At 37.9% G+C, this 72,089-nt stretch overlaps 2 long non-coding RNA genes and 1 pseudogene across 2 annotated transcripts; all 3 read left to right on the top strand.

Moving 5' to 3' along the window:
- The first annotated feature begins 18,953 nt into the window (after positions 1 to 18,953).
- Positions 18,954 to 30,397, top strand: LOC140524086 (uncharacterized). Its single transcript, XR_011973561.1, has 3 exons — positions 18,954 to 20,291; positions 22,122 to 22,266; positions 29,805 to 30,397. It is a non-coding gene; the product is annotated as an uncharacterized lncRNA (long non-coding RNA).
- Positions 30,398 to 46,062: 15,665 nt separating this feature from the next.
- LOC140524076 (small nuclear ribonucleoprotein G pseudogene) lies at positions 46,063 to 46,298 on the top strand (annotated as a pseudogene).
- A 9,657-nt stretch (positions 46,299 to 55,955) lies between these two features.
- On the top strand, positions 55,956 to 69,588 carry LOC140524069 (uncharacterized). Its single transcript, XR_011973557.1, has 2 exons — positions 55,956 to 56,042; positions 69,014 to 69,588. It is a non-coding gene; the product is annotated as an uncharacterized lncRNA (long non-coding RNA).
- The last annotated feature ends 2,501 nt before the right edge of the window (positions 69,589 to 72,089 follow it).

Raw genomic sequence — 72,089 nt, 5'->3', positions numbered from 1 at the left:
AGAAAAGTACTATTTTAAGAGCCAGTGTAAATGAGAGATCTTATTTTTTTCCACCCTGACCTGTCCTTCTACTTCACCACCATTTCCCATCTATGTTCCAAATACAAAATACAAAAACTGTCAGACAGGAAGGAAAGATGGTGACTCCTCTTGGACATCTACCTCCTATTATTATTCGTGGCACAACTTTGTCATGACTGTTGATGCTGATGTGTGTAGCAAGGAGAGGTGATAATGGATCTTAAAACCAACCTCTGCAGACCTTTTCTTCCTTCGAAGAAAACAAAAGGTTCTCCTATCTGTGTTTCTCTACATTTGACCAGAAACCTAGGAAATAGTTATTTTTCTTAATATGCTTCATCTGACCCCACAATACACTCCTGAAGGCCCTCATTTCCTGAAGGTGGAAACTAGAATAATCAAGTTGGAAACCTCCTGGAAGATCTGACTTAACTAGAAGACAAGAACTATAATTATCAAATCAAGAAAGTACCTAAATGATGTTTCTAAAGTGCATAAGGGTATTTGGAGGAAGGAAAGCATGTTAGCAATGTCTCAGTAACTGTTTTAGAGTAATAAATAAGGCAATTGATTTTTCCTTTTCTTTCTCCTTTTTCTCACCCAAGCTGAAAATCTAGCATCCACTTACAGCCTAGTCCCACCTCTGATACACAGGAAAGTTTTGACCCACTGTGCTTCCTACCTGGGCTGCTTTACCCTTCCCAAGGCAGCCTGGAAGTCCTCCCAGGGGCTCACAATGAGTCACCAGACTTAAAGCAGACATCCAATTGGCTTTAGCCCAACTGCAGAACAGAACTCCTAAACTCAAGACATCTGCCAGCCTCAGCCTCCCTCAGTAGCAGGAATTACCAGTTCCTGCGCCAATGGATCCAGATTATATGGCCGTCTCCATGTCCAAAGATTTTATCGCCAAGTTACCAGCTAGCCTTTCTAGTGGTAAGGATTTTTGTATAGTACTTAGGTAGGCTGGTCCTCAGAGAGCAGATTCAGTCAGTAACAGGACTACAGCCCAAGCATTTCCAGAATGGTAGATCCCTTAAGATGCTATTTTCTAATACAGTAGTCTTTGAGAACCCAAGGGCTAACTCATGCTAGCTTGAGAAATCACAGGAAATGGGTAATCAAAAACGATGCACCACTCACATGTGGAAAACAATAATGAACAGTCCTTGCACTCTACTACTATCCATGAGATGTCAGAAGGAAGCAAGGAAGGTTCCCCACCTTCACCCCAGTCCAATGGGTGGAATAGGACAGTATTGACAGACATGGAAAAGTCATAATAGGTAGGTGAAGTCATAGTTCCACTTGAGCATTTTAAATAAATAAGATAATAAAGTTCAGTGGAAAGAGCACTGGGTTTCACTGGATTTTAATTCCCACTCCTCTACTAATTAGGTCTGTGATTTTGGGTAGTCATTCAATTTTCCCGAGTCTTAATTTACTCATTTGTAAAATAAAAAGATTAGACTAAGTTATATCTAAAATTCTTTCCATCTCTATGTATTTGAAATGAAAACTGGTTGTAGTAGAGATTTAAAAAAAAAAAGCTTAAGGAAACATGATGGTTGTCTTCCAGTATTTGAAAGACTACTGACATGGGAAAGAGGGAGTCAATTCATTCTGTACAGCCCCAGAAGGCAGAATTAGGAGCAATGTTTACAATTACAGTGAGGCATATTTGAATTCAAAATAAAGAAAACTAATAATTAGAGTTGCCCAGCAATAAAATGGAAATGGAAAACTTTCCATCACTGGACATATCCAGGTACTTGTATAACCACCTGTCTGGAATATTATAGAAGAGATTCCTTCAGTGAGTGGAAGACTGGGTGAAGGAACTCTAAGATCCTTTCAGACTCTGATTCTATTGTTTTAATTTGCCCCATACACAAAGCAAGGCTAAATTTTAAAATCTTTCCAAGCAATCATAAATTCTTAACTAATGGGGGAAAAAATCAATGAAGTTTTCCTCCATAAGTTTAAGAATGATTTTAGCCTAACAAATGAAAGATATTTCAAAATTCTCTGCTGAAAGACAGCAAGAAATAAATTTCATAAATACTAAGACTTGTTTTATATTAGATACCTATAAACTAGTAAATATGAGATTAAATTCTTAACTGATAAACAAACATCCTATATATGCCTAGATAAATGCAATAAAGCAATCAGATTCTCTTGAGAGTTGATGCTTGGTAATTTGGTAATTCCACTCCTAAGAGATGAACATTGTTGGTTAAATACCTCAAAAAAAATTATCTATTTTTAGTGACATGCAAGGATGAAAAAGTGAGACAGTTCAAGTTGTCAAGTACAGAATGAAATATAGGTTGGCAGGAATTACATTTCAAAACCAAGTTGATCATTTAAAGGATAAATTACAGAGATTTAAATGACATCAATGACATGAAAAGAACTTGGCTACAGCATGGCCAGCTAAGTCAGTTTGACAACATTTAAGATTTATTTTGGATTGTCACGTAATTGATCTGATTCATTTTGTAGCACTACAGCTAAAAAGAAAACCCAATAAAGCTGATGGCTTCATATTGACACAATCACAGTCTATTTAGCATTTCATAATCATGAACACAAGGAGGGAAAATTACCAATATGCTATAGATTACTGAGCACTAAGAAGTTCTGGGGTTCTTAAAGTCCATCAAATAGAAGGCTGATGGAATTAGAAAAATGCTATTTCAACTAGATTGAAATATATCATAACCCTCCCCCCACACACACACAAACCATGCACAAACGAGCAAATGGATAATAAAAGATTAATTGTGTAGTTCAGAGTCTAATTCTTAGCTGTCATTAAGTTACCTTCCAAACAGATGATCAATTACTACTATTTAAGAAGAACTCAATGAACTTGAATCAACAAATTATCCGAAAATTTTAGAAAAATCTCTCAACTGTGCAATTATCTTCTTTGTGAATGCTTTATGCAAAAATTTATGGAAATCACAAATCCAAACTGTAGAAGGGAATACTTTAACAAAGGCCAATCCATTGAATTCTAAATTTCTTGAGAGCAGAGGCTGTGCCATAGCTATTGCTCTATTGCTACTGCCCAACACAGTGCCTCATCTAGAGAATAATAAATATTTACTGAACTGGACGGAAGGAGAGTATATAAACAAAATAAAATGCTCCTCGAGAGTTTGAAACAATTTGCTCTTGGTTACTCTTTCACTCATCACGCTTTTCCTAGAACACCTCAATCTCTGGATCAGAGATCCGAAAATCAGACAATACTCTTGTCAAAAAGCTTCCCAAATCTTTCTACCAACTAAATCCTGGAAACTGAATACAATACCCTGCCCTGTCCTTCCTTGTGTACCCTTTACAACCATTCATCCCTGGCAGTCAGCATACTAAAGCAACATTGTCGTTGTTTTTGTTTTCCCCAATGGATGGACAAATGGACACCATTATTTCTTCCTTCTAAAGTCAGTGACCTGACTTTCCCAGTCTGAGAGATAGAAGCAGCCAGCACAGTGATAGGAGAAACACATGGGAGTTGTACGTGCTCACTTCTACACCAGAAAGGCAACTCCATGGAATATCATTCCTGAACCCTTATCTCCCAGTTAGAGAAGGAGGATTTTCTGGACACAGTGGCTTTGAGAGTCTGGTGTTTGGATTTGTGACCAGGGAAGATGAATTTCCTAAGCAACGTCCTTCATGAGAGAAAAGAATTATGTAGCAATTACAGCTGGGAAAATCAATAAAGGACTATATTTATGACATAGGGAAGCAAAAGAACTTGATTTATTTATGGCAGTGTAGATCCAAAGGGAAGGGGATTACCTGGATAATACCTTCAGGATGTGTGTAATTCTTCAAGTGGGGGTCCAAATCACATAGGGGCACTACAAGTCTAAGGGGTCCCACTATGGTGTCTGTCAGGATGTTGTTTCAATGACAGCCCCAACTTCCTTGTAAACTATGGGGTAGAACTGGAGCAGAAGGATTTCAGGATCCTTCGGAAAAATAGTATCCACCAGAAAGGAAGAATTTTTTTTGTGGGTTATTGTGAGTCCCAGTATGTTTTTCTTCCTTTGTTTAAGCTCCTTCATGTCCTTTGAATCTTCTGCATTTTCTGGTTTTTGTAACCATGTGGAAGCTGAGGACTCTTAACCATCACATTTGTGGAAAACTGATGTTCTGGGCTGGGTCTGACTTAAGACAGTCCCCTGGTACTTCAAGTTTTAAATTAGAACAAAATAAAATACTCGTTGGTCATCTATCAGTCAACAAAAAGAGATTTACTTAGCCAAAACAAGAGAATACTATTAAACAGAGATAGGTCTTGAAGACACTTTGAGCTGATTCAGTGAAGTGAAGTTTGGTTTGGAGCTCTCTTCAGAGATATTACTCCTACAATGGTCAGAGGTTTTTTTCAGCAAACTCTGAGTGAAGGCAAAATAAGGTAGAGAAAATTATCTTCTTAGGTCTCCCCTAAGATTGGTACCCAGGTTCACATAAGCCTAGAGCTTGAGGGTCCCTAGATCTTAGGCATATCAGTACCTTCAACCTTTCAAAATAGTTACCTTAAGTTAGAATTTTTGGATTCACAAATAACCAAAAAAAGCTTGTGAACATACTCAGCAACAAAAGTAATTAATTACATGCTATAATTACATAGATAATTACATGTTCTTGGAGATAAAATGAGGTGACTCATCAGCTGACCATTCATCCAGAGCAAGGAATGCTCTCAGGTTTCCAATGGATGCAAGAGTTAAGCTGTACTAGGTCCATATACTGGGGAGGGGGAATTATAGGAAAGGGAGGCATGAAGAGAAAGGGAATAGATATGAAAGGAAAAAATAGAAAAGGACAACATATCAGCAGAAAGAGCAACAATTAGAAATTACACAATGGATAAGTGAATCACAGAATCATAAAATTTTACAACAAGAAGAAACCTTAGAGATCACTTAGTTTAATCCCCTCTTTTAACAAATGATATAGCAAAATTATGGAATAAGCCAGTAGGACAGGCACTTCTATGGAGAAAAAAAAGCTAAAACAGTTCAGTTGGGAAGTCAGATATATGTAGTGGGGTAATTAATAAAAGGGTAAATAAAGTTCCACACAACCCAGTATGCCTTCTGGGCATGCCTGTGCTATTCTGACTATAGATGATGAATAGAGCTTGGCACTCTGTGAGGTTTTCAGTGAAAGGTTCATTCAACTTAAGACCCTCATTGGGTGCCACTACATTTAGTATCAGACTGAAGGTATATATAAAACAGTAAAGTGTCTGGGAGCATTCATGGAATGCCAGAGTTTGGAGAGAGCTCAGATATCATTTAATGCAGCTCATGTCTGAATAGGAGTTCCCTTTTCAATATTCCCAATAAATGGTCATGCAGTCTCTGCTTGAAGACCTCCAGGAATGAAGAATTCACAACCACCAAATGGAGCCCATTATACTTTAGGAATAATTAAGGAGGAAGCTTTACCTTACTTTGAGTGGAAATCTGCCTCTCTGCAACTTCCATCTGTTGAGCCTAATTCTGTCTTCTTGGGTTGAACGGAACCAAGTCTAATGTTTCTGCCATAGGGCAACAGTCTTTCAAATGCTTAAAGATTGTGATCATATCTCCTCTGACATCTTCTCTTTTCCAAGCTAAATAAACTTCTAATGTCTTCATCATCACAGTGCTGGCACATAGCAGATCATTTTTAATAATGGCTCTTTCATTTATTCATACTGTCCAGACTCCAAAGGATATTCTCTGGTTTGCCAAAATGTGACACCAAGGGAAAAAACAAGTCCTATCATATTCATAGAGTAGTTTACCCAGGGAGAATTCCATCAAAATTCCTTTCCCTTACTTCAGAAATTTTTTTCCCTAAGAATTCAAATCTTTTTTGGATCGACATGTCACACTGTTGACCCACCGATATTGTGAACCAATACAACTCCTAGTTCCTTTTCATACAGATTTTTTCTAGTCAATTTCTTATATTTATATAGTTCTGAACCAAAGTTTTGAACTTTATATCTATGTTTATTGTTTCATCTTTTTTAGTCTATTATTTAACATGTATACTTTTTTATCCCAATTCTGTTGTCCCTTCCAGCATCATGAAACACATAAATTTGATATACATTCCATTTAGGAGACTTCATCAAAGTCAGCAAAAATAAATGTTTAACAGAACATGGCTAAGGACAAAACCCTAAGATACTCAACTACAATCTACATCCAGATTGAAACTGAAACACAAACCATTACTCTTTAGGTTCATTCATTTAACAGGTTCCAAATCCAACTAATTCTGATACTATCTGAGCTCACGTCTGTCTGATTTGTCCACAAGGGCATTAGGAAAGACTTCATCAGATATTTTGTTGAAACAAATATGTACTAAAAGTATCATTGCCTGATATTCTAGTCTAATTACTTTGTTAAAAAAAATAAAATAGAAGTACACAAGGTAGATCTGGTATGACTTGCCCTTGATGGACTCATGGTGGATCTCAATGATTACCACTTCATTTTCTAAATGCTTACAAACTACTATTTTAATAGTTCCCAGTTTGAACACTTTGTTCATTGACTTAGAGTCTCAAGAATCTACCATCCTTTTTGAATAATGTATTCTTTTAAAAATTTGGAGTATTTGGGACAGATATTTGCTTCTCTATTGTCTTGCAGATATCTCTGTCAGGCAATGAAAGAGTATATCTTATTCAAAAAGAACTACACCAAGGAACACTAGAGATCTTTCAAATAATATCAGAGGTAAATTAAGGATGCCTATAGAAAATGGAGAAAAAAAGAAGTTGAAGACATAAGCATAGGTAAAGATGAAACAAAATTATCACTTTTTGCATGTGACATAATTATTTACTCAGAGAACTTTATTTGCCAATCTGATGAAAATGGTAATACTAGCTCAGTTAATTTATAGTCAGTACCATACCGATTGAAATATCAAAAGGTTATTTTATAGAATCATTAAAGAACAAAATTATTCTGGAAGAAGATGAAGACATGAATCTCAAGGAAAATAATGAAAAATTGGGCAGGTGGCATGGTGGCATCAGTACTTGAACTATACAAAGTCATAATCATTTGGTGTTAGTTTAAAATGGAAAAATTGATCAGTGGAACATATTAGGTACAGAAAATTCAAAAGCAATCAAACATAATAATTATGTTTGATGAGAAGCAAGGGGGTAATAACAACTCCAGCTACTGGGGCAAGGACTCACTATTTGCCAAAACCTTCTGGGAAAACTTGAAAGCAATCTGGAAGAAATTAGGCTTAGATCCACATCTTAAACTATATATCATTATAAGCTCCAAATGCAAACATGACTAGGAACAAAAGGATATATCATAAACAGATTAGAGGAGGAGAGGAAGAGATACCTTTCACAAGAACGTATAATAAAACTCTTGATCAAACAAAGGAAAGAGGAAAATAGTAGATAAAAACAAACAATTTTGACCATATCAAATTAAAACTTTTGCACAAGCAAAATCAATGCAATTAGAATTAGAAGGGGAGCAGACCTCTTTGTTCTATACCTAAAATATCACTAAACTGTTTATTCCACCATGAGATAAAATAAAGATAGAAATGACCCATATGTACAAAAATATTGGTAGCAGCACTTTTTGTTGTAGGTGTTTTTTTTTTTTAAGTGGCTACCTGTCAGTTGAGGAATAGCTAATGCCTACTTCTCCCTTTGATAGTTAAAGTCCTTAGAAAGGGTCATCTGAACATCTTGCCTCCACTTCCTCACCTCCCACTTACTTCTCAATTCCTTTTGGTCTGACATCTGATCCCATTTGTTAACTAAAACTGTTCTCTCCAAGATTACCAATAACCTGTTAATGGCTAAATTCCATGAATTTTTCTCCATTATCTTTCTACTTGATTTCTTTGAAGTTTTTGACACTTTCAACCTCCTACTCCTTCCTACTACTCCTCTCTGCTTCTTTGGATTTTATAGTAAAGTTCTCTCTTAGTCCTCACATCATCTCAGTCTCCTTTATTAGACCAGTATCTTGACCTACAACCACCATTGCCAAGTATGGGATTCTGCCTAGGTTTTGTCCTGAGACCTCTTTCCTATCTACCTCATCTCCTTTTGTGATATCATCAGTTCCCATCATTTCAATTATATCAATGCATGTGATTCCCAAATTGATATATTCAATCTTAATATCGCTTCGTTTTTCATGTAAATGAGTTATTATTATTCATTCTCAAAAATAATAAGAACACTTTTTTTTTGCAGCATTGTAAGGCTTGTTCCCTATGCCCTATTTTACACATATTATTTCATTTGGGTAATATAGATGCTATTATCTCATTTAACAGATGAGAAAATTGATGCTAAAAGAGATAAGCTACTAGTGAGAGGTCACATGTCAGTAAGGCAATGAATATTTATTAAAATATCTCATCAGATCTGATTTACAATTGCCTACTTCAGATCTCTACCTGCATGTTCAATCGGCATCTCAAATTTGATATCTTCAAAACAAAACTCATATTTTACTTTCAAACTCATCCCTCCCCCATATCTTCCTATTTCTGTGCAGGCACCAACACTAATCACCTTAAAAATTGACTCTTCCTTCTCCCTCTTGCCTATGTCCCATTAGTCATCAAGTTTTATTAATGCTACTTCCACAAAGTTTCCCACAGTCATCTACTTCTCTCATTTCAAATAGCCACTACCTTTCTTAAAGTTCTCACCCCTCCCCTCCTGGCTTACTGGAATAGATTCCCACTGGTCTTCCTGTTTCCAGTCTCTGCCATCTTCAACCTATCTTATATACAGATGCCAAAATGAACTTCATTTAGCCACTGCCCTTTCTAAAGCTCTTACCTCTCCCCTCTTGGCTTACTGTAATAGATTTCCACTGGTCTTCCTGTTTCCAATCTCTGCCATTTTCAACCTGTCCTCCATACAGATAGATGCCAAAATGAACTTCATAAAACACATCTCTGACTACGTCTCTCCTCTTCTCAAAAATGTTTAGTGACTCTATTACCTCTATAATAAAATACAAAATCTTCAATCTAGTATTTAATCCTCCTCTCTGTGGCTCACACATACCTTTCTGGGCAAGTTACTCTTCTGATTAAAACATTTCGATAACTCCATATCAAGAAAAGATCACACCTCTTACCTTCTATTGAACCTTTGCCCATGTGTGATAATCAAGATTCTCTGCAATTTTGTACTATGCTACATTTATAAACTTATACTACCTCCCCTCCATATATGCTACCTTCCACCCAAAGGGTAGAACTATTCATTGTTGCTTCTACAGTCCTGTGCAATCTTTCTTACCTGACTTGTTTCAAGCTCTTCCTTATGCCTGAAATGAGCTCCCTCCAATTCTTTTAGAATTCCTATCTATCTATTAAGGACCAATTTAAATCTCACCCTCTCCAGGAAACCTTCTTTGCTCCCCATGATCGATAATGACCTTTCCTTCTTTTAAATTCATATAACACATTGGTCACATCTATTTGGTTTGCTTGCACTCTAATAAAAATAATATATGATATTAATATATTTGTAATTTCCCCTAATTAGATTATAAGCTCCATGAAGTCTGGGACCTGGTCTTATTAAAACTTTATGTGTTACTCAGCACCCAGAAGAGTGCTGTGTACACATCAGGTACCTTTTAAAATGAGTTTTTATTGTTGTCTTGTTTCTTACATAATCATGGTTATCTCTAGTATTCTTCTTATGCCCCTTCCTAGAGAGCCATCCAAGATAACAAAGGGTATGTGATCAATATATAGAAGTCTGAAAGTATATGCAACACATAAAACCTGTAGACCTCCCATTTCCATAAATGTGTGGGTTGGGGTGGATCTCATAACTTTTCATTCAAACTCTACTTGATCTTCATAATTTCATTACATTCACTTTTGATTTTTTGGTACATGGTTATTCTTTCTATTTACATTGTAGTTTCTGTGTGTATTGTTTTCTTGGCTCTGCTTTCTTTACTCTATATCAGTTCGTATAGATTTTGCCATGCTTCTCTATATTCATTACACACATAATTTCTTCCATCACAGTAATATTTGATTACATTACTGGGATCACATGATTAAATTTATGTGCCACAACTTGTTTAGCCATTCCCCAATCAATGGACATCTACTGTGTTTCCAGTCCTTTGCCATCATAAAAAGTGCTGCTATAAATATTTTGTTGAATACCAGGACTTTCTTCTTAGTAATAGCTTCCTTGAGGGATAAGCCTAGTAATGAAGTCTCTGGTTCAAAGGGTACAGGTATTTTGGTCACATTATTTACATAATTCCAAATTACTTTCCAAAATGATTCTGCCTGGAAAGACTTTTATGAACTTAATACAAAATGAGTTCAGCAGAACCAGGAGAAAAAAAAATAGTAACCGTTCAACATAATTGTTGAGGTTGGAGTTGGGAGAGCTGGTTCAGATTTGAAAGAATTCACTTAGACCTTCTCTTTAGCCAATGGGAGCTTTATTGACACAAAAGTAGTGGGCCTGAGATTTTAGCAAGGAGCTAAACAAAGGCACTGATATAGGAAAAGAATCAGACTCATGTAGACAGAAAACTGTACAGTTTGTAGGATGATTTTAGGGTTTCTTATGGGGGTTGGAGATTTAGGGAGATGATAAGTCTTGAAAGATAGGACACAGGATGAGGATGATGAATGACACAAGATAAGGGAGACAAGGGAATCTTATGACCCAGGATAGGGAGGGAGGGAGACAAGGAGTTTTATGGCCTGGTAAGTTTTATGGTATTTCAAAATAAAGGGAAACTTTAGGGCACCAGAGAAAGAGTAACTCAATTCTTAGGGCACCTTGGTATCAAGAGATTTTAGGGCACCTTTAGAAGATAAACCAGAGAAAGGGCAACTCAGCCCTTATGGCACCTTTATAGCTACATCACAATGGCCAACCACAACTTCAAAGAACTCATAATGAAACATGCTATCCACTTCTACAAAGAAAAATGATGCACTCAGCATGTCTCCATTTCATTCTTTCTCTTACTTTTCTTTTTTCTTTTTGGACATGGCTAATTTGGGAATCTGTTATTTATCATTATACAAATTTGTAAAAGGTTTTGTTTTTCTTGTCTTCTCAATAGGTGGAAGAGGGTAAGAAAAGAGAGAGAGAACTAAGAACTGAAAATGAAATAAAACTGATATCCCAAATAGTTATACCATATTACAGAACCAAGTACAATGTATGTGTTCTTACTGTTCCACAACCCCTCTAACACTGCCATGTTTGGTCATCTTTACCAAATTGCTGGGTGAGGTAAACCCCAGGATTACTTTGACTTGAATTTCTTTTATTATTAGCGATTTGGAGCATTCTGTCATGTCATAAGTACTTTGCAATTTCTCTTTTGAGAACAATGTGTTCATATTCTTCAACCATTTTTATTTATTGGGAAATGGTTACTAATTTTATATAAATTGATTAATTATTTATATGTCTTGGATAGCAAACACTTATCAGAGAAATTTGATACAAAAACATTTTTTCCCCATTCAGTGACTCCTCTTCTTATTTTATGTGTAGAAGTTTCAGTTTCCAGTAATCAAGGTTATGTTTTATCTTTTGTAATTGCCTCTATCTAGTTTGTTTAAGAAGATATCTCCTATTCATAATTGTGAGAGGCATATGACATGTTTCTCTTCTATTTTTTTGCAGTAAGATCTTTAACATTAAGGTTATGTATCCACTTAGATGAATTGTGAAATGTGGTATGAAGCATTGATCAAAGTCTAATTCTTGCCAGACTGCTTTTCGGTTTTCCCAGTAGATTTTTATCTAAAGAAGAGTGTTTTATTAGATAAGTTGTATCTCACTTTATCAAACAATAGGCAATTGAGTTGTATTGTTCCTGATTCTCCATTTTCTAGCCTGTTCTGCTTATCAAACTCTCTATTTTTTAACCAATGCCAAATTATTTTGATGGTGGCTGTTTATAACATGGTTTGACACATGGAAGTGCCATTTTCTCCTTATCACTACTTCTTTTCCTCATTTTTCTTGATATTATAGATCTTTGATTTTTCATATGATTTATAAAATTATTTTATCAAGTTCTATATAGTATTCCCTTTGTAATTTGATTAGTTCAGCAATGAATATGTAAGTTAATTTTGGTAGTATTTTTAATTATATTTGGTCTATAAAAGATGTGTTAACTATTCCTGCCTTTTAATACTTGTTTGAAATCTCTCTCTATATATATACATTGCAATTTTTATTTAATTTTTTGCATCCCTTTCCAGAGCAAGTATCTTTTACTCTCTTTATTCTCCATTTCTCAGTGTTTCCTGGCTACTTTCCCTCTCCTCTTTTTCTCCCCCTCCTTCCCTCTCCTATGTATTCCCTCCAAGATCATAACTTCTAAGGTATTCATTTTGGCCTCTCCACTCTTGGAAGTTTCTGCCACTGCCTTGCAGAACTTGCCCCAAGGATTTCCCTTTTCCATTATGCCTCCCTCCCAGAACAAAGTCACTTCCTTCATGTGACAAAGATATAGCCTCAGGTAGGATGCCACCCTAACTCCCCACTACAAACCTAACTATGCAACCCAACATTGATCTATACCTTCACCCTAGTTACCTTTTCTCTGTTTGCTTCAAAATCTTCTCCCTGGATCCCTGCTCTCCCAGTCTCCCAGACACCAGCTGCCCCCAGAATATCCAGTTTCTTCCATCCTGAAAGATAAGTGTTTTTTTTTCCAAACACCAAATCACCTAAAGCACATGCAACACAAAGTTCCCATCTTCCTTCACAAAACATTTCTCTTCATCCAAAGAAGCCTCCCTCCCTGGAATCCCCTCCCACTGCTAAAGCAAGGATTCCCTCCTTTCCTTCCCCTTTCTCCATCCTTCTCCTCACTTCTTCACCCAATCCTCTGCAGGTTTGGGGAGACCACCAGAGTCAACTTCCTCTTATTACTAACCTCACCCACCTCACCCTCTGTTCTCTTGCTCCCCTCTTCCCCTTTCATTCCCCTCCCGTGTTTTAATATAGTCCTACAAAAAGCACTGATTCCCCTCTAAGCAGGGTGTCGCCAGGTTCTGTCCATAATGGCCCAGGCCTGTTGAGGTTTGGGGTGCTGGGGATCCCAAAATACCGACACACTGGGTCCTGCTCGAATGAATCTGACACAAGGCTTTAAAAAACAAAGTTTTTTAAAGATTTGCCATACTGGGTTGACTCTTAGGAGTCTAAACATTTGTCATGCTTATATTAACAAGTGGACCAGATAGAATCCCAGCTAGATAGAGTCTGTGCTGGATTAAGTCTGAGTGCCTTCATGGAGGCAAGATGGTACTTAAATACAGAAAAGACTGAGAGAAGAATCCAAGTGTCTCCAGGGATGGTCTTGATAGGTAAGGTCAGCCTGGAATGTAGATCAAATTTAGGGAAGATCCTGATGGGAGTGGCCGGTAGGCCAGACAATCTAGACTGGCTGATGTGGACCTCAAGAGAATGCTAAATCAAATAAGGGGAATCCAAGGAGCTCCCCAAGGTCAGGATTTCTGGGGGGTCATTCAGACAGATGGGACCAAAACCCTCTTGGTCCAAGGGACAAGGGTCTCGGCTTGGGCTCATACCCTATCAGGCCCACCTCTTCACTGTTACCTCCACCTGACTTCTACCTTCACCCCTATCTTTATGCTCACATTTTGGGAAAAAAAGTCTTTCACTGGTCTCTCTGCTGTGACTTTCTTGCTTTTGCTATACTTGGCTACTACATTCATTCATCCTTCCTATATTTCTGTTGTTTGGGGCATTTAAAAGCAATTCCCCTTTATTATTGAACATCTATCTTTTTTTCATCTATAAATAGGCTCAGATTTGCAGGGTAGGTCACCCTGGACTGAATCTTGAGCTCCATCGCTTTTTGGAATGCATTATCTCATTCCCTCCTATATTTTCTGAAGGGTGTAGAATAGTCTTGTTATTCAAATTTCCCTTACTCTGTATTTGATGGCCTTTCTCTTGATTGCTTGCAATAACTTCTAGTTTCCAAATTGAATCATTAATTTAACTACTATGTGTCTTGGAATTTATAGGCTTGGATTTGTGTGGTTGGCTTGTTTTTTTTAATTCTGGAAGTGATCAGTGAATTCCTTCAATTGATATTTCATTCTCTGTGGGGTATATGGCATGTTCATGAAAGACTAGCACTTCCAGTGGAAGGGTTTGCTGAGCCCTTTTAAGGGCTGCTTATTCATTTCTGGTGTCCACTTTCACTCAATTCTCACCCGCTGCTCCAAGTTGAGTCTTGTGCAGGGGTCACATCCTGACAAAACTGCGTTGGAAGATGTGTTAAACTAGGGTGAAGACCTCAAACCTGTTGATGAGTTAGGGGGATATCTACCCCAAGCATGTAAAGACTTCCCTGCCATTCCCTGGAATAGGTGGATGAAAACAGTTTGTTCAAATGGCCATGAAGGCAGCTGAAGCAGGCATTGTGGAAAGCTTAGAGGTTCGTCTGATATCAAAGATGCCAAGGTCTTCCATTGCATCCTGGAACAATGTCAATCATCTTGATTTTTGTCCTGCCACTGGACTTCAGTGCTTCAGGAAGAGAGAGTGAGGCTGATGACTGTTCAACTCCGCCTCACTTAAATGCAATTCAGGCACAAGTCAAGACATCACCCATGACATAACTGGTCCTTTTCAAAAGCAAAAGACAAAAGCAGCATTCTCTACCATCATTCTCTATGTTCTAAGCAATTCTCTTGTGTTATTTTCGACACTATGGCATTAAGGTTTTTGTTCATGTTTTCCTTTCGTGTTCTCTGGTAGACCTGTGATCTTTAGAGTCTATATATCCTGTCTTCTAGATCAGTATGTTTTGCTTGCATAGTGAGCATATTTTCTTTCAATGTTATTATTTTTTCTCTTCCTCTAGATTGTCCTTCACTTCTGTATATTTGCATTCATAGTTTATTGTTATCACTCTTCTTTCTTTGGTGAGATTTGCCATTGCAGATTCCATTCCATTATGGCCATTATTTTTTCTGTGCAGGCCATAAATTCTGCTTTCAGAATTCTATTTCTTTTAAACCTCCCAAGAACAGCATGTTCTCCTCAAATTCCACAGTGTCTTCTTTCTCAAGTGTTGAATCATTTTCCTTTGTTTTGGTGTATTTACTCATAAATACTTGAACGAATTTACTAGATCTGGAGGCCATATTTCTTTCTGCTGTCAATGTTTTCTCTGTTGATTTATCTCTTCATGTTCAAAGTCTTTGAGTTTCTTTACCCTGAGATTTTTGGCAATTTCCATTTTTTCTTGTTAATTTTCCCCTGTTGTTTATTTTCTGCTGACCCCCTCTTCTCTAGGGGTAGTTTCTCTGAGGGCTGAATCTCAAAGTGACTCAACTTTCTTCCATGCTAAGCAATTCATGGTATACCAGCTTACGTCTCTAGCCCAAGTGACTTTTGAGTGGAGAGAACTGGCTCCAGTGGGATGCTGAGTACCTTCCCTTAGGTTTAGATGAGTGCCACACTGATCTCACACAGTGGCATGTCCTATTTCCTCTGTTCCTCAGTTCTTTGGCGTATCATCAATAATTCAGAGAGCTTCCCCACAGCTGCTAAGGGATTGATTTTTGTGGTTAGGGTTTCTGAGGTATGAGAATGTGGGGGCAGGATGCGGTGTTGAGCTGTACTTTCAACCCAGACATGTTTTTCCCTGCACATGATTTCTTTTTTGGAGAGTTTTGAAAGATCAAAGAAAATGTTTAGTCTTCCATCTTATCACTTGACCCCCGAGAGAAGACACCTAATTATCTATCTACCTACCTGCCATGTTGGATAGGCATTACAGATAGATAATGAGTTGGCCAAAGAATCAAAGATTAGAATAAACTAACCACCATTTGGGAAATCAAACAGTACTTTGAACAATTCCAGGCTAATGACCACCTAAATTGCCTATCTCTTAGCACCAATATTCTTTGGGTAATGATGCTAAACACCTGACAATCCTGATGGTGTTCCTGTTAGCTTCACTCCCTCATGGAGGTTTTGACTGAGGAAAACAAAAAAATAAGACAATGGGGAGGGCACAGAAATATAAATAGGTGCACATTTTCCCACATTTGTCCTTTGCCCTTGTAAAGACATCCTACCATAAGATTCAATTTAAGGGGCGGGGGGGGGGAAGTATTGAGAGCCACACCAAACACTGACGGGTACTTCTGGTCTTCTCCCTCCCTGACAAACAGACTCTTACAGCAGTGCTTAGTACGATTCTTTCAGTGCAGTTGCTGGTGCAGCAATTACCAAAATCCTCAACCAGGATTCAATTCAGCCTTTGAACAGAGATGCTAGCTGCCTCCTCAGACTATGGGAATCACCTTAGCCAAGATGAGTCACGTCTGGAGCAGAGACCTCTTCTGGGTCACCAGAACTAGCATGTTTTGAGAGTGGTACCAACTGGTGAGTCAGAGGGAGGACAGAATCTCTTATCACAACATTTCTTAGCTCTGCTAACATAGGGGCCTGGTCAAAAGAAGAGGTCATCAATATGCAGCTTTTTTCTGTATTCCTTTTACTACCTGGAGAAAGCAGGAAAGTTAAGAAGACATGGAGATAAACATTCTACAAGGATAGCTCCCAATAGGTATCTTTATTCATTTTCTTTGCACAAGAAAATGATATGGTCACAGTGTGAATTACCTACGTGATCATGATAAATATCAGTTATGAATAACAAAGTGAGATTCTAACACTGGGAAAGAAGGCTCTGGTGCAAAGATGAGATTTCTCTATTTTACTCCTTTGGGAATATATTCTACGTTGTGCACCGAGCACTATATTGAACCTAGACAATGAGGGTCTTCCTCATTGGTTAAGTGAATTTATTGCTTAATCAAAGTGACAGCTTGATTTCTACAGAAAGAAGGGCAGCAAACTGGGTGATGTCCCTCATCGAGCACTCTATGTAACACCTAAGAAAACTCACTCAGTATACATTTTGCCTGCACTTACTGTTATCTTGAAAAACCAGTCTCTGTCTCTGTCTGTCTGTCTGTCTGTCTGTGTGTCTCTCTCTCTCTCACACACACACACAGACACACACAGACACACACACACACACACACATACATATGCACATGTATTCCAACTCATTTGAAGTGCCACTAATGAAAAATTCATCACTTTGGTTCCCTTTTCTAGATTTGTGTGAAGTATTTTTATCCTATGATGATAGTTCAGTTTTAAATTTGATTACGCTATCTTATCGACCTAAATTAACATGAATGAAACTGAATAGGCTTCCCCTTATTTTTATACTTTGATGAATTCATTGGGTTAGATACTTGCTCCATTACCACCAGTCATAATCCTTCCATGCCTTGTCACTGTGTTCTGGTCCATGAATGTTCATGGAAGATCTTACTGAATCCCCTGTAGACCTTTTTTCTTATTTTCTTAGTATTTGGGGGTAGACTAAGTATATTATCCAAGTTATCTGTTGCTTGCCATTCCCATTATATATGATTGACTCAGTTTTTTTTCTGTACACATATGTACATATAAATACACACACCTCAATCCTCCAATTTGTTTTGCCTTTATACTGTTAATTAATCCATCACATTTAAACTAGTTATACTGTAGGAATTTATAACACAGGGCAGTGGATAGGCATGACTTTTTTCCTTATATGTTCATTATTTTTATACAGTAATAATTAAGTCACTCTGTTAATTTGTGTGAGAGATAAGTTACAGTTGTTCGAACTTTTAAAAGCCATTAAAGCCAAATATTTTACACAGTGCTGTTAACTTGGACTGCAAATATTCATAATGGCTATGTATATATTTACTTGCATATTTTTAAAATAATTTTTAAACTGTAAACTAGAAGCAAAAAACCAAAACGTCAACCCAGACATTTTCTACTTGTCACTTAAGTCTTTTTCTATGAAGTTGAACATTTCATCTCCTTCTTGAAATTTTAAGTGAGCAAAACTGAATAACACTTTCCCTAAATAATATTCTAAGAAATTAGAACTATAGAATTTTGGAATTACAAAATAAATAAATAATATCTAATTCAACTCTTAGTGAGTGGAGTGGGGTATTAGAAATGTCAACTAGCATTTTGATAGTGAGGGAATTTGGATAAATTTCTTTAAAGAATGTCTAACACAAGCTGAAATTTTCCAAAGAAGCTAGGCTCTGCTATTTCCTTGAAATGGGGCTAGGCATTTGGAGTTTGGAGGTTTTGATCATGTGAGAATTTCAGAGGTTTTATTTGCAGGGAAAAGCACCCAGTACCTAAGGAGCCACTCAAGTACATAAGTATATGGGTACTGAAAAAGGGACGAACTTAGATTTATACCAGGAAATCAGAAAACACCTTCTCCCTTCCCTCGAAGAGGATTAAGTTTTGCAAGACCAGTTTGGTGCAAGAAAGAAACACGTCACCTGTACGGGCTTTAGGTGAGCATAAGCCATGTAACCTATGTACGTACCAGGCTCCTTGGGAGAGAAAGGTACTGGTTTGAAGAGTTGGAGACTTTGGAGGGGATAGGAATGGGGAAAATGAAATTTCCCCCGAATGGGAGGGTTTAGAAATGTTCCATGAACTGGGAGAGGAAGAGATAACATAGGTCATAGAGGGTTACAGTAGACAAAGGACAAGGCTGGAGACGGAAATCAGGTGAAACAAACAGGAGGAAAGGGAGAAAGAAGAAAAAAGGGAGCCCAGGCAGGGAAGAGACAAGGATGGGCTTGAAGAAGCACCGGGCTATAAGCAGTTAGCAGAGGAAACCTTAGGAAAGGGTGTGGCTACTGGGGGCGGGTCCAGGCTGGGGGCGGGTCCAGGCTGGGGTGGGGCGTGGGAGCTATGACTGCTCCCTTGTCCTAGACTCTCCGAGGATCCTAGACTCTCTGGACTCTGTGGGGTGTGCCGGGGCAGGCAGAGGCCCGAGCAGCAGCACGAAAACGAGAAGGACGGCGCGCTTCGGAAGCATCTTCCAGAGCACATCGCCATGAGAAGGGAAATTCCAGGGGATATCGTGTTGGCATCTTGTCCCGACGGCCGGACACGGAGACCAGAGAGCTCCCTGCAACCAAGGAAGCCCGAGTGGAGAGCTGGGCTCAGCCCCCCCGCTGTGGGCCCCACGGCACGGGCACAGTGGGAGGACGCTCCATGCCTGGCACCTCCCGCATTTGCCACGTTAGCTGCCACTGCATCCTCATCTCCTCCCTTTCCTCCTTGTGGATTAAACTTTGCAAGATCAGTTTAGAGCGGGAAAGAAATTTGTCAACTGTACTGGTTTGGGGTGAACATAACCCATATAACCCACTCATGTCTATAGGTTTGTCTAGTAATGAGCGTGCTTGTTTGTGTATTGTTGTTGTTTGGAGGTTTTTTATTATGTCTAACTCATTGTGATCCCATTGGGGGTTTTCTTGGGGAAGATACTGGAATGGTTTGCCATTTCCTTCTCCAGCTCATTTTACAGATGAGGAAACTGAGGCAAACGGGATTAAGTGATTTGCCCAAGGTCACACAGCTAAATATTTGGGGCCAGATTTGAAACTGGGCCTCCTTGACTCCAGGCTGGGCACTCTATCCACTGTGCCCCCTAGTTGCACACGTACACTCTTATTAACATACGTATGTGTATATATAAGAGCATACATATGAGCATGTTTCTGTATAAACATATTTATTATTATATACTAGCATTTTATTATACCTATTCATAAGTATGCATTTATGTAATTATAAATATTATTTATGTATGCATCTATTACAATAAATAGTTTTGAAGTGCAATGTGGTACAATGGACAGAGTGCTGATTTTGGAGGACTGGAATTCAAATCTTGCCTCCTACACTTGTCGCCTGTATGATCTTGGGCCACATCACTTAACCTCCCTGGTCCTCAGTTTTTCATCTATAAAATGAAAGAACTGGGCAGATGGGAAAACACAGAGGTGACAGTGCAGGCACCAGCCTTCTAAGAGTGTCTCAGGTTCATAATCTTGGCATTATCCTCAACTCCCTACTCTCCTTCACCCCATATGTCCAGTTAGTTGCCAAATCTTGCCATTTCTATCTCTTTCAGGTTTGAACCCTTCTCTCCACTCACACAGATACCATCTTTTCATTCCTCTCCCCTACATTATTGCTTAATTAGTGGTCCTGACTCAAGCTTCTCACCACCCTGGCACATTCTGGGCACTGCTGCCAGGTAAGTTGGCTTATGCATAGATCTGACTTGTGAATCTCCTACTTCACCAGTTCAGTTCCTTCTTATTGTCTCTAATGACAAAAATATAAATTCTCCTGTTAAGTTTTTAAAGCCCTTCACAACCTGGCCCCAAACTATTTTTCCACTCCCGTGTTAGCTTGCGATCTAGACAAGTTGGCTGTCTCTCCGCTCTTCACACAGGATATTCCATCTCCCATTTCTATTCCTTTGCAATGGTATTTCTTTCTTCCTAGAATACATTCTCTCCTTACTTCTGCCTCATAGAATCCCTCCTGTCCTTTAAAATGCAGCTTAATGTGCCATCTTCTACCTGAAGCCTTTACTGATTCCCCCAATTGGAAGTGTTCTTCCTCTCAAACTACCTTGTATTTGACTACTTTGTGTGTATATGCGTGTGCTTATATACACACACATACATATACACATACATATATGTAACACACGTGTATATACACACATACATGTATGTATATATGCACACATTATTGACTTTATAGTCATGCTGTATTTATTTTTATCCATTCTTATCTCCCTATTAGGATGTAAGCTTATTGCAAGTAAAGACAGTTTTATTCTTTATACTTGTGTTCTCTGTGTCTAGAACAGTGCCTAGCACATAGTAGGTGCTTAGTAAATGTTACTTGGTTGATGGATGCTGTGGTTTTTCCCCTTGGCGAGCCCTATAAGGCCCCTGACCACCCAGGGTTTGCTTTCAGTTTGTTGAACTAGGATACAGAAAAAAAACATGCACACACACACTCATATACACACATACACACACACACTCTCACACACACCATACTAGTGTAGATTTATTGATTCTACTTTGTTAATGAAAGGACTAAAAAAGACTTTGATGATCCAAAGAATAGTATATCAACACTGAATGAAATGAATATTTTTAAAACTGTGACATATCCAGATTAGCAGGATAAACAATGAAGAATTTAAATATTTTCATCTTAGAAAATGAAACTGAAGAAGACATAAATAAATTCACAAAGAAAAATACATCAGGAAGAAATGAAATTACAAGTGAATTCTCTCAAACATTCAAAGAACAATTATTTCCAATAATACAGAAAGTGTGCAAAAAAAAATAAGAGGCCTTGCCAAATTTCTTTAATGATACAAATATGGTTTCAATATCTAAACCAGAAAGAGCCAAAGCAGAGATGAAAACCATACATTGATAGGTATCCTTAATGAATATAAATGCAAAGACATTTAATAAAATATTAGCAAAAAGACTAAAGCAACATATTAAGAAGATAATACACCATGAACAAATTTTATTTATGCCAAGAACACAGAGTTGGTTCAATGTTAGGAAAATTATAAAAATAATAGATGATATGAACAATAAAAACTTTTAAAATATGAGGGTGTCAGTAATTGATGCCAAAAAAAGCTTTTGAGCAATTTCAGTTTCAAAAAAATTAAAACCCATAGGAATAAATAGATCTTTTATTAATATGATAAATAGTATCTAAAACCAAGAGCCAGTATATTTAGGATGTCCTAAAAGTCTTAGGAAAATTTTAATCTATAACAACCCAGATAATGAAGAAACACTGCACATTTTTTCAATACAACCAGAGGTAAAGATGTCCATTATCACCACTACTATTTGATATAGTTCTAGAAATGCATGTTATAGCAATAAAATAAGAAAAAAGTTAAAGGCATAGGCATAAGAGAAAGAAGAAACAAAATGATCATTTTTGCAGATGAGGTTATGGTTTAGTTAGAGAACCCCAGAAATTCAGCTAAAATTAATTGAAATAAATTCTATCTTCTGCAAATTAGGAGGGCATAAGATAAATCCACATAACTCTTCGAGCTTTCTAAATATGACCAGCAAAATTCAATAGCAAGAGATAAAGTGAACAATTCCATTCAAAATGACTGCAGAATGTATAAAACATCTGGGAGTCCATCTATCAAGACAAAGGTAAGAACTATTTGAATACAAGTACAAAACAAACTTTACAGTAATTTTAAAAAAGCTAAATGGAGAAATTTTATTGGCTTATAGTTGGTATCAGGAAATATAATAACTATTAAGGTACTATCTAAATTAGTTGCCTTATATACTATCACAGTCATTGAACTACCAAAGGATTATTTTACAGGTCTGGGGAGCGAGAGAAGGTAATAAAATAAATAAAGAGGTAATAAAATTCATCAGAATCAAGGATGATCATGAAAAAAGTGAGAAGAAAAGAGGCTTAGCAGTACTTTCCGCAGTATCTGATTAGTAGTTTCTCTTACCCCTTCTTATTTTGTATCTAGGAATATTATTTTTGTTTCATAGAATATTGTCCTTCCTCAGTAAGTCAAATGCTTGCCATAGAATATATGTGCATATATACAGCTTACATAGCTAGCTGTATTAATAAACAAAGTCTTGTTAGGATTTTTGTGTATTAAAAATTTATCCCCCTTCAATTATGGAATTATTGTTAGCATTCCACATGTAAAATCCCAAAGAGGGAGGAGAACCCATAAACACTTCCATGAGGCATTTTATTACTCATTTAAAGAAGACAAACCAAGGTCACTCTCTTGGTACTTTTTGGATAACTGGCAAATATCCAATAAGGGTTAATTATACTTCACTTCTTCTTATACTCTTAAAATGAACCATAAAGGTCTCCCCTTCTTTGGTCAATAATAACTTCGTAGATAAGTGTCTGTCTGAGCCTGATCGATTTTCTTCCTTGTTTTAAAATTCCTTTACCTAAAAGAGACTATTTCAATTGCAACAATGAAAGGCTCTAATTGCATTGGTATAAGGAATGGGGTGATTTTGGGGTATCTCATTCCCAAGTTGTTTTTCCTTCATTCTCAAAGAGGACCGTGATATAGGAAGGTGATGTCATGACTTAAAAATGAATCTCATTCCCACTATGAGTGCAAAAAGGCAAGTCTGGGTTCAATAGCAGGAATTTTCTCACTTCAACTTTTTGACTGCGATTTTGCTATTCATAACTTTAATCCAAAATTATTATTTCATGTTGTAATTAAAAGTGAGTATGAGCCAGAGTAGATTTCTAGAGGGAAACTCTTAGGGCCTTATAGAATCAAAAGAAAAATCCTAAACAAGATGCCAAAATTACCAGCTAGTGTTAGACTCAAAAATCCATCTTCCCTCTTACCATGTTTTCTGACTGGCTCTTATCCTGGATACTACTTTCTATCAGGGATAGTCTCCTTAGTGGGAATATTACATCAGCCTGTTAGATCTCATACATTAAGGATCTTTGAACTGAGATCTGTGCATAGTCAAAGGTTCTGAATCCACCCCCAGCAACTTCCATCAAGGACCTGGGGGGGTAATGTCACTGCCAGACTGAAAAATGAGAGGAGCTCCTTGTGGGTCTGAACTTAACACAAAACGACCTAAGTCTGGAATTTAATTTTGTACTTTCCCTGAACACGTCAACCTCAGACATTCTGCTGATAAGCTTTAGAAAGCAGTGAAAATCTCTCAGGACATAGTTTTATCAACTAATAATAAGTTAGCCAGAGCTAACCTGTCAAGGGAACTTGGTATTTAACCTGCATACCTGAACAAAAAGGTAGATATTTCTGTAGGTCATCTGTGTACGTTGCTAAAAGTGAAAGCACTAGAAGCCACTTTGTCAGTAACAATGTTTCACCTAGTAAGAACCTTTATCATTTAATAAGTCTGGGGTCAGGAGGGGTCTAGGCAAATAGTTTTGAGCCTGCTTTGACAGACTAAATGTTTGCTTTTAAAACACTCTCCACTGAAATGTAGAACAAAACAGAGTTGGAATTCTGGACCTGTGTTTGTGGTAGATATTCCAGTTTCCAGAGCAAAGTTCACCACTTTCCTTCCAGTCTCTGAGCTTGGGGGTGACAAACAGGTTTTAGAGAGAAAAAGAATGTCCCCTTATCCACTCAAAACAGAACTTTCTCTTTTTGATATAGGAATAACTCAATCAGCCATCAATGTATTGCTTAAAGATTGTTGAGGTCAACACTGAAACGCTAAAACAAATACAAAGGATAGCCCTCCTCCCCTGCAGGAAGGAGATAATATATCTCAGAAAAGTTGGTTTAATATTTTATTTTTGTGTTTCATTGGATATCAAAATTGTTGGTTTTCATCTGTGCTTGTATCTTTCCTGCACAAGACCTAGACCTACTCAGTACAAAGCAGGTAAAAGTCAGGGGTGTGCTGGTAAATGTTTAACAATCAGCTTTGAGGGGAAGGGGAGGCTATATGATGCATGTTTAAGTTTAATATTCATTATTAAAATTTTCCCCATCATTTTCTTAAGTCTAGAAATCAACAAAACAATAAATTGTAAAGTTTGCCATTTTTCGAAATATACTGTTCCCATTGAAAATTTAACAATAAACTTTTTCAAGCTAGTTTGAGTTGGCACCAGTCAACTCAATTAAATTTAAGCAACTTTTTTAAAGGAAGGGGAATTTTTCAGCAATGAAAACTTCCTTGAATTATCTGATTGGGTCCTGAGCACAGCATTTTTTTCTACTCCTCAATATAGCCAATCATGAAGAAGATGAGGAAAATTGGAAGAAAAGAATATAATTGCAAAGAAAAAAGGTCTTCCTTATTCCCACTATTTGTTACTTTGAAAATAGAAGGAACCAAACTGATAGCTAATTATATAAGATCTTTTGAATGTGGATTTTCATTTTGTAATGGGAATGAGTTTTGAGTATTTTTTGGTTGTTTTTTTGTTTTTTGTTTTTGTGGCAAGGCAACAGGGTTATGTGACTTGCCCAAGATCACACAACTAATGAATGTTGTCAAGTGTCTGAGACTGGATTTGAACATAGGTCCCCCAGACTCCAAGGCTCTATCCACTGTGCCACCTAGCTGCCCCTGAGCTCTGAATATTTTTGCATGTTGAAATAACCTAGTGAGGTTATAATTGTTCCACCCCCCTCTCTTTATAGGATTGTTATATTGTGCATCTTATGGAAATTCAGTACAAATGCCCCCTAACTTGAGAACACTCCCTCTTTGCCTCCCTGTTCTTTTCTGCCTCTGACAACACTAGTTCCTACTGTTTCAGGGAAGGAGTTTGTGGTACAAAAGGTACATAAGCCTTCTACAGCTTAAATTTATGTCCTGTGTAACAGAAAAACATTTATTTCTTCAGTGTGCTTCCTTTTGGGGGGGATCATATTTATCATCAACTCCATTCAATATGCAATCTATGTGTTCTAAGAATGATATTTACTGAAATGTATATGTAACTACAGGCAAGATGACATTTTACATGCTGCCATTTTTAAAAAGTATAATTTATTTATATTTCCATTCTTAACATTCACTTCCATAAGAATTTAAATTCAAAATTTTCTCCCCATCTCTCCCTACCCCAGGATAGCATACACCTCATACACCCCTTCCTCCAGTCTGTCCTCCCTTCTATTGCTCACCCTTCTTGCATTCCTTTTTCCCTCTATTTTCCTGTAGGGCAAAATAGATTTCTATACTCCATTGTCTGTATAGCTTCATTTCCAGTTGCACACTAAGGCAATTCTTAACATTTGTTCTTAAAGCTTTGAATTCCATGTTCTCTCCCTCCCTCCCCACCCACCCTCATTGAGAAAACAAGAAATTCAATATAGGTCATACATGTGTAACAAAGCAAAGCACTTCCATAATAGTTATGTTGTAAAAGACTAACCACATTTCCCTCTGTCCTATCCTGACCTTCATTTATTCCATTCTCTCCCTTGACCTGTCCTCCCACAATAGTGTTTTCTTCTGATTATCCCTTTCTCCAATTTGCTGTCCCTTCTATTATCTTCCCTCTCCTATCCCCTTCCCCTTTGCCTTCCTACAGAGTAAAATAGATTTCCATATCCATTTGAGTGTGTGTTATTCCCTTCTTAAGCCAAATCTCATGAGAGTAAGGTTCAGTTAATTCCTTTCATCTCCCCCCTCTTTCCCTCCATTGTAAAAGCTCTTTCTTCCCTCTTTTATGTGAGATGATTTGCTACATTCTACCTCTTCCTTTCTCTTATTCCTAGTACATTCCATTCAACAGTAAATTTAATTTCTTTTAGGTATTCTCTCTTCAAATTAAGCTCACCCTGTGCCCTCTGTCTATGTATATTTACATACACACATACACTCATGTACACATACATACCTACACACATATAATATGCACATACATACATACTCATACACACCTACATATATATATATATATTCCCCCTCTAAGTATCCTAGTACTGAAAAAGGTCTCATGAGTTACAAATAACATCTTTCCATGTAGGAATGTAAACAGTTCAACTTTAATGAATTTCTCAAGACTTCTCTTTCTTGTTTACCTTTTCCTATGTCTCTTGATTCTTGTATTTGAAAGTCAAATTTTCTATTCAGCTCAGGTCTTTTCAATGAGAATGCTTGGAAGTCCTCTATTTCATTGAAATTCCATTTTTTTTCCCTGAAGTATTATACTCAGTTTTGTTGGGTAGGTGATTCTTGGTTTTAATCCTATCTCCTTTGACCTCTGGAATATCATATTCTAAGCCCTTCAATCCTTTGGTGTAGAAGCTGCTAAATCCTGTGCTATCCTGATTGTATTTACACAATACTTGAATTGCTTCTTTCTGGTGGCTTGTAATATTTTCTCCTTGACCTGGGAACTCTAGAATTTGGCTACAACATTTCTAGGAGTTTTCCTTTTGCGATCTCTTTCGGGAGTTGATGAGTGGATTCCTTCCATTTCTGTTTTACCCTCTGGGTCTGGAATATCAGGGCAGTTTTCCATAATTTCTTGGAAGATGATGTCTAGCCTCTTTTTTTGATCAGGGTTTTCAGGCAGACCAATAATTTTTAAATTATCTCACCTGGATCTATTTTCCAGGTCAGTTGTTTTTCCAATGAGATATTTCACATTGTCTTCTATTTTTTCATTCTTTTGGTTTTGTTTTGTAATTTCTTGGTTTCTCATAAAGGCATTAGCTTCCATCCGCTTCATTCTAATTTTTAAGGAACAACTTTCTTCAGTGAACTTTTGAACCTCCTTTTCCACATGGCCAATTCTTCTTTTTAAAGCATACTTCTTCTCATTGGCTTTTTGGACCTCTTTGGCCATTTGGGTTAGTCTATTTTTAGTGGTGTTATTTTCTTCAGCATTTTTTGGGGGTCTCCTTTAGCAAGCCACTGACTCACTTTTCATGACTTTCTTGCATTGCTCTCATTTCTATTCTCAATTTTTCCTCCACTTCTCTTACTTGATTTTCACAATACTTTTTGAACTCTTCCATGACCTGATTCCATTGCATATATTTTTGGAGGTTTTGGATGTGGAAGTCTTGACTGTTATGTTTTCCTCTGATGGTACACTTTGTTCTTCCTCATCCAAAAGGATGGAAGAAAATATCTGTTCACCAAGAAAGTAACCTTCTGTAGTCTTATTTTGTTTTCCTTTTTTGGGGCATTTTCCCAGTCAGTTACTTGACTTTTGAGGCCTTTGTCAAATGGAGAGTGTACTCTAGGAACCTGGTACAATCAAGGGAGAGGAGTTTACTCCTCTCCTGGCCTGCACTCTGGTCTGTGATCAACCATAAGCACTCTTTCTTCCCTAGAACTGCGAATAGGGTTCCCTCTCTCCATAGCCAACACCAGCTCCACCATGCCAGTGCCAATGCTCCTCTTCATCCCAGGACAGTCACTCAGGGATGAGATCAGATCAGCTGCTCAATTCCCCCAGGGTCTTTAGGCCAGGGCTTCAAAAGTGGACTGCTGCTGCAGTGGCTGCTGTTGCCTTGGGTCCAGGGCCAGCACTCCCCTCTCACACAGGTGAAAGAGCTTTCTTATTGACCTTTAAAGCTGTCTTTGGCATTTGGGAGTTGAGAAATCTGGGAATTGCAACTGCTATCTGTGGTTTAGCACCCTGAAATCTGCTCCAGTCCTATCCATCCCATGCTGCCAAGGCTAGGCTACACTCCACTCTGAGCTGGCCTTCTAGGCTATCTTGGACTAGAAATCTCTGTCATTTTGTGGCTTATGCTGCTCTAGAATTTGTTTAGAGCCATTTTTTACAGGTATTTTATGGGCTGTGGGGAGAGAACTACAGAAGGTCCATCTTTCTACTCCACCATCTTGGCTCTCACATGGTTGTTCATTTCAGTTGTGTCCAACGCTTCATGATACCATGAATCATACAGGAAAATCATGGGGTTTTCTTGGCAAAGAAACTGGAGTGGTTTGCCATTTCCTTCCCCAGTACATTAAGGTAAACAGAAATTAAGTGACTTGTCCAAGGTCATGCAGTAAGTGTCTGAGGCCAGATTTGAACTCAGATCTTCCTGCCTTCAAGGCCAGTACCCTATCCACTTAGCCATCTAATTGCCACATTAATGGGGGCAGACAAAAAAGAGAAAGAATGGGATTATTCTCAAAGCAACACTGTATTAGTGTGTGACTGATTCTTATAACCTATTTAAGTTAGCCTCTTCATACTAAGAACTATTAGACTGAACTGATGTTCATTTTTCAAACCATGATCTGTGTGGGTTACATATATAAAATTCTTTGTTTAATCTGGAGTACTTTCTCTGTTCTCTGTTATTTGATATTATTTTCAGTAACTGTTATTATTTCAGAACCTATGCTTTTGAGCCCAGGGCAGCCCCCTGGGGTTTAATAAAGTAATTTCCATGCAGACCCATGATTTAGTTTGTTTTTTATGTTTAATCTCTCAAATACTGTAATTCCTAAATTCTCCTTTGGATATAATAAAAATAATTTTTTTAAAAAATGCTTTCCACCTCCAGACAGAGAACTGATAACGTCTGAGTGCAGACTGATGTACCTTTTTTTCCACTTTATTTTTCCTGAATTTTGGTGTGTTTTCATTTTCATCATAGTTATTGCATGATTTCACATGTATAATTTATAACATGTTGGCTTGCCTTTTCAAGGGGTAGGGGAAAGGCAGGAGAGAGGGAGAAAATTTAGACCTCAAAATTTTAAAAAATGAATGTTAAAAATTTTAAAATGTAATTGGGAAATATTTAATGAAATTAATAAACTATATTGTAAAAAAAAATTCTCCTTTGAAGCTTTCACACAATAAGGACAGCTATCCTGGAGAGCCTGATGCTCCTTTCCTCTGGAAAAATGATTATTGATTATTTCCAAACATTATGCCCTGTTGTATCCAGAATTAACTTGATTTTGGGGGAAAGTATGAAAAACCTTGGAAAACTGGAGCGTCTATGAAGAATTTTTCTGTGAAAGCAGGATGGCCTTCATAAACTTTCAGGGTTGATAATCAATTTTCAAAATCACACATGTCCCTATATGTTGCTGTACAATCTGGTTCTCCCAGATATGACAATTAGAAATTTTGTTTTTGCATTTCTAAGTTTCAAGTTAATTGTGACAGAAAAGCTCCATGAATTTTGAACACCTTTTATATCAGATTATGAGTGTGACTTTTTGAACAATTTTCTTTTTTATAGAAAACCTGAGGATATCCGGCAGACAATTGACCTCCTTCCCCCACCTCTCCCTGTCAAATGGGAGGATAGTAGTTCTACAGCTGATTCCTAAGTGCTGATTTAGTCCTTACTTCATTCAGTCCCTCTAATGACATTTTTCTCCCTGCAATGAGTGGGCAGGAGCCTTCTTTTAGAATTCTTAAAAGCATAGGAATATACACAAAGCAAGGCTTCACAACAGGGTAATTCATGTGAAGAGGGAATATTTGAAATATAATCAAAATGTGACATAAGGAGGTTATTGTCACCAGCAATTGATGTATCTGTAATAACCAATTAATCCCCTTGTGTCTTCCCAGCTAACCCACTCAGCTAGTGATTCCTTTACTATCCCTTAGGACAAGAGTTCTGAACCATTTTGTTTCAGTGGTCCATGTCCCAGACCCCTTTGGCAATCCAGTGAAGGTTATGGAACCCTTTCTGAGAATAATATCTGTAAATGCATGAAATAAAATACGTAGCAAAGGAAACCAAACGTATGAAATTACTGCTATGTATGTATGTGTGTGTATGTGTGTGTATGTGTGTGTATGTGCATGTACATGTTTTTTTTAAGTTCATTGACCACCCCACTGTGAAATTTGTCAGATGATCATCTGGAACTCTATGGATCCCAAGTTAAGAACTCTTGATTATGCAGAAGTTCACTTGAAACCCTGATTGATGATATTTATGTTATGCAGCAAGGCAACCAGTGGGCACTTCTATACCCTAGAGAGAGCACAAGCTGAGTCTCTTTTGCTCAGTGCCTGAACCTGGCTCCAACTCATCCTCTAACCGCTACTTCCTGATTTATTTCAGTCATGTCCAACTCTTTGTGATCCTATTTAGGTTTTCTTGGCCCAAATACTGGAGTGGTTTCTCATTTCCTTCTCCAACTCATTTGACAGATGAGGAAGCTGAGGCAAATAGGGTTAAGTGACTTGCCCAGTATCTCAGAGCAGATGTGAACTCAAGAAGATAGTCTTCCAAACTTTGGGCACAGCACTCTATCTATTGTGCCACCTAGCTGTCCCCTACCTCCTGACAGGAAAATGTTTTATACTATCCAGAGTTGGTCATTGGGCCTGGGGATCTGGATGGTGTCTTACTGTTTGTCAGTAACACTCCCACTGTACATATAAGCCATAGCAAATATGTAATAACAAGCTACATATTCTCAAAACTCTGGGTCCCCTTTTCCCTTATTATCAGTGCTATTCTAACCATCCCTTCCCACAATTCACCACTGCATCAGGATCCCAGGCAGGATGGGAATCCTGAACTTGGTACAATGTATGACAATTTTCTTGCTTTCGTTACCTTCTACATTGCCTTGCTTGAAGTATTCTCTCTTCTGGATTGTACAATGCTGGGACTGTCAGTCAGAGACCCAGATGGCTTATACACCTCTGTGCTAACCCTGATAGAAGCAGTCAGAATGAATGGAAATCCATAATGGGAAGAAAATGTGACACATTTAATCTCCCCCATAGTGATGTGAAGTGGCATGGCTCCTCCGTTCTTGAAACATGCTCCCCTTATCAGCATTAGAGTAATTTTCTGTATTTTTCCCAGATAGATATAAGCCTTGCTAAGACCTAACTGCACTTCATACTGAAATGAAAATTTTTTGTGATGTATCCCTTACAAAATCTGAAACTTACTGCTGTTAGCCATTTGAATTACTTTGTTCAGTCATTTTTAACGTAAGATCTTGTAGTATCAGCATGTTGGTTTTTATAACCATTTATTTGTAATATTGTAGCTCACATCAGAATGCATCATGAGTAAGTGAAAAAGAATTCTTAAGTGCTTCTTTTGTGCACCTCAGTGTGCTAAGTGTTGGGGATATGAATAGAAGAAACTAGTAGACATCCTCTGGTCTCAAGGAAGGTACTCTAGCTGTAGGAGACAACACGTAAAAAAGGCTTGCCTGCAGGGTAGATGGAAAGGCCAGAAGGTTCAACAATGCAGTGGTGAGGCAAATGGAAAGACCCAGAGGTCCTTAGGTTACTTAAGTAACTAAAATGCCAGTGATAGGAAATGGTAGGTTATAGAGTCAGGGCAAATGGTGCGTCCGACAAGATCTTAGGATGCAGCAGCAGGGCAGAAGGCAAGGATTACTTGTCTTCCATCTCAACAGAAGGAATGGATTTGTTGACCCTATGGGCAGGCTCACAGCCCAGACAAGGAGGAATGCAAGGAGGAAAGGCCCCAGTGGTGATACCCTCCCTGTCCTTATGAAAAGAATGTTGCATGTCATTTATTAATGAGAATAGACAGCTAGAGGTGGCACAGAAAATGGAGCACCAGACATGGAGTCAGAAAAACTAATCTTCCTGAGTTCAAATCCAGCCTCAGACCCTAGCTGTGTAACCCTGGGCAAGTCAGCCCTGTTTGCTTCAGTTTTCTCATCTGTAAAAATGAGTTGGAGCCTCTTTTTGTGGTGGCCAAGAATTGGAAATTGAAGGGATGCCCATCAATTGGGGAATATCTGAAGAAGTTGTGGTACATGAATACAGTGGAATAGTATTTTTCCATAAGAAATGATTAGCAGGTGGATTTCAGAAAAACCTGGAAAGACTTAAATTAAGAGAGGCTGAGTGAAGTGATCAGAATGAGGAGAACACTGTATATAGTAACTGCAACATTGTGTAATGACCAACTTTGACAGACTAAAATCTTCTCAGCAATACAAGGATCTAAGACAATTCCAAAAGACTCATAATGGAAAATTCTATCCACATCCTAAGAAAGAACTATGGAGTCTGAGTGCAAATGGAAGCAGACTATTTTCTCTTTCTTTGTTTTTTTGTTTCTTCTTTCTTGTGGTTTTTCTCTTTGGTTCTAATTCTTCTTTGTAACATAAATAATGTGGAAATATGTTTAACATGATTGTACATGTACAGCCTGTATCAGATTGCATGCCATTTTGGGGAAAGGGGAGAAGAGGGAGGGGGAGAAATTTTAAAACTTAAAATCTTATAGAACTGAATGTGGAAAACTAAAAACAAATAAATAAATTTTTAAAAATGAACTGGAGAAGAAAATGGCAAACCACTACCGTATCTCTGCCAAGAAAATCCCAAATGGGATCAAGAAGAGTCAGACATAACTCAACAACAACAACAGAAATATGAATGAGAGGAAAAGAACTGGAAGCTTTTAGAAAAGACCTTGTATAAACATAATGGATTTTAAAGATGTTTTTAACAAATGTCATCTATTACACGATAGTTACAAAACAATTCTACATCTACTGATATCAATGAAAACTCAGAAGTAACTGTACCCTACTTAAATTGAAAGCAATGAAACTTATTTTGCATAGAAACTCATGGGATGGCAGACTGGGCTTTAACCTGCAATGATCTCAGTTTCAATTTAGGTAAATTTTTTTTTGTTTTTGTTTTCTTTCTTTCTTTCTTCCTTCCTTTCTTTCTTTCTTTCTTTCTTTCTTTCCTTTCTTTCTTTCTTTCTTTCTTTCTTTCTTTCTTTCTTTCTTTCTTTCCTCCTTTCTTTCTTTCTTTCTTTCTTTCTTTCTTTCTTTCTTTCTTTCTTTCTTTCTTTCTTTCTTTCTTTTTTGCTGCTGAGTAAACAATTCATGTGTAAGGGGAAATGCCAATAGATGATAACAAGAAGAACTGCCTAACATCTCCAAATGTCAGTTCCAGGTATATATAGACCAATTGGAAGCTGAGAAGATGGATTTGCTAAGGTCATGGCAACATTTTCTTCACTTAATTTTCCCATTTTGCTGTCTCTTCTTTGAATAGGAAAACCTTCCTTAGACAAAAGAAGTCAAATTCATGGTGGCTTCTGAGTACAGCTCAGTCCAGATTGAAATGTAACTGGGAAATATTTAACAAAATCAATAAAAATTCAATACAACATAGAAAAATGTTCCTTTGTGGTCTTCTAAGTCAATGTGACCCACAGAAAACTCCTTCTATCTGAGTGTGACACCACTGCCTTAGCATATACACCTGGTTATGTGTAATACACCTTGAATGATATGAAGTTCTGGCACATAAGTTAGCTATTCCAAAGGGCATTTATGACATTTACATGGAATCGATAAGAACTGAGGGAATCCTCTTTCCTCATATCTAGTATACCTCAATCTGTGACATACAGACCCAGGCTTGATAGAATAGTTTGATGTGGTTACAAGCACACCCCTCTTCCTTCCTTCCTTTTTTTTAAAAAAATTCAATTTTATTTTGTTTTCAGGTCTGAACTCTCTACCCCTCTCTCTTCCCTCACCCACTGAAAAGGCAAGAAAATGAACCCATTATAAATATAGTCAAACAAAATAAATTCCTAAATTAGCCAAGTTGAAAGAAACGAAGAGGGGAGAAGAGAAGAATGCCATGATTCATAGTGCATCCATCATCTTTCTATCTAAAGATGGATCCTTTGGAATTGTGGTTGGCCATTATGTTGATCAGATTTACTAAATCCTTCAAAGTGGATTATCTTGACAGTATCACTGCTATTACATAAATTATTCTTCTAATTATGATTAATTCACTTTGTGTAAATTCATACAGGTCTTTCAATGTATTTCTGAAATTATCTTTTTCATTATTTTTTATAGCACTTTATTTCAGGACATTCATATACCATAATTTATTTAGTCATTAACCAGTTGAGGGCCCTACCCTCAGTTTCCAATTATTTGCTACCACAAAAAGTATTATAAATAATTTTGCAATATGAGTCCTTGTCCTCTTTCTTTGACCTCTTTGCAGTGTAGACCAGTAGCAGTATCACTGAGTTAAAGGATATGCACAGTTTAATAGCTTCAAGAGTGACTGGGCTAGTTCACAACTCCAACAGTATATTAGTGTTTCTGTTTTCCCCCAGCCACTTCAGCATTTGTCATTTTCTTTTGTCATCTTAGCCTATCTGATGCACATGAGGTGGTACCTCAGGTTTGCTTTAATTTGCATTTCTCTAATTATTAGTGATTTAGATAATTTTTTTCATATGGCTGTAGAGGGATTTCTTCCTCTGAAAAAATGCCTGTTCATATTCCTTGACCAAGTATTGATGGCTTTTATTCTTATTTAACTTAGAAACAAGACCTTTTTTGGAGAAATTTGCTGTGAAGATTTCCCCCTCCCCCAAGTTTCTTGTTTTTCTTCTAATTTTAGTTGCATTTTGTTGTTTGTGTAAAAACATTTTTAATTTTGGGCAACCAAAATTATTCATTTTACCTTCTCTGATTTTTACCTCTCTGTGTCTTATTTGGTCATGAATTCTTTCCCTTATCCATAAATTGGACAGGTACTTTATGTCCTAGTAATTTGCTTATGATATCACCCTTTATGTCTCTGTCATGTACACATATTGAGCTTATCTTAGTATATAGTGTGAGATGTTGGTCTCTTCCTAGTTTCTGCCAGACTACTTTCCAGTTTTCTCAGTAGCTTTGTTTTGTACCAGAGAATTCTTGCTCCAATAGCTGGGATCTTTGGATTTATCAAGCACTAGGTTACTGTGTTCACTTGTTTCTATATAGTATGTGCCTAATCTGTTCCACTGATCAACATCTCTATTTCTTACCCAGTACTAAATTATTTTGAGAATTAAAGCTTTGCAGCATAGTTTGAGAACTGGTATATTTTGTAAATATTTATGAAGAAAATTTCAGGGGAAAGTTAAATTCTCTGCTTCCTCTTGTTCTGCCATCTTGACTCTGCCTCTTCCCTTCACATCAAATTGTTCTGACATCTTTAAGACATACCTAGATGTTTTATGAGTCTTAGTTCCACCATCACCATACATCCTTGAGTCCACAGTAATGGGGATCAAGAGGTATAAATCCTCTTTTGAAAGAGCCAGACAGTGTCTCAAGTTGATGTTATTTATGAAAAACAAATATTTCATTGATTTTTTGTACCATTGTGAAGTAAAGAAGACAGTAGTAAATTTTTGTCTGTGAACTAATTCTAAGGACTCTAAGAGCCCCCAGCTGTTTCTGATACATTCATAGCATCTAGGGTTGACTTTAGTTCATGAATTTCCTTATGGATTCAAAGACATTATGCAAAGATGGTGGGTTTAGATTGTCACCAAATAAATGAATTGAATTTGGTAGAAGAAATTCATTTCATTTTTTAAAAATTCTTAAATTTTTAAATTCTTAAACTTAGGGAACCCTTGTTCCAATTGTTGCAATATTCCAATAACCCTAGTTGAACTTCTGAGCAGAAAAGGCACCTGACCAAGGAAGATATACATAAATTTTGGTATATCTCACTGAAATAAATAAATATGCTTCTTAATTTAGACCAGGGGCTCTTAACCTGGAGTCCATAGATGCCCAAATAGTCCAAATATAGTTGTCAGGAGATCAATAAAATTGAGGGAAATTACACTGAAATTTTTATAGCCTCTGAATTTATCATTTCCTTCTACTATGAATTTTAAAAACAAATATTCTAAAAAGGGGTCTCACCAGATAGCTAGAACAGTCCATCACACACACACACACACACACACACACACACACACAGTTATGAATTCCTACTCAGATCAAGAGGGCACATGCCAAATATTGCTAATGCCAAGCCCAGAACAATTAGAAAAATATTAGAGTCTGTGGATGCAATAGACAAAATTGCTCAGGGAAAAGATGATACTCTGAGTGTTCTTCAAAAAGGTCAAGGAAATCCAATACCCCTGGTTCCCGGCAAAAGACATTTTTGGTTGCATCATCAACACAAGTATTTTCAGTGGACAATACCTTGGAACTTAAACAATAACAACAAAAAAAGGTTATTTGCAAGGCTTTGTATGGAAATAATTTGTCAGACTGTGACTTGACAAATATCTGGTCAGTGAAGCAAATAATAATTTAAAGAGAAGCAAAGAGAAAAATCTTCCCTGCATCAATATGCTGAAGCACCAAACTAAAATCTAAGCAAGGCTACGTAAACACTAACTTCTTTTCCAAAAGGCTGAACAAGTTGTGATCCATGATTGCATTGAAATACTATTATGCTATAATAATGATCAGCTCAAGAATCTTTTTTAAAAAAACAGGGAAAGACTTGCACAAAGTAACGAAGAGCAAAATGAGCAGACCCAAGAAAACATTGTATACAATGTATACAGTATAAAACAACAATATTGTTTTAAGAATGGCTTGAACAAATAAGTCATTTTGGCTATTAAAAAAACCCAAATTAACTATAAAAGACATATGAAGAAATATGCTATCTGAATCCGGAGAAAGAACTGATAAATAGAAGGATGTATAGAATAATTTTACATATATACCTATTTGTGTCTAATGGTAGCCAGCTCTTGGGTGAGGGGTGTAGGGAGAGAAGAAAAAAAAGGGGGGGAAATTTACATGATAACTTTATTATATATTTAAAAGAAATAGCAAGTTGTACAAAATACATCTACAGTTTCATGTGCATTCATCTTTTTTATTATACTATGTTACGGAAATGCTTATTTTATTCCATAAATTAAAAAAAAAAGAATTAGGCATCCCCGTCCCCCAATAAACTTGATGATTAAGTGGTTTATGGAAAAAATAAATTCAATCTGTACTTATAATAGGTTTGAATATCTAGGTTTGAACATTCTAATTCTGCCAAGTGGTCGTGCTTTTCAATTTCAATAATTAAATTCAGGCTTTGTTCTAAAAAACAAAAATGAGAGGATTGAACTAGATGCTCTGAGGCACATTCCTCCCAGCATTGAATCTTCAACTCACAGTATACTACACAGTGCTGTACTTCATCTTGAGCAAGAAATACAATTTAGACAAGACACAATCTTGCCATAAGGAGGAAAGTCTAATAGCGAGATATGATGCCAACTTAGATATCTATGACACACAATGATGCATGATTGATGCATTGAAGATTTGGTGGAAGAGTTATTTCCAAAGCATCTTCCAGCTCTAAATTTCTGTCTGTTCCTAGGAATATAGCAGCAGTCATGGTTTAGCCTATGCCCAGCTTATTCTAAGGAAAGTGTCTCATTTTGAGAAATAGAAACTCAGTCTAAGAGGCTGCCAGGGAACACTGAAAAAAAATAATATTGACAATAATGCATGTATGTATCACTTTAAAGTTTGCTAAGAGCTTTCTTCCCAGAACTTTGTGAATAGCACATGTCAATAACCATAATAATACATAACACAGAATAAGAACTATCATTGTTCTCATTTTATTCATGTAGAGACAGCCTTGTTTAGGGAGTAGAATACTAAGTTCAGAGCTATCCTTAAACTAAGATCCATGGTCGTGTGTGTCTGTGTATTTCAATAGTTATATTTCAATAGGATTGGTTTCCTTTGTAATCTCCTCCATTTTATTTTAGGCATTTAAAAATACTATTCAGAGATGGGATCCATAACCATCACTAGACTTTTCAGAGGAGTCTATGACAAAAAAGGAGTTAAGTACCATTGGCTAAGTGTCAGAAAGACTTGCCTCTTAGTGGAGAGAATTTGCACACTAGAAGTTCTTCCTGATCCAACTGAAATCACTGATCCTTCATATTCCCATTTTACAGATTTAAAACTGTCCTTGACAAGGTTACATGGCTTACTTATAAACAAGAGGCTAAGAAATAACAGTTGAATTTGAAATGTACCTTTTGACTGTGAGAACAGTGCTCTTCCATTGCATGTAAAGTCATCCTAGTTATTTCATTGCAATGACTTCAGGATAATCTCTCTATATATTCTACAAAATGTGATTTATTGAACTAGCAATTAGAGTCACCCCTTCTGGGCCACTCCATTACACGGTGATTCCTCCCTCCTCTGAAACTCCCATGGTTGGTTGTTGTCCTTGGTCTTCGAAGAGGACCAAAGTGACATCACCATAATAAAGTGAAGTTTCAGTGTGTCTGACTGTGGCTGATCAGACCAATACGAGCTCAGAATGCTCTATCATAGCTTGGGCACAGATAGTTCATGTGAATATTTGGGGTGGATACCCCAAATTTGCACATCTTATGTTTCCTTTGTGTTGTCTCAATTCTGCTGTGCTCAAAGAGGTCTATGAGGTCAAAATTATTTTCATAATAATACTAGGACATTATTTGCCCACTAAAATATTCCTCCCTTTTCCCAACCATACATCTTGTGATGCTAGGGGTTTTTTTTCCCTCCATATACTTTGATCAAAACAGCATATTGACAGTGGGCACGCCATGCTGAGTGGTCCTATGCTAGTGTCTCCCATGTTGCGCAGTGAAATCCAAAGTTCTTGAGAGAGACCTTAAGAGTGTCTGAAACTCTTATAACATTGTTTGTACCACCCATTTGCCAAGTCATTTTTATGCAATGAGAAGGCAGTCCATGGGTATCACCAGACTGCCAGAGGCCCAAGGCACAGAAAAGATTGAGAAACCATTTTAAACTATCATCTTTGTTATTTACTACTTATATCATTATTTAATTTATTTTTATTTTTTGCTTTGCTTTCTAGCTTATTTCTCCAGCCATACTGCTCTTCCTCATATGATTTCCTATCCCCACAGAATCTAACATATCACATTATCTGTGCATATAGCGTAGGTCAATACAGATTGTGGTTTGAATGAATATTTTTACAATCACAGATATACACCATATTCACACACTTGTTTGTTGTTGCTCGGTCATTTTTCAGTCATGTTTGATTCTTTGTGACCCATTTGAGGTTTTCGTGGCAAAGATACTGGATTTGCCATTTCCTTGATTCCATTTGATAGACAAGGAAAACTGAGGCAGAGTTTAGTGACTTGGCCAGGGTCACACAGCTAGTAAGTATCTGAGGTCAGATTTGAACTCAGGAAGATGAGTCTTCCTGACTCTAAGCCTGACTCTCTATCCACTGTGTCACCTAGCTGAATAGATATCTATGTCTATATGTGTGTATATGTATGCATGTGTATGTATACATATATTATCTCTAAGTATCCATCCCCATTTCAGATATTGATCCCACTGATAAATTGCCACCCTCTCTCTTATTCTTTAAAGACCATTATTGATAATCAAATCTAGATTATTCTATACAGTTTCTGGATCATTCTCATCCTATCATTGTTTCCTTCTCTTTCCTCTATGGATCATCCCTCTCTCCTAATCCTCCTCATCCTTCAGAATCTAACTAGAGTCCACAGTAGGCTATAGCTCTTTTCTCTGGCATCAGTACTTACTTCCTGTACCTCTCATTTAGCCCTTATCACATTAGTGCCTCATAAAGATCTTTTTCTTGTGTCAACCTTGTCTCTCTCATCAGACCAAGAGCTCTGAGAGGATAGGAATAACTACCCCTTGATTTCATGCAACTGAGTTAGGTAATTCAGACTAATTAGACCAGGGATGGGGAACTTGAGACCTAGGTGACCACATGAAGCCTTCTAGGTCCTCAGGTGCCACCTTTTGACTGAGTCCAAATTTTATAGAACAAATCCTTTTTTTAAGGAGATTCGTTCTGTGAAGTTTGGACTCAGTCAAACAGCTGCGCTTGAGAACCTATACGGCCACATGTGGCCTTGAGACCATAGATTCCCCACCCCAATAGACTGAGTCCCCCAAATCCTACCCACAAAATCAATTCTGCAATTGAAGCCTTAAAGGACATGGGTTTTTATCTAGTTAAATCAGACTGATTTTCTATACTGAAGAAATCCATATGACAATTACTCAATTTTCTATCTTGCTTAGAAGTCTAGGTCTCTGGAACGACTTTGACACATGGAGTACCCACACAAAGTGTTAAATGATGTACTAGCTTGTCTTATAAAAGCTATGTGTGGAAATAGAATTCACAAAAGCAGTGGTTCTCAAAGTATGGCCCACGAACCCCTGGGATGTCCAATAGCCTTGAAGGATGTCTATGAGGTCAAAAGTATTTTCATAATAATACTAGGACATTATTTGCCCATTAAAATATTCCTCCTTTTTCGCAACCATACATCTTGTGATGCTAGGGTTTTTTTTTCTCCATATACTTCAATCAAAACAACATATTGCAACAGACTGAATGCAGAAGCAGCTATGAGAATCCAGCTGTCTTCTATTAAGCCAGACATTAAAGAGATTTGCAAAAATGGATAAAACAATGCTACTTTTCTCACTATTTTTTGTTTTGAAAATACAGTTATTTTTTCATAAAAGCATGCTATGTAACGGATTTATTCTTGTTATTTTAAATGAATTGATAAATAATTACTTTAAAACTTTATCAGTTTTCATTTCTAATTCAATAAATACCAATTTATTAATCAGAGGTATACTAGAGCCAGCTCAAACTGATATGAGTATTTGTACTTCAGAAATCAGCAAATACCCCAAATCAGGCCTTGATTTATTTTTGTTGTTGTTTGTAATTGCCTACACTAAAGAAAGTGAGAGGGAAAATGTTAAGAATGCAGATAAAATTTTAAAATGTGTCATGGGGCAATGAGACCCATTGACTAAATACTTCCCAGCACACTCTTGAATATAACACATGTAAAAAATGCTCTTTAGGGTCCTCAATAATTTTAAGTGTAAAGAGTTCCTGGCACCCAATGTTTGAGAACCATTGCTTTAAGAAGGATGAAAAAATTATTTAAATTATTTTCTTTCTCCTCTTGCACTTATCTGGGTCTGAAAGGCATTGACTAAAGAAATCAACCACTTTTTAAATAGAACCTAGTTTCTTTCCCTTCCCTCTCATTCACTTTTTTTCTTAAAATCTTCTTTAATTTTCTGAAAATTTAAATTTTCTTTAAATTTTCTTAAAGTTTAAAATTTAATGGAGTTAACATCTAAATGAATTAAACCTCAGAAAAAATGGTGGGAAAAGGTGAAATCTGGAGGTTTGTTTATCACTTTCCTATATTTTCCTGATCTATGCCCATTAAACTAGGATTGTAATCATTCTGGGACATTTGAGGCATTATCCTATCTGGTAATGCTCAGGACCTAGTTGGAAGTCTCCCCCAAATCCCTGCCTACAGTAAAATGCCAGTCCTTTCCAGGCCTGATACAGACACATACATGTTGGCTTCTGTACCATTTCCCTCTGCTCCTCAATTCTCTGGCTGAGCACTATTGCAGCAAAGGATTGCCATTCCAACCAGAGCAAGCTTCTAGTTTCCCTGGGCACAAGGGATATGAGTGAGGGGAGAGTTGAGCTCCATTGTAAGCCATGGGTCAGGGTAGTGCTTGTTTTTGTAATAACATGTTTTCAAGCTTGTGTCGTCCTGCCAGAGCATGGTGGCTAGTGGGAAATGGGGTGCTTAGTGAGCATTTAAGGGATTAGAGATCAGCCTTCTCTGTTGTCAATTCACTGGGTTAGTGTGTTGGGGACTTAGACATGGGGATAAAGTTTTTATCCCTTGTGCATAATTTGTATTTTGAAGAGGTTTGGAGAGGTCATGAAGACTGGACAACAGTGTCCAATGCACTATCTTGTTGGTCACATGACCCAGAACAGCAAGAGGGTTGTCTATTCTAGCAATTAAAGCCCACATTCCAATGTATTTTTTTCCAATATCAAACACCAGTTACAGTTGGTCTATCTTTTATATCACTGATACCATCTAGTAATTAGTGACCATTTAACCAATAAACATCTATTAGCTTTCACAAATGTGTATTTCCTGAGAATATACATTGAGAAAAGAAATACAAAACGCTTCTACCTCAAATCAGGGCACACTCTCCCCTATACCACATCCATCTCTATTTGCTTCCTCCCATATATATGAGACCATAGGTTCCCCACCCCAATAGACTGAGTCCCCCAAACCCTATCCACAAAATCAGTTCTGCAATGGAAGTCACTTCCAAATGTGTCCTAGCCAATAAATGAAGTATCTCTAGAAAGTGGTGCTTTGACTGCTAGGGCCAATTCATTGCTGGCCTGGGTCCCACGGGTCACTCCTCAGGGTTGCTTTGGTGGCAAACTCTCCCATGGACTCTGATCTCTGGACCTCCAGCAACTCTCCTGACCTTTCAAAGACCTCATCCCACCCACCTTCCATATCCCTCTACCTGAGGCAGAAAATTATAGGCATCACAGGAACAGAATCCACATCAAGAGTCATGGCTTCTTGTTGACTAGAGTGGGAAAAACAGGTCATTGGTGCCAGCTTTCTTCCCCTACTAGCTGCCCTTTCCTCCTCCTTCACTGAAGACAGCAGGAAAAGAAAGAATACCCATCACTCAATTCTAGTTCAGCAGCCAATCAAGCATACATGTCTTTACCATGTGGTTAATGGACCATAAACTGTCATATATTACTGATGATCGGAGGTACAGGGTAGGGTCCTTTAATTCTATGTTGTCTAGAACTTACAGAAGCAAGGTCCCCAAGTGTGCATGCTCGCAAGATTGAGGCCTCTTTGGCCTGTGTGTACGTATATGTGTGTGTATATATGTATATGTATACACACATGTATAAGTGATTCTTATATTCACTAAACATTTGTTGAGCACCTACTCTATGCAGAGCACTGTGCTAGAAGCTATAGGTATATATATGCATGTTTGTATATACATATATACATACATATATGTTTATATGCATATATGCATGTGGGTATATACATAGTACTGTGCTGTGTATATGTTCATATAGGTGTGTATGTTTACGTGTGTATGTATTTATGTGTGTTTATATGTGTTATATGTATGTATGTGTTTATATATGTGTGTGTTTGTGCTGTGTTTATATGTGTGTGTGCATGTGGATATATATGTTTGTGTACTTTATATGTTCTACATATACAATGTGTACTTACATGTGTCCTCTGACACCTACTAGCTCTATTATCTTGTGCATGTTACTTAGCTTCCCTGGGTCTCCATCTCCTTACCTATAAAATGAAGAAGTTGAGTTAGATCCCTTCCTCTCTGAATTTACGATCCCTCAGATCTCTGAATTACCATCAGCTTGACAGTGTATTCTTAGAGAGTGTCCTGGGAAACTGAGACGTGAAGTACTTTGTTGAGGGTCACATGTTCAGGATGTATCAGAGGCAGGACTGAAGCCCAGGTCTTTCTCCTAACTATCAGGTCTGTTTCCACTACGTCATCCTACGTATATATCGTTACGTAATAGTAAGATAATAATAGGCAGCTAGGTGGCTCAGTGGATAGAGTTTGAGCCTGGAGCCAGGAATAACTGACTTCCAATCCAACCTCAGACATTTACTAGCTATGTGACTGTGGACAAGTCACTTAATCTCTATTTTGCCTCAGTTTCCTCTACTGTAAAGTGGGGATAATAATAGTACCTACTTTACAGGGCTGTCATAAGGATAAAAATGAGATAATATTTGTAAAGTACTTAGGAAGTGCCTGGCAAAAAGTTGGTACAATATAAATGTTAACTATTTATTTTTGCTCTTATAATTATTAACATCAATATATGCATTGCACATACAATAGTACACATATTATCAACATTAATGTATTTCATATATGCCAACATCATTTTTATGTTTTAGACAGACGTATGTCTGTTATATGGACACATGGAAATGTAAATAGATAGATGTGTGTAGACTTTTCATAAGATTTTATCTATACACTTTATCAACTTTTGCACACATAAAAATAGACGTCGGTAGCACGCTGCCCCTCCCCTTCCCCGACACATTCTGTGTCTAAGAACGTCTCATCTAAGCACGGGAAGATGGGCCTCATCTGCCTTCAGTACCACTTCCTTTCTAAAGGAATCTGACTGTGCCAGAGAAGCCCATTTGCCACGAGAGGGCGACAAAGTAACAGCAAACAGGGGCTATGGCGAGGTAAGTGCGTTTCACGCAACAGCCACAGGAGGGCAGGACTTTGAGCTTGGATCCCGTTAGAAACAGCATCTTAATGCAGCTATGTCAGTGAATGGGTGATATTTCTGCTATGGGACGGTGGGAGCATGTTTTGCTATTTTGTGTATGTTTTCACTTTCATGCATTAAATAAGATGGCAACAGTAACAATAAAATGGCGATGATGCAACAGTAACAAACACGAACAATTTTCTTAACTCCCATCAGGAGATTTTCCTCTTTCAAGGTTGGCTAGGGAAATCCGCCTGCTAAGCCTAGCCCATCTGCTGCCACATTGCAGACAGGCTTGACATTGAAATTGATTTGTAAAGTGAGAAGTGGGAACATGGCAAGGTAGCGACAGAAATAGGGACTGTGCTGTCTGAGGTATGGTTCCTTTGACAAGTCTCTGGACCCAAGTGATTCTTATATTCAATAAACATTTATTAAGCACCTACTCTGTGCAGAGCACTGTGCTGCAGGCTATAGGTAAATATAAAGTTCAAGAAAACATGGTTCATGTCACTGAAGATCTTGCAATATAATGCAATTTTTTTTAAAAAGTGATGAGGATGATACAGCTATATATGATAAGCGCTGTGGTCCCTTCTGGTAGGCCACTTGCTAAATATCTCCTGTTTTGTCCCTTTGTGTAACTGGGAGTGGTGTAAAAAGTGATTCCTATCTGACCTGGGAAGAACTACTCTCTCTGTAGGATGTATAAATGAGGACAAGCAACTTTCTATCTCTTTAGATCCTGCTTGGCTTGGAACACAGATCTCATTTGGACTTGTAGGGGAGAGTTGGGGAAGGATTTCTCTCATCTTCCCCCTTCCCACAGCAGTGGTGATTACATGCACGTGGCAGAGAGAATATGTGTCTGCCCAGACATAGGTGACTGGCCTTCACATCTGCCGCTACCTCTTCTGCTTTGTGCTTCTTTCCCTGAGTTTGTCACTACACGATGATGATGAGAAATGGATATGTCCAGCTGTCAGTAACTTCATGAATTTCAGAGGTCAGAAGTTCCTGAATCAGGTGTTGGTTGCTTGACAGGAAATGATTTCCCTAACGGCTTCTCAGAGGAGAAGAATACCACACCCAGGAGGATTAGAGCTTAGGTCTGACTGGCCAGAAAAATCTGGATATTGTGAGTTCCTATTTGTATGGAAATATAAGGCAAAAGTAAAATATATGTGTTGTAGTCTCACGAAGTTTTCTTACCTTCAAAGACAATATAATAGGGGTGATAAGGTGCTGTTCCCTGTTTTAATTATTTATTAATATGTACTTAAGAAGTTGTTGTGTTTTAAACATTTCTTTTGTGGTGGAGGAAATAAATAGGCATTGATCAGAGTTATCAACCACCAGATAGTGGGGGTGGCAAGAGAAGCCTGAGTGTTCTCCACTTGCTCAAGGAAGAGGTCAAAGGTTTTGACTGAAACAGGATGAGCAAAGCATACCCAAGTTTTGTTATTGTCTTTTTTTTTTTTAATATGAGAAAGAGGCTGTCACTGAAATGAAATAGTAGGAGGCATGCCCAAAGAATGTTGCCAGAGTTTGATCCATTTATGAATCTTATGATTGATGAATGTGCCGAGATGGTGCCATGTGGGTAACAGAACCATATTGGAATTGTAGTATCTGAGGAAATGGTATCATCCTATTAGAAGCCTTGGAATGAGTATAAGGAATGAAGCACTGAGCTGAGACTACTATGTGTCTTTCCATTTCCAAAAGCTTTTTTTTATTTGACACATAAAATCAGTCATTATACATTCTTTATGTTCTAGCTTTCTAAAAATAAACTTTTCCTAGGAGAAAAAAAAAGGAAGGAAAGAAGGAAGCAAGCTGTACTATACTTGATATATCTACTTTTTATATTCAGTGTATTTTCTAGGAAGAAACTTTTAAGGGAAACACTAGACTTGAACCATATCTAAGCTTTATTTAAGTGATTTTCCTTGGAACTCCAGAACTGGGAAGAATTGATCCAGAGAAAACAAAAAAATTTTTTTTAACCCTGAATCCCCGCTTTTGAGGGGTCAGGCTTCTCCAAGATTGATTCTAGTACACTTGAGTCCAGAGCAAGAGCCCCTACTTATTGAAGGGACATCTAGGGCTGTCAGTTATATAAACATGTATGTATTGTGTATGTGTATACATACGTGTATACACATGTCTGTATATATGCACATGTGTGTGTGTACACACAAACATATATGCAAGTAAGTAGCACTGTGCATAGAGAACTGGACCTGGAATCAGGAAGACTTGAGTTTAAATGTGACCTTAGACACTATCTGGGTGAAGCGAGGCAAGTCATTTAATCTTTGTCTCAGTTTCCTCATCTGTAAATTGAGGATAATAGTAGTAGCCACCTCCCAGGGTTCTTATGAGGATCAGATGAGATAATATCAAAGCACTATATAGATGCTACCTAGTATTATATGTCTATAGATTTAGATATGTCTATACAATACGTGATATTAAAAATGTAATAGCTTGAACTACATTAATACTTGTGGAATACAATGTGTATGTGATTTAATGAACTAGGGCCAGTAAGTATGTTCACACTGGTACAGACGAACAAAGGATTTATGGGTGACATTTCCATATTCATTCTGGACCAGCTGACAAAGGCACCTCCTTCTATTCTGGCACACAAGAGAAATAAAGCTTAGGGATTGATTGCCTTCAAATGCTAGAAATTGTTCTATCCACAAATTTCAGTACAAGTAAAATTTTTTAAAAATATATTTCTAGGCTCTAAGCTTTGATGGTCCCCTCCTGATAGTGTTGATATAAACAGAAGGAGGATGCTAGGCCTTGAAATATCTGTAACCAGCAAGGTGTCTTTTGTAATGTGTCTAGACTCAGGTCTGATCTGGAACCAAAAGACCTGGATTTTGCTCAGAGTTCTGTTACTTTAATATCTAGGTGGTCCTTAGCAAATTACTTAACCTCTCTGGCCCCAGTTTCAACATCTGGAAAATTGAGGGAGATGTACTGGTTCAGCGATTAGCCTTTTTTTGTGTCCAGACCACTTTGGCAGGTTCATGGAGTCTATGAACCTCTTTTCAGAATAGTAGGCTTTTAATTTTCTTTTATTTTTAATACTAGGTCTCCCTATCTCCCCGAGGGTGGAAGTCCAGCAGCTAGAAAGCAGTTGGATCCCATTCTTATTGGTATAGGAGCATTGACTTACTCCATTTCTGACCTGGTTGAATCATCCCTCTTAGGCAGCTTAGTGGCCTAGGGTCACCAGATTCCTAGAGTCTCGACATATTTAGTACCAGACTTATTTTGGGTACCTAATCACTCTAACTCAAAACTCCTGAGCTCAAATGATCCCCAGACACAATCTCCGTGGTAGCAGGGATTATAGGCGTACACTACTTCACCCGGTCACTGCCACAGGACCATCCAGCATGGTGTGCCCTCATCAAAGAAAGTGCTGTACTTTATGAGCAAAGAAGAATTACAATAGCTAGAAAGAAACATGAGATGCATAAATTTAGAGACATCTCCCCTCTAAACGTTCATGTGGACTATTTGTGTCCAACCTGGGGGAAAGCCTCCTGAGCTTGTATTGATCTGATCAGTTACAGTCAGACACATGTACCTTGACCCCAGCATAGTGTTGTCATTTTGGTTTTCTTCAAATGTCAACAACCAATGGACCTTGCCTAACAAAATGTTTTTAATTTAATAAAATAAAATACATAAGATTACAAAGGAAACCGATTATATTGAAATACAGTTATTAAAAAACAAGCTCATGGTCCCAAGTTAAGAACCTTTCAAATAGATGATCTCTAAGGATCATTATAATTCTAAATCCTCAGCCCTTATGTGGGAAAGTGACCATAAAAAAAGGGTGATGAGTCTCATTAAAAGGAAACTAAAGTAGTATGTGATAATCAGAGCCAAACTTGGGTGGAGCAATCGGAGCTTTGCCTAGGGGCCATTGGATTTAGAGAGTACAGATAGAATGTTCAGTCCTTTAACAATACAGAAATAACAGAACTTAGCAGATAGTTAGCAAGAATTATTAGTTAAAATAAGAAGTTACCAGGTATAGGCTAGAACCTGCTCTTCCCCTACTCCAACCTGTCCCCTGGCACCTGTACCTCTAACCATTGAGCACTTCAAGACTACCTGGCATAGGCAAGGTTTGTGGTGTTTGCCCTAGGTGCAAAAATCCCTAGTGAGGGATGTGATGAGAATCAACTTTGAGCAATAATAACAACTGATAAATGAGGAAAGTTTATGATTCACCTTTCCCAAGGATGATTCACTTGACAAAGTATTCTACCTCAGAGGAGAATTTAAACCTTGAATCCTCCCAGTGAATTTAAAATGGTTCAATTTGCAACTGTTAAATTTACAATCTTTTTAGAAACACTTTTTTTTTTTTTGGTTTGTCACCTAGATCCCATTTTAACCAAGCCAGACATGCAACCTACCCATTCACACACAGCAGCAGATTTACTATACCTAGAGCTGGATGATCCTATGGGGAGAAGGGAAAGGGGGTGGGTGGGTGGTAAAACCATTACCTATAAAAGAAGGATCCTGGAGTTAATTGTTGTCCAGTTACTAACTTGCTGTGTAGACAGTCCACACTTTAATGGATCTCAACTTCTTCATCTGTCAAATGGGAATGATAATATCTACCATGATAACTTGCTAGGTTGTTGCAAAGGCCGAATAGTTGTGGAAGCAATATTCAAAGTTAAGGGTATTATAAAAATACGAATATCTTTGTTATTTAAAGAAGCAATTCCCATATTCTTCTCTGAAAGACAAAGAAAACCAAGAATCCTTAAAATAACTGAGTTTGAAAGATTTCCATTTCAAGAAAAGTGAATTTGTCCTTCTGAGTTTATCCTAAATAAAAAACTGTGGTCTTTTAAAACTGCTCGTAAATACTTTCTAGTTGTCACGATTCCTCACCTCCTGAGAGATGGAGGCTAGCCTGAAATCATCAGAGAGACTTTAGAGGTCACTTAGTCCAACCTTTTACCCAGTGCATAACTCCTTAGATGAGATGCTTGACAGATGGTTATCTATCCTCCAAATGAATACTTACAGTGATGGAGCTCTTTTCCAATTTCCAAAGACAGCTCTGTTGAAAAGTTTTCTTCTTCTATTGGGTTGAAATCTCAGTAAAAATATAAAGAAGAACATCTAGACAGCAAGACTCTAAGATATTGAAACAAGTTTACTGAAGTGAAGAAGATCCTTCTCTGAGGAACTGTGGGAGTAAGATAAGATGGCTACCTTTCTGTCTAAATGGATTTAGTGTCAATCGTTGATGAAAGTGGCACGTATAATAACTAGTTTGACTCCCCCTTTTATATCCTACCCATTTTCAGGTTTAATCTAGAGACCAAACTAGCACCCAGAGGCTGAAGAGATATAAGGAAACCCTTGAAAAATGTGTTAAGTACCTGCATAGTACAAAGCAATGTTCTGGATGCTTAATAAAAAAAAAATAGATCCAAACTTAGAGAGGTATTTGGGTAGATCACAATTGAATAATCTAAAACTATGGTCTGTATACCCCAAGAGGAACCTGAGATCCTTTAGGAGAGAAAGGGGAGGTTTATGAGGTAAAAACTATTTTCATAATAATACTAAGTTGTTTTAATTTCTAATATGGTAAATATTGATAGTTATAGCCTACACAAAAAAACTATTTAGGAGACATCCTCAATAATTTTTAAAGGGTCCTAAAACCAAAAAACTTGAGAATTGCTGGTGTAGATAAAAACGAGATCTCTGTCTTCATAGAGTTTATGAACTAGTAGGTATTTGAAGGAATGTATATGTGAATAAAATCCATGACCCTACCTGCCACCTTTCTGTTGCATACTACTAGAGTTTCCTGACATTAACCTATACGGATATTCATGACAGACAGACAGAAAGAGAGACAGATAGATAGATACATACATACATACATATATACTTACATATACATACACACACATACATAGATGAAAGAAGGAAGGAAGGAAGAAAAAGAAAGGAGAAAGAGGGATAAAGGAAAGGAAAGAAAAGGAAAGGAAATGGAGGAAGAGAAAAAAAGGTAGATAAAGCATTTATGAACTATTTGTTACATGCCAAACAATGTGCTAAGTGCTGGGGCTATGAATAGAAGCCAACAAGACAGGCATTACTTTTCAGAAGCTTTCATTTGAATGGGAAAAGGACTCACAATGTACAAAAAGCATTTATGGCAGCTCTTTTTGTGGTGGCGAAGAATTGGAAATTGAGATAATGTCCATCAGTTGGGGAATGGCTGAACAAGTTGTGGCATATGAAAGTAATAGAATACTATTGTTCCACAAGAAATAATGAGCAGGAAGATTTCAGAACAACCTGGAAAGACTCATATGAACTGATGCTGAGTGAAGTGAGCAGAACCAGAAAAACATTGTACACAGTAACAGCAACATTGTATGATGAATGACTTTTATAGATTTAGCTCTTCTTAGAGATGCAATAATCTAAGACAATTACAAAAGACTCATGATGGAAAATGCTGTCCACATCCAGAGAAAAAACTATGGAATCTGAATGCAGATAAAAGCATACTATTTTCCTTTTTTTTCTTTCTCATGGTTTTTCTCTTTTGTTTTGATTCTTCTTTCACAATATGACAAATGTGGAGATGTCTTTAATATGATTGTACATGTCTAGCCTATATCAGATTGCATGCCATCTTGGGAAGAGGTGGAAGAGGGGAAATTTAGAACTTAGAGTCTTCTAAAAATGAATTTTGAAAACAAAAAGAAAGTAATTAATTAAAAACATAGAAGGGAACTAGGGTGGGTGGGATGGAAAGGAGAGTACCTGACAGGAGCAAGTTGGCTGGTAAAGAGAAGCACAGAGAATGAACTGAATAGAAAGTAGAGTGATGCATGTCTGGGGCCCCTTCTGAAATAGTGGCCTGGGCCAAGGAGTCGCCAATCAAGACAGCAGGCCCTTCAGGCAGAGGTCCCTCCAGGGCGGGGAGGCAGTGGGTGAGGAGGAGAAGTTTGGAGAGTTAATCTTCAGGAGTGAGTTATCTGCTGCCAAATTCCCTGGATAGTTCACCCACATGTGCAGATGTGTTATGTACTATTAAGATGTTCTAGGATCAGTTATTCCAAGCCAGGAGTTCTGTCTAGTGTTTGTATCTTGGCCATCTGTAATATCTCTGATCTAGTTCATCCCATTGTCATCTGAGACCTGTGCTAAGCTAATGTTAAGATGTTCTAGAGGACCTTTAGAAGTCACATCTGAATCTGTGATCCTATATTTTCATGCTGTGTTGCAGTGTGATGTTTTCTAATCCAAGAAGACTGTCTTACAAATCAGTGACTCCCATCTCTGGCATCATGACACCCCAAGGTATCTTTAGTTATTGTGTGTGGGAGGATATGAAATTCTCAAAAATTTCTCAAAACAAAATTGATGCAAAAAATATACAGTCTGTTGTCATGGATAGAGAACTATCAATGAAGCCAGGAAAGCCTGACTTCAAGTCACACCTCTGACATGTAGTTGCTTTCCTGGCTTCAGTGATAGTGTGTGACCCTGGACAAGCCACTTCTCCTAGGTAACTCTCTATAACCATGTGTTTCAAAGAAGGCTGCTCAATAAGCATTAAACAAGTACCTACTGTGTGCCAGATATCATACTAACCACTAGGGATTAAACAAAAGGCAAAAGGTAGATAGTCCTTGCCCTTGATGAGCTCATAGTCTAATTGAGGAGATGAATGAAAAGAGATACAATTTGAATTACAAAAAAATGCAAAAAGTACAAACAAGCTACATAGAGGATAAATAGGTAATAAGCTAACAGATGGAAATTATTAGATTTTAAAAAGATTGGGAAAGACTTCCTGGAGAAGGTAGGATTTTAGCTGGGATTGGTAGGAAGCTGAGTAAGTCAGCAGAGATGAGGAGGGAGTGCATTCTAAACATGAGGGAACAGCCAGAGAAAATGCTAAGAGTAAGGAGATGGAATGTCTTATTCTTAGAACAGTAAGGAGGACAATATCATTGGATCAAAGAGTACATGGGAGAGAAATATATGGTATAAAATAACTAGAAAAGGGAGGAAGTACTTTATTAAGGGCTTTGAATAAAAAAATAGAGTTTTATATTTGATCCTAGAGGTGACAGGGAGCCACTGAAATTTATTAAGTAGGGCCTGGCATGTTCGGACCTGTATTTTAAGAAAATGACTTTGGTGGAAGAATGGAGGATAAACTGGAGTGGAGAGAGACTTGTGTCAGGGAGACCAACCAGCAGGCTATTATAATAGTCCATTAGGTAGAAGACAAAAACCTGTACCAGAGTAATGACAGTATCAGAGGAAAGAAGAGGATATATTCAAGATATATTGCAAAGGTGAAATTTACAAACTTAGGCAACAGATTAGATATGAAGAGAAAGATGGGGGAAAGAGAGAGTGAAGAGTCAAGGATGGCATCTGGGTTGTGAGCATGGTGGGGACTAGGAGGATGGTACCCTCAATAGTAATAGGGAAGTTTGGAAGCAGGAATGGTCTGGGAGCAAAGATCATGAGTTCAGTTTGGGATATGTTGAGTTTAAGATGACTATAGGATATCCAGTTCAAGATGACTGAAAGGCAGTCAGAGATATCAACCTGGAGATCAATAGAGAGGTTAGGGAAGCATATGTAGATTTGAGAATTATCAGCATAGATAACTAAATCCATGGGAACTGATGAATCACCAAGTGAAACAGTAAAAAGGAAAAAGAAAAAAAGGGCAAAGGATAGAGCCTTGTGGGACAACCATGGTTGGCAGGAATGATTTGGATAGGAATTATGTGTCAAACCTGAAGCAACTTTAACTGTTCCCATGGTCCAGATCACCCAGAATCCAAAATCACTACCAGCACAGCCACACCAGCAAACCCAAGGATATGGCACAACTTACATCAAAACCTACCTGTTCCACAGAGACCCATACTCCAAGCTGTTGAAGTTTGCTTGGGCTTCAAAAGATGGCTTGGCCACAACCCTTCTGGAGCAAAAGTTTCTTGAGGACTGAAACCTGGAAGCATCAATGCTGCAAAGCTCTGAACTGTGGGGAAATAAGGCTCTGAATAGCCAGTGACAGGCTAGAGAACTAAGGAACAGAAGGAATGAGACAGGTCACCAGGATAGGATACAGTGGGAAGGTGTGCAGGATTCCACTAAACCTAAGGAAAAGAGCACAGCATCCCGCTGGAGCCAGTTCTGATCACACAAAGTCAGTTGGAGCAGAGACTTCTGTGGTGAACCATGAATTGCCCAGCATGGGAGAAGGCTGAAATGCTTTAAGATCCAATCCCAAATAAAACCCCAAATTCAAAGGAGACTATATCAAAGAGTGCATAATAAGGAAAATAGGAGTGGAGTAAGGGGTACTAAAAGTGCTAAAAATTTCAGGAAGAAATCTCAAAGACCTTGAACATAAGTCAACAGGAAAAACAGTAACAGAAGGAAATAGGGCTTCCAGATCTAGTAAATGAGCTCAGGCATCTATGAATAAATACTGTAAAATGAAGGATAATGATCCAACACTCAATGAGACAGAGAACCTTTTTTGGAATTTGAATTTGGGGAATTTGAAGAGAACAGGGAAACACAACATACCATTCCTGAGTGGTTTAAAAGAGAAAGGAGGATTAACAATAGAGATCATAGAAAAACTGGGATATTCAGTGGCAAGTTTCACCAAAGGAACAAGAGATAACAATAGGTTGGGAATATGAATACACAGAAAGGAAGGACAACATAGAAGAAGAGAAGCAAAAGACAAGAACATTAAAAGAAAATGTATTCACCATGCAAGCAAAATATACGGTCCTCAAAGAGAAGATGCATAGAGACAACCCAAAGATCATAGGTCAATCTGACAAGACTGAAAAATCAAAGCTATGATGAATAAACTAATAGAAGAGAATGGCCCATAACTTCTGAACATAGAAAATGAAATTTCAGTGGAAAGAATTCATCAATTGCCTCCACAAAAAATCCCATGGCTGCAAACTCTAAGCCAATTAAGTTGAGAAACAACCAATTCCACAAGTCATCAGGAGGAAGACCTTCAAATACAAAGGAAAACATATTTGTAAAATGCAAGACTAATCTGTACCTCTTAGACCAGGGGTGGAGAACCTGTGGTCTCAAGGCCATTAGTTGCCCTCTAAGTTCTCAAGTGTGTCTCTTTGACTGAATCCAAACACCACAGAACAAATAAATTCCCTTAATAAAAGAGTGCATTCTGAAAAACTTGGACACAGTCAAAAGACCACATCCAAGGACCTAGAAGGCCACATATGGCCTCAGGTTCCCCATTCCTGTCCTAGACAAAAGAGAGGAGAAAGGAAGGTATTCTGAAGAGCATTGGTGCTCCGGATGTGGCCTAGGGTGAAAAGTCCTGTGAATCTGAGCTTCATCATACAGGACAAAAGATGGACATTCAATGACAAAGAAGAATTTGAAACAGTTTTAAAAAGGAAACCAGAACTGAAGAAGCTATTTGTTTCTCACAAAGTGAATAAATGCAGGCAGCAACAGAGTGACAGCAGAAAGACCAGTAAGCAGCTTCTTTCTGAATGTACACCAAGAGATAGGGGTGAACGGACAAAGCTCACAGAGGTAACAGTGAAGAGATAGACAGGGGGCATTAGGCAGGGAAACTGGTGACACCCTACCGACAGAGGAATATTTCTTTTCTGGGATGACATTCTAACATGAGAGGAGTGAGTATTGTGCCAAGTTCAAATCAATGGCTCACAATTAGAGGAAAGTTACCTCTGTAATCTGAGAAAGAGAAGAGCCTTTAGGAGAATGGATGAGGAAGAGGGAGGAAAAGTTGAAAGGGCAGCAGAAACGGAAGGAGAAAAAATAAAGGAAATCTTACTTTGGAAGTGGGATGGGGTTCTACTGATGAATGCTCTCATGGTTGAAGGGAGATAAGGACCTCACAATGGCTGAGACCTAGGGGATTTTGGTGCCTGAAAAATCCACTTGTCCTGGAAGAAGGAAGTTGGAACCCCTGGGGCAACTGGCACCTGGAGGAATGGGAAAGTATGGACCTAGGGAGGATATTCCCAGTTAAATATAGAGGAAAAAATAGATCAACAAAGGACAATGCATATTAATGTGTATATCAGTAGCAGGAGGGTAAGAGGGGAGGTGCCCTACCATTGGTTAATGTCCTCTTTGGCACATGCAATAATTGGTGTTGTTCTGAAAGTGAGTCACAATGGAAAAGGGGAATCCATAGTACCCTATGAACCATTATGAGGAAACGGCAGAAAACACTTGAAGGCAGAACACAGAATGGATATCTTGAAAGCTGTGGCTCCAAGAAGCTATAGCAGGCACATTGACAACATCTTGGCAGGTGGGCTAAATGAGGAGGAGGGTAACTAATAAGCCTCAAATTTATTGATGGGTTAGAGACATGGCTACTCCATGCATGTGAAGAATGGACAAATGAGAACAATTTATTCCAGTGACCATGAAGGGTGCTCAAGTAGACACTGTGGAATACTTAGAGCTGGTCAGGCATCAAAGACACAAAGGTCAAGACACTGAGTCTTGGGCCATAGTCTTGACTTTTGTCCTGGCACTGGACTTTCATGACTCAAGAAGACAGAATGAGACTTATGAGTCTGTACAACTCTGCCCTAATTAAATCCAATTCAGGCACAAGTCAAGACATCACCCATGATGTCATTAACCCTATTCAAAGACAGGGGATGAACAAAAGAATGAAGAATACACGATTACAGGGGTCATGAATCTGAGAACAAGGCTCTAGAATAATCAAAAAGAGAAGATGAATAATTAAGAGGGTGAGAAAAATCTTTTTTGGAAAAGAATGTAAAAAATGAAATAAAAAACTAATATACAGGGCTAACTGAAGGAGAGGAGAGCAAAGAGGAGTCTACTTGATTAACTGAAAGGAAAATAGAGGGGAAGGAAATATATAGTCAGATAAAAGCAGGAGAGAAGAATTAATAAACAAAACCCAAAAGGGAAAAGGATAGAAAACAAGAAAAGGGGATCGGAATGAGAAAAAGTGGGTCAGTGGAAAAAGAGCCACCTTAAAAAAAGACTAAAATAACTGAAAGAATATAATATTGTGTTTATAGAAGGGGGAATCATTACTTGGGGAAAAAACAATTTTAGAGACAGATAGAAATAAATTTTAAAACAGCTTTTATAACTTTAAATGTGAATGGATTACATAATCCATTAAAATGAAAAAGTGTGACAGATTGGACAAGAAAACAAAACCCTTCAATCTGTTGCTTACAAGAAAAACATTTAAAAAACAAAAACATTTAGAAAATAAAACTGAAGGAAAAATTGATGGAAAAAAATTTACTATGCACCAAGTGAATTTCAAAAAGCAGGAGTTGCCATAATGCTATCTGGAAAAGCAAAAACTAATGTTCAAAAAATAAAAAGGGATAAACAAGGAAATAAAAATATGCTGAAAGGAGCCACAGATTCAGTATCAGTATTATAATTAATATGCTTCAAATGCCTTCACATTCAAATTCATAAAGGAACCATTAACTGAGCCACAAGATGGCATCAACAGTAACACAGTAATGACAGGAGACTACAATATCCTCTATCAGTTTCAGATAAATCCAATAGAAAGATAAATAAAAGGGACCTGAATAAATTTCTGGAAAAATGAAAGTTAAACATGATGACATCTTTTAAATGAGATGGCAGGAGAATATTTTCTCTGTAACACATGGAACTTTTATAAAAATTGACCATGTACTAAGGCACAGAAGTATTGCAAATAAATGTAAAAAGGCAGAATAGTCAACACATTCTTTTAATAACTATGTAAAAAAATGATAATGGTGAAACAACATACTATAATTTCTGGGATGTATCTTAAGTAGTCTTTGGGGAAAAAAACATATCCTGACAATTTTATATTAACAAAATAGAAAAAGAAAGGATTAATTAACTGAATTTGCATTATAAAAACTTTGAAATCAACAAATAATCAAACCTATAAGCATAAATGATAAGATATTAAAAATTAGAAAGGAAATAGACTAGAAAATACATTAGAAATGAAGAAACAAAACTAAAACCTTATTATTTGAAAAGACTAATAAAGCTGGTAAGCCCTAAGATAACGTTATTAAAAGGAAGACAACAGAAAATCAAATCTAGAAAATAGCAAATGAGCAAGGTAAAGTCACAGCAAAAGCAAAAGAAATAAAAAGAACAATCAGAACATGTTGTGCACTGATACATGCTAAGATGTCTTTGGTAACTTTGGAGAGAGTAATGTCAGTTGAATGATGAGGCCAGAAGTCAGACTGTAGAGGACTAAGAAGAGAGTGAGAGGAGAAGAAATGGAAGCACTTATTATAGAAGGCCTTCTCAAGGAGCATAACTACAAAAGGCAGAAGAGCACAAGTAATAGAAATTGAAAGATCAAATAACAATGCTGATCTTCATTGGTAAAAGAATTTTCCTCCCTTAGAAATTTTCCATGCCCGTGAAATCACATGCCCTGATCTATCCTTAGCTCTATTCTGACTTTTAAAAAAATTGATATATGAAACAAAAAGGACTCAAAAATCATTGGGAAGAATATTGTTACAGATCCAAAAAGCAATCATATTGTTTTGTAGTCAACAAGCATTTATTAAGCACCTATTGTGTATAGAATACTGTATTAGACACTGCAGAATGTCCCTTCTCATCTGGATCTGGAAGTCTAGTGGAGGAATAAGATAATTATATTACACAATATTATGAAATAAGTTCATTGGAGAGATGAAAAACAAAGTGTTGCCTGAGGTGAGAAGAGATCATTACTAAATAAGGAAGAACAGGGAAGATTTCATGGAAGAGTGGCTTTTGACTTAAGTTTGAAAAGATTGGTAGGAATTTGGGAAGTGAATTTGGGGAAATAGGACAGTTCCAAGCATAGGGAATGAAATAATCGAAGTCACAGAGCTGGAGAAGTGTGGTGTTGCTCACTCTGGCAAGCAGAAGTCCAGCTGGTTGGAGTTTACAGTGAAAGGACCAAAATAATAAAATTAGACCCAAAACATAAAATTACATTAAATTGTACGGGATCTTGAATGTCAAGCAAGTGAATTAGAACTTTAATTGGTAAGTAATAGGGACCCATGGAAGATGTCTAAGAAGAAGAGTGATGTGACCAGATGTAAGCATAAGAAAAGGGAAGCTAGGCAGTGCAATGGATAGATGACTGGGCCTACAGTCGAGGAAACTCATCTTCCTGAGTTCAAATCTGGCTTCAGACACTTGTTAGCTATATGACCCTGGGCAAATCACTTAATCCTGTTTGTGTCAGTTTTCTCTTCTGTAAAATGAGCTAGAGGAAGAAATGGCAAACCACTTCAGTATCTCTTCCAAGAAAACCCAAAATGGGATCACAAAGAGTGACATAAGTGAAAACAGTTGAACAACAAATATAAGGTAACCTGGTAGTGATGTAAGGAATGAATTGGAGGAGGCAGATTGAGAACATAAAAATTCCTATTAGAAGCCTATTATAATGGTCTAGAAGTGATAGGGGGAAAATTAAGAATCATGCCTATACATTCTTTCCTTAGCAATTCCTTATTTTTAGGTGACAGGATAGCAGAGTGGGCGTAGCACTAGAGCAAGTCATATTCTCTCAGGTCCTCAGTTTCGTCATCTGTAAAATGAATAAGTTCAAACTGAATGCTCTGTCCAGTCTTTTCTAGCTCTAAATCTTCTAATCCTCTAATTATGCTAAAGACAAACCATGAAGCAGGTAAAATTAGCCTTTGGAGCTCTCCTACTGGTTCCTTTTCTTTGTCCCTCTCACTGATTTCTGGGACCCCCTCTCCATTATCATTCCCCAACACCTTGGCATTGTTTACTGATTATGTAGAGTATACCATTCAGGGTTGTGCTGGAGTCAGCTCTAATTGCCTAAATGAGAAGAATTGTTCAATTTCAATTTGAGCATTTACACTTCAGAAATCAGCAAGGGTCAATTTATTGCTTTATTGATTGTCTAAAATTAAGAGAGTGGTAGAGAAAATGCTTAAAATTAAACAGATTAAACTTAAAAGTGTGTCAGAATTATTTTTCTTTTCAAAGAACTTCATTTAGCACCCCCACCCCACTCTAGGGCTATCATCTCCCTGAGGTACTTGAAGGTACAAAATTGCCTTTCCCATTGTCCCAATCAAAACTAGAGCAACTGACTCCAACTCACTATTATGAGGAAAGCAATCTGGTTAAGCTCTTTCTTATTAAAATAAGAATGGATGAAAATTGTTTTAATGGGTTCATTTTCCCAGTTATATTTGCTAGTTAATCCAAAAGAATAGAACTCTGTTGATGGAATTTCAAGGAAATTTGTTTATTTTTTTTTGACAGAAGATGATAAAAAGAATGGCATTTCTGATATCTCTTTTAAGTCACATCATGTAGATTACTCTTCCTGTTCAGTGTGTCTCTCTATAGATTATAGATGGTTAATAAGGCCAATCTGGAATTAGTGAATTTTGTTATAGCTTGAATCTGTGATCTACCAGTATTAAGTTTTTTCATCCCTGGTATTTTGTTTTTATCATGTGCACTTTTTCCTGTCCTCCAGATCACTATTTTAATGTCTCACCTCAGAGTGGAGGTGACTCTAGGTTCCCACATACCATATCAATTGAACAAAGGCTTTGACAGGTCCTTCAAAATCTAGAAAGGTTCAAATTCAACTTTGGAAAACCAGCTTAGCTAGGTCTGGAAATGTAATCACTAGAGAATTAGCCACCAGATGATGAAATTTGACAGAGATAAATGTAAAGTCTTACATTTGGGTTCAAAAAATCAATGTCACAAGTACAAGAAAAAGCAGTCATGGTTAAGAAGACTTTGAAGAAGACCTGGGGTTTGTTATGGATGACAAGTTCAATATTCATATTGATTCAATATGAATCAATAATGTGATATAACAGGCACAAAAGCGAATGTGATCTTTGACTACAGTAACAGAAACATGACTTATCGAAATTACAGTCCTGTTTTACTACGTCTTGGTTAGACTACATCTGAAACATTGTTGGCAGTTCAAGTTTCCAGGGTTTAGAAAGGACATAGATAAGTTGAAGTGTGTCCAGTAGAGGGTAAAAGGCTTTAAGTTCAGATCATATCACAATCATTGAAAGAACTGGGGATGAGAGGAGAAAGCCCAAGGTAGACACAGTAGTTGTCTAAAGATCAGACACTTGTTGTGTTGATCTTTGAGGAAGAAACTAGGAACAATGGATAGAAGCAGCAAAGAGTCAAATTTAGACTTAATTTAAGGGGGGGATAATTTCCAACAATTACAGCTATCCAAACATGAAATAGAATGCCTAGGGATTTACTAGCCTGCCTCCTCTTTATGACATTTTCTTTCAGAGGCTAGATGATCACTCACTAGATGAGTGGTAATGGGAATGCTCTTTAAGCTAAGTATTGTATCAGGTGACCTCTGAGATCCCTTCTAACTCTAAAATTCAATAATTCTATAAAATACACAATCTACTATGAGCTTCAATCTGCATAGTGGGAGTACCAACATCAATGAAATCAGAAAAGTAAAAGTAACAGTTACAGCTATCTAAACATGGAATACGCTGCTTAGGGATTTAATGGACTGCTAGACTTTGCTCGACTAAGTAAACAGATAATTTTTTGCTCTAATGAATACATTTTTTTTTGCTGTATACATTCTGAACTGAGATTGGGGAGAATTGGATTTGCTCTTAATCAGCTGTTTGGCCTTAGATAAATCATTTTGCTTCTCAGGACCTCAATCTGAACATCTATAAACTGAATGAGTTAGATCTGATGGCCTCTTAAGATTCTACCAATTCCAGTATTCTGGGATTCTATGATTTTGTGGTGTCACAACTCCAAAGTCTGAGAACTGCTGTTCTTAGGACCATATGGAGAGTTTGTTGTTATTGTTCAGTCATTTTCAATCCTCTTCAATTTTTTGTGACCCCATTTGGGGTTTTCTTGGCAAAGATACTGGAATGGTTTGCCATTTCCTTCTCCAGCTCATTTTACAAATGAGGAAACTGAGTTAAATGAATTGCCCACAGTCCCTAGACTTGCCCTAAGAAGTGTCTGAAGCTGGATTTGAACTCACAAAGATAAATCTTCCTGATTCCAAGCCCAGGGTTCTATCCACTGTGTCATCTAGCTACCCCATACAGAGTCAAAGCTGCTAAAAACCTTACTGAATATTTCTTGAGGAAAGTATCCATAATTCAATGGGTTAGGGAGCCATGCTTTCAATATCTTTAATTTTTTAGTGGAAATTGGCAAGTACAGCTAGTTTACCAGGGCATATTTAGTACAATTCATTTGTTCATTCATTCATTCAACAAATGTTTATTACGGGCTTACTGTGTGCAAGATCCAAAATATTCATCAAATTGAATTTAATCAAATCATTAAAAACATTGGGCTAGGTACCAGATCAGACACAAAGTTTAGATAAGGCCTAATCTTTGCTGTCCTGGAGCAGCATAAGATATCAACACAGCTCACTACAACACACAATATTTCATGATAATTACATTAAAGAAGTACAAAACAAAGTGTTAGAGGTCAATGACCAAGGTGGGGGATGTGTGTATGTGTGTGTGTGTGTGTGTGTGTGTGTGTGTGTGTGTGTGTGTGTGAGATCAGAGAAAGCTTCCTGTAGAAGGGGATATCTGAGCTGAGCTTTGGAGAATCAGTGAAAATTCAATAGGGGAATATGGGACAGAAGAAAATTCTAGTTATAAAGAAAGTGTATGTTGATAATGGAAGAGTAATACAATTTGACTGGAGCTTAAAGTTCTTAGAGAGAAATATTGTGTGAGATAAGACTAGAAAGGAAGGACAGTACAATTGAAGGCCAAGAAAAAGATTTTAAAACTGAGAGGTATGAAAACAAACACAAAATAGTAGATCTGAGCTTTGTAGCCCCTCATGTGAAAAAAATAGAATACAAAAGCTATGAAAATTAGTGACAGTCTAGAGTCCAATATGAAAGAACCAGAGCCAGGCTGCAAAAGTTAATACAAGAGCCCATCTTTCCCACATGCACTCCTGGAAAGATCAAAAAAGGACACTGGATTGAACAATGATCAAGAAATCCAAAGAACAACTTTCTTCTCCCTTATCTAGCCAAGGACCTCCCCCTCCCACACACCAAGCTAAAACATGTAAGACCCCCCCAAAATAGTAAAATAATGTTTAGGCCTTCAGGTGAGCCCCCAAAAGTCTATTTAACCTAGAATAAAAAAAATATCGCACAGAGCCCCTTCACATATGGACCACCAAATCTCAAGTACTTAATGGTATAGCATTCACTCAAAAAAAAAATCATAGTTTTTGAGAGTTTTTATCAATGTGTTTTAACTAGGACAATTAGAGAACACACTAGTTCAAAGTAAAAAATCAAAAAAACAATGCAATTAAAGATTATAGTAGGGGGGGGAGCCAAGATAGTGGAGTAGAAAGATGCACATACTCTAGCTCTTCCCTCACAGCCCATAAAATACCTGTAAAAAAAGACTCTCAACAAATTCTAGAGCAGTAGAAGCCACAAAATGGCAGAGTGGAGGAGATTTCCAGCCCAGGGTAACCTGGAAGGCTAAGGGGAAAGGTCTGTTGCACTGGGCACAGAGGAGACCACAACACCACCTTGGCCACTCAGAGCTGGGAGGAGCAGGACTGCAGGCCTCTGGTGTGGAATCCCTGATAGCAGCGGAGGTTTCCAGACCTCCCAACCCACAAAGACCAGAAGCAGCTCCAAAGATCAGTGAGAAAACTTTTTTACCTCCATGACAAGGGAGCAGGGTCTTCCCCTAGCCCCGGCCTCAGGAGGTGGTGGCAGCAACAGCAGCAGCAGCAGCAGCAGCAGGTGGCAGCAGCTGAGGTCGTGGTGGCCACAGCAAGCATTTTGGGAGCCTCAGCATAAAGGCCCTGGGGGAATTGAGCAGCTGATCTGAACCTCAGCCTTGAGCAACATTCTGAGGGTGGTGGAGCTGGAGGCCCCTGAGGCGTACACTCTTCTCCCTGGATTGTATGACCTTGGAGGAAGTGAGAACTTACAGGTCCCCAGAGTACACCTTTCTCTTGACAAGGGACTCAAAAGTCAAGTAACTGGTTGGGAAAATGCTCCAAAAGGGAAAAAAAATAAAACTATAGAAGGTTACTTTCTTGGTGAATAGGTATTCTCTCCTATTCTTTTGGATGAGGAAGAACAATGTTTACCATTGGGGAAGACATAAAAGTCAAGGCTTCTGCATCCAAAACCTTCAAAATAAATATGCAATGGTCCCAGGTCATGGAAGAGCTTGAAAAGGACTTTCAAAATCAAGTAAGAGAGGTGGAGGAAAAATTGGGAACAGAAATGAGAGAGATGCAAGAAAAGCATGAAAAGTGAGTCAACACCTTACTAAAGGGAGACCCCCTTTAAAAATAGGCTAACTCAAGTGGCAAAAGAGGTCCAAAAAAGTAAATGAGGAGAAGAATGATTTAAAAAGCAGAATTAGCCAAGTGGAAAAGGAGGTTCAAAAGCTCACTGAAGAAAATAGTTCTTTAAAAATTAGAATGGAACAGATGGAAACTAATGACTTTATGAAAAACCAAGAAATTACAAAACAAAACCAAAAGAATGAAAAAATGGAAGATAATGTGAAATATCTCATGGGAAAATCAAGTGACCTGGAAAATAGATCCAGGAGAGACAATTTAAAAATTATGGGACTACCTGAAAGCCATGACCAAAAAAAAGAGCCTAGACATCGTCTTTCATGAAATTATCAAGGAAAACTGCCCTGATGTTCTAGAACCAGAGGGCAAAATAAGCATTAAAAGAATTCACTGATCACCTCCTGAAAGAGATCCAAAAAGAGAAACTCCTAGGAATGTTGCAGCCAAATTCCAGAGTTCCCTGGTCAAGGAGAAAATATTGCAAGCAGCTAGAAAGAAACAATTTGAGTATTGTGGAAATACAATCATGATATCACAAGATATAGCAGCTTCTACATTAAGGGATCAAAGGGTGTGGAATATTCTATTCCAGAAGTCAAAGGAACTAGAACTAAAACCAAGAATCACCTACCCAGCAAAACTGAGTATAATACTTCAGGGGAAAAAAAATGGTCATTCAATGAAATAGAAGACTTTGAAGTATTCTTGATGAAAAGACCAGAGTTGAAAGGAAAATTTGACTTTCAAACACAAGAATCAAGAGAAGCATGAAAAGGTAAACAGCAAAGAGAAGTCACAAGGGACTTACTAAAGTTGAACTGTTTACATTCCTACATGGAAAGATAATATTTGTAACTCTTGAAAGTTTTCTCAGTATCTGGGTAGTTGGAGGGATTATACACACACACACACACACACACACACACACACACAGAGAGAGAGAGAAAGAGAGAGAGAGAGAGAGAGAGAGAGAGAGAGAGAGTACAGGGTGAGTTGAATAGAATGGGATCATATATAAACAAATAAAATTAAGGTATGAGAGAGGAGTATATTGGGAGGAGAAAGGGAGAAACAGAATGGGACAAATTGTCTCTCATAGAAGAGGCAAGAAAAAGTTTTTCCAGTGGAAGGGGATAAGGGAGGAGGAGGGAGGGAAAAAGTGAAGCTTACTATCATCACATTTTGCTCAACGAAGGAATATCATGCATACTCAATTTGGTATGAAAAATCTATCTTACAGTACAGGAAAGTAGGGGAGAAAGGGATAAGAGGGGGATGATGGAAGGGAGGGCTATTGGGAGGAGGGAGCAATTAGAAGTAAACACTCTTGGGGAGGAACAAGGTCAAAAGAGAGAATAGAAGAAATGGGGGTAGGATAGGATGGAAAGAAATGTAGTTAGTCTTATACAACATGACTATTATGGAAGTCATTTGCAAAACTACACATATATAGCCTATATTGAATTGCTTGCCTTCTCAGTGGGGATGGGTGGGGAGGGAGGAAGGGAGAGAAGTTGGAATTCAAAGTTTTAGGAACAAATGTTAAGAATTGTTTTTGGAAATAAGAAATACAGGTAATGGGGTATAGAAATTTATCTTGCCCTACAGGACAAGAGAGAAGATAGGGATAAGGGAAGGGAGGCACGTTGGTGGAAGGGGCAATGAGAATGCAAGGTATTTTGGGGTGGGGGGAGGAGAGAGATGGGGAGAAAAATGTGAAACTCAAAATTTTGTGGAAATGAATGTTGAAAACTTAAAATAAGTAAATAAAATTAAAAAATAAAAAAATATATAGGGGGAGGAGCCAAGATGGCAGCATGGAAAGATACACAAATGCTAGCTCTTAACCCACAGCCCATAAAATACCTGTAAAGAAGAACTCCCAACAAATTCTGGAGCAGCAGAAGCCATAGAGCAGTGGAGTGGAGGAGATTTCTGTTCCAGAGAGACCTGAAAAACTGACATGAAAGGTCTGTCGCACACCAGACCCAGAATACAGCCCAGCCCTGCCTTGGCCAAACAGCACTGAGAGGAGCAGATCCAAGCAGGCTTCAGGGACAGACAGAATCTCCAGCAGCAGCGCAGGTCCCTCCACCCACAGGTGCCAAATGTCAGTGAGAGGGTCTTTTTAGTTCCCTGAGAGGGGAGCGGGGTGTCCCCATAACTCAGGCCCCCTCGGGAGGCAGCAGCAGAAGCAGCAGTGCACAGGGGCTCCCAAAGCAAGCAGGAGCTCAGATCCATTGTTGAAGGTCTCCACATAAACCCCCTGAGGGAACTGAGCCCCGTGAGGTGGCCCTGCCCCCACCTGAGCACCTGAACTTAATCTCACACTGAATAGCAGCCCCAACCCCACTGAAAGCCCCGAGGCTGGGAAGCAGCATTTGAATCTCAGCCCCCAAGCTCTGGCTGGGTGGATCTGGAGGCAAGGTGGGTGTGGAGAGGAAACTCAGAAGTCAAGTAACTGGCTGGGAAAATGCCCAGAAAAGGGGGGGAAAAAAATAAGACCATAGAATGTTACTTTCTTAGTGAACAGATATCTCCTCCCTTCCTTTCAGATGAGGAAGAACAATGCTTACCATCAGGGAAAGACATAGAAATCAAGGCTTACGTATCCTAAACATCCAAAATAAATATTTAATGGGCTCAGGCCATGGAAGAGCTCAAAAAGGATTTTGAAAATCAAGTAAGAGAGGTGGAGGAAAAACTGGGAAGAGAAATGAGAGAGATGCAAGAAAAGCATGAAAAGCAGGTCAACACCTTGCCAAAGGAGACCCAAAAAAATGCTGAAGAAAATAACACCTTGAAAAATAGGCTAACTCAATTGGCAAAAGAGGTTCAAAAAGCCAATGAGGAGAAGAATGCTTTCAAAAGCAGAATTAGCCAAATGGAAAAGGAGATTCAAAGCTCACTGAAGAAAATAGTTCTTTCAAAATTAGAATGGAACAGATGGAGGCTAATGACTTTATGAGAAACCAAGAAATCACAAAACAAAACCAAAAGAATGAAAAAATGGAAGATAACGTGAAATATCTCATTGGAAAAACAATTGACCTGGAAAATAGATCCAGGAGAGACAATTTAAAAATTATGGGACTACCTGAAAGCCTTGATCAAAAAAAGAGCCTAGACATCATCTTTCATGCAATTATGAAGGAAAACTACCCTGATATTCTAGAACCAGAGGGCAAAGTAAGTATTCAAGGAATCCAACAATCACCGCCTGAAAGAGATCCAAAAAGAGAAACTCCTAGGGACATTGTGGCCAAATTCCAGAGTTCCCTGGTCAAGGAGAAAATATTGCAAGCGGCTAGAAAGAAAAAATTCAAGTACTGTGGAAATACAATCAGGATAACACAAGATCTAGCAGCTTCTACATTAAGGGATCAAAGGGCATAGAATAGGATATTCCAGAGGTCAAAGGAACTAGGACTAAAACCAAGAATCACCTACCCAGCAAACTGAGTATAATACTTCAGGGGAAAAAATGATCTTTCAATGAAATAGAGGACTTTCAAGCATTCTTGATGAAAAGACCAGAGCTGAAAAGAAAATTTGACTTTCAAACACAAGAATCAAGAAAAGCATGAAAAGGTAAACAGCAAAGAGAAGTCATAAGTGACTTACTAAAGTTGAACTGTTTACATTCCTACATGGAAAGACAATATTTGTAACTCTTGAAACTTTTCAGTATCTGGGTAGTTGGTGGGATTGCACATACACACACACAGCACAGCACAGAGTGAATTGAATAGAATGGGATCATATCTTTAAAAAATGAAATTAAGCGGTGAGAGAGAAATATATTGGGAGGAGAAAGGGAGAAATGGAATGGGGCAAATTACCTCTCATAAAAGAGACAAGCAAAAGACTTTTTAGTGCAGGGAAAAAGAGGGGAGGTGAGAGAAAAACATGAAGCTTACTTTCATCACATTCGACTAAAGGAAAAACCTACTTTACAATACAGGAAAGTGGGGGAGAAAGGGACAAGCAGGGTGGGGGGATGACGGAAAGGAGGGCAATGGGAGAAGGGAGCAATTTGAAGTCAACGCTCTTGGGGAGGGACAGGATCAAAAGAAAGAATAGAAGCAATGGGGGGCAGGATAGGATGGAGGTAAATATAGTTAGTCTTACACAACATGACTATTATGGAAGTCATTTGCAAAACTACACAGTTATGGCCTATATTGCCTTCCCAAAGGGAATGGGTGGGGAGGGAGGGAGGAAGAGAAGTTGTAAGTCAAAGTTTTAGGAACAACTGTCGAGTATTGTTCTTGCTACTAGGAAATAAGAAATACAGGTAAAGGGGTATAGAAAGTTATCTGGCCCTACAGGACAAAAGAGAAGATGGAGACAAGGGAAGGGAGGGATGATAGAAGAGAGGGCAGATTGGTGATAGGGGCAATTAGAATGCTTGGTGTTTTGGGGTGGGGGGAGGGGATAAATGGGGAGAAAATTTGGAACCCAAAATTTTGTGAAAATGAATGTTAAAAGTTAAATAAATAAATTTTAAAAAAAGAAAAAGAAAAAATATAGCAAAATAAACAATTTAATTGAGCAAATATTTTATTAAGTCACTATTATGTACAAGATGCTGTACTTAGTTGGAATACAAAGACAAAACAAAAAATGAAACAATTCCTACCCTCAATAGGTTTCCAGTTTACCACAGGAGATATACCAGGTACACAAGTAAGTAAACACAAAATATATATGCAAGGGGTTTTTTTCTGAAAAAAAAATTATTGATTGAAAGAGGCAAAGACAAATGTGAGATTCAAATATGAAATATACTTTTCAGTATTTTTATATTTATATTATATTTTTATATTTTATATTCGCCTTCAGCTAATGGTCTCTGGTTATTCTGAAAGAATGAAGTCTACTGTACCAGCAAAACCAGAAAATCGTACATATGGTGGAACACTCCAGCAAGAGAGACATCCAGAAAGGGAAATAGCTGCTCCCTCCCCCCTTCCCGCTACCACAAGAGAGAAGCAGCCCAGTTACTTGTAGCCCAGTTGTGGAGTTCTCTTGCAGTAGAGTTCTCTAGACTAACCACAGATTAGCACCAGCTTTGCGTTCAAATGAGTACAGCCACAGAGCAGCCCAATCTTATAGTGGAGTGACAGCACCGCCATTGTGGAGCAGAGTTTAACAAGAGACCAGTTCAACACAGACATCACAAACATTGGTGAACTTGGTGACAAAAATCCCCTAGAAAGAGAAAGGATATTGAGTTATGAGTTGCTTTGGCCATAGGTACCTTACTATTAGGGGTTATTTAAGTTTGTTCCCCGTCTACATCATTGGTGCTGAGCACATTGGTGAGAATGTGCCAGAGCACGTGGGTTTTATGGGTGGGATGCTAGATAATTATTGTTCTTGCTTTGCCTTTTGAGTAAACGAATTTGTTAAGAGTTCACTGAGTTAGCTGACTGATTTGTTCATGGGAAGCACGTCAGTGGAGGATCTGGAGCTTCAATAGTTGAAGTAGCCACTCACAAGAGTTATCCCTAGAACCACAAGTTTAGTTGTAGCAGTTACACTTCTGGGGACTCAATCTACTAGTGTCAGTGCAGGTTGGGAAAGTGAACCAACTGAGAGGTGGTGGGTCCCCACTATATATACAAAGTAATGTGTCCTTTCTCACAAGTTAGCCCATCACCAGCAGAGAGGGGTCAATCAGAGAGCGCACACGTAACCAGAACGTGTTCATAAAGCATTCCACATAGGAAACATGCAAGAGGTGCACACATAAGGAATACGTGTGGCCAGAATATACTAGTGGCTGGGGCAACTCAGTCCTCTGGAGTGTTGTAGAGCTGCTGTGTTGCTCTCTGTGTTCATCATCTGAGTTGAGTTGTTCTCTAGGGCTTTCTGCTGGGTATTTTTATTAAAGCTGTTGCTAAATCTGTGTGCCAAGATCTGCTTGATTCTGTTGCATTTTCTTATTGAGAAAAGATTCTACTAGCTCTTTAGTTAAAAATCCCAGTGCTATCTTCAGTTCTTTTGTGATGTAGACTCTAGACAGTCATACCTAGTTATCTACCCAGAGAATTCCTTAGAAATGTTTGCCTGTATCTCGAATTCCCTTTCACAGTCTAAATTCTTTTCTGAGTTATGATCCCCAAATTCTTTTTAATTCTTTTCATATGCCTGTAATCAGGAACCTATGTCTCCTTCAAATCATCCTGAGGTCTTCACTTAACAATATTGCAAAGAAGCTAGGTAGAGCTAAGGTGAGGAGATCCTTTCCAGCCCAAATAATGCCCATGGTAACCATGCAAACCAACTCAGGAGCAAGGATGAACTTTATCCTATGCCTCAGCAACTAAATCAATGAATCCACCACAAAAGTGAGGTCTACTACTGGAATAACAGTATCGTAAACCCAACCATCATCAATACTTCTGTATATATTCAAATTTTTGCCTTGAGATGCTAGGAACACATCTCTCCAGTAGCATGGAATTAGATGCTTCCTTTCTGACACTTAGTTCATCTGATGGGAGATATCAGCATTCTCTGGCCTTGAGTATGAGATGCAGAAATGAGTGTTTCTGTGAATCTGAAGCAACAAGATAAGAGTTAATGGCAGATGAGAGGTGAGGGGATAGAATTTAAGACCCCCAAGCATAGCAGATAGTGAGAGAGAATTGTTGAAGTGAGAAACTGATAAGAGTGTGGTTGGGGTCGGAGAGCAGGGTAATAGAGAAACAGTAGAGTTTGATGATGAGATAAAATTTACCTTGAAAGATGTTCCCTCTCTATTTGTATCTCCTCTTCTCCGCAGCTACTTCCTTCTTTCTCAAGTTATCCCAACTAGGCATAGAGAGATGAGGAGTTTTTTGTGGCCACCAGCTAGCCTGGATAGCCATTCACATCTAAATGAAGTAGCAACTGTCTGAACAAATGAAAGTGAAAAGCATGCCACCACCCACCCTACGTGCACAGAAACGCCCACAGCGATACTCTATTGCTTCCCATTTTCATTGGGACCCAGGCCTTAATATTCATCAGTCATCTGCAAGTAAGAGAAAAGCTGGATCCATTTGTTGGTAGAACTTCCAATTTCTAAGTGTTCCTCCAAAATGAAGGTAATTGGTGAAGCAGAAAGCAATGAAATTTTTACATATGATAGTTTGTTTTCACAAATGTGCTTTTTTTTAATGTCAGAAAATTCTCTGTGGCATGTAGTTATTTGTTTTTAAATAAATTCTAAGGACTATGGTGAATGAGACAAAAGCTTTGGTAGAAAGTAGGGGATACAATTTCCAAATCTCACCCAAGACACACAAATACCTTGTCCTACTGTAGAGTAGCAGTAGGAGCAGCAGCAGTAGTAATAGTAGTAATAGTAGTAGCAGCAGCAGCTAGCATTTATATAGCACCATACATAGCATGTATCAGATACTACATTAGATGTTTTATAACTATTATCTTATTTGATCCTTACAACAACCCTGGGAGGGAGGTGCTATTATTTTCTTCATTTTACGGTTGAGGAAATTGAGGCAAACAGAAGTTAAATGGGTTGCCCAGAGTCACACAGTTAAGAAGTGTCTGAGGTCAAATTTGAACTTAGATCTTACTGACTCCAGGTCCAACACTCTATCCATTGTGCCACCTAGCTGCCTACACAATCTCTAAAGTCCAATCTAAATGTAAAAAGTTCTATACCGTGGTTATTCTATAGTATATATGTCAAAATGTCCAGCAATCCAGTCCAATTCAGTTCATCAAATAGTTAAGTACTTATTGTGTGCAGAACTCTAGTAGATACTAGAGGAGATACGAAGATCAGTAAGACACACGGTCCTTGATGCCTTAACAGAGCTCACATAATACTATGCAACCAGTCAACCATTAGGTATCTATTGAGTACCTGCCACATACCTACGAGAGACTAATTGTATATGCA

Source organism: Notamacropus eugenii, chromosome 1 (genome assembly GCF_028372415.1).
Source record: "Notamacropus eugenii isolate mMacEug1 chromosome 1, mMacEug1.pri_v2, whole genome shotgun sequence".
Taxonomy (NCBI): domain Eukaryota; kingdom Metazoa; phylum Chordata; class Mammalia; order Diprotodontia; family Macropodidae; genus Notamacropus; species Notamacropus eugenii.
The sequence above is the reverse complement of the archived record's forward strand: the minus strand, read 5'-3'. Positions and strand labels throughout refer to the sequence as shown.